This window comes from Pistacia vera, unplaced genomic scaffold (assembly GCF_008641045.1).
Source record: "Pistacia vera cultivar Batoury unplaced genomic scaffold, PisVer_v2 Contig31, whole genome shotgun sequence".
Taxonomy (NCBI): Eukaryota; Viridiplantae; Streptophyta; class Magnoliopsida; order Sapindales; family Anacardiaceae; genus Pistacia; species Pistacia vera.
In genome coordinates, this window is record NW_022196124.1 from 408,376 (window position 1) to 469,323 (window position 60,948).

The 60,948-nt window shown below is 35.8% G+C and overlaps 7 protein-coding genes, 1 long non-coding RNA gene and 1 pseudogene across 11 annotated transcripts in view; 6 read left to right on the top strand and 3 right to left on the bottom strand.

Moving 5' to 3' along the window:
• Positions 1–87, top strand: part of LOC116136088 — a 2,068-nt gene extending 1,981 nt beyond the window's left edge. Inside the window, exon 4 of the mRNA XM_031421802.1 lies at positions 1–87. This exon is cut by the window's left edge and continues 198 nt beyond it. Within this exon, the coding sequence (XP_031277662.1) occupies positions 1–30 (30 nt within the window). The 3' untranslated portion in view covers positions 31–87.
• A 16,541-nt stretch (positions 88–16,628) lies between these two features.
• LOC116136229 lies at positions 16,629–19,018 on the top strand. Of its 2 annotated transcripts, XM_031421952.1 has the most exons (4): positions 16,629–16,735; positions 17,513–18,150; positions 18,255–18,443; positions 18,619–19,018. In XM_031421952.1, exons 2-4 carry the CDS (start codon positions 17,641–17,643, stop codon positions 18,844–18,846), a joined length of 927 nt encoding a protein of 308 aa, XP_031277812.1. In that variant the 5' UTR covers positions 16,629–16,735; positions 17,513–17,640; the 3' UTR covers positions 18,847–19,018. The 2 variants fall into 2 exon arrangements, with proteins under 2 accessions (XP_031277812.1, XP_031277811.1); XM_031421951.1 differs by lacking the exon at positions 16,629–16,735 and having other exon boundaries at positions 17,419–18,150.
• Positions 19,019–19,808: 790 nt separating this feature from the next.
• LOC116136178 lies at positions 19,809–23,073 on the bottom strand. The gene is made up of 4 exons (XM_031421879.1): positions 22,673–23,073; positions 21,143–21,587; positions 20,911–21,026; positions 19,809–20,383 (listed from the first exon to the last, which is right to left on the bottom strand). The coding sequence occupies exons 1-4, from the start codon at positions 23,067–23,069 to the stop codon at positions 19,962–19,964; spliced, it is 1,380 nt and encodes a 459-aa protein (XP_031277739.1). The 5' UTR covers positions 23,070–23,073; the 3' UTR covers positions 19,809–19,961.
• A 6,557-nt stretch (positions 23,074–29,630) lies between these two features.
• LOC116136117 lies at positions 29,631–34,961 on the bottom strand (annotated as a pseudogene).
• Positions 34,962–37,558: 2,597 nt separating this feature from the next.
• Positions 37,559–38,510, top strand: LOC116136224. Its single transcript, XR_004128999.1, has 3 exons — positions 37,559–37,631; positions 37,736–37,924; positions 38,100–38,510. It is a non-coding gene; the product is annotated as an uncharacterized LOC116136224 (long non-coding RNA).
• A 795-nt stretch (positions 38,511–39,305) lies between these two features.
• LOC116136187 lies at positions 39,306–42,555 on the bottom strand. The gene is made up of 4 exons (XM_031421891.1): positions 42,155–42,555; positions 40,625–41,069; positions 40,393–40,508; positions 39,306–39,865 (listed from the first exon to the last, which is right to left on the bottom strand). Exons 1-4 carry the CDS (start codon positions 42,549–42,551, stop codon positions 39,444–39,446), a joined length of 1,380 nt encoding a protein of 459 aa, XP_031277751.1. The 5' UTR covers positions 42,552–42,555; the 3' UTR covers positions 39,306–39,443.
• A 1,479-nt stretch (positions 42,556–44,034) lies between these two features.
• Positions 44,035–46,236, top strand: LOC116136118 (protein JINGUBANG-like). Its single transcript, XM_031421830.1, has 2 exons — positions 44,035–44,710; positions 45,508–46,236. The coding sequence occupies exons 1-2, from the start codon at positions 44,159–44,161 to the stop codon at positions 46,234–46,236; spliced, it is 1,281 nt and encodes a 426-aa protein (XP_031277690.1). The 5' UTR covers positions 44,035–44,158.
• A 3,420-nt stretch (positions 46,237–49,656) lies between these two features.
• LOC116136225 lies at positions 49,657–54,551 on the top strand. 3 transcript variants are annotated; one of them, XM_031421945.1, is made up of 14 exons: positions 49,657–49,744; positions 49,883–49,941; positions 50,309–50,453; positions 50,968–51,239; positions 51,486–51,523; positions 51,606–51,685; positions 51,906–51,973; positions 52,224–52,620; positions 53,044–53,156; positions 53,230–53,295; positions 53,458–53,548; positions 53,710–53,777; positions 54,031–54,068; positions 54,184–54,551. In XM_031421945.1, exons 3-14 carry the CDS (start codon positions 50,348–50,350, stop codon positions 54,368–54,370), a joined length of 1,524 nt encoding a protein of 507 aa, XP_031277805.1. In that variant the 5' UTR covers positions 49,657–49,744; positions 49,883–49,941; positions 50,309–50,347; the 3' UTR covers positions 54,371–54,551. The 3 variants fall into 3 exon arrangements, with proteins under 3 accessions (XP_031277805.1, XP_031277804.1, XP_031277806.1); XM_031421944.1 differs by having other exon boundaries at positions 49,661–49,744; positions 49,878–49,941; XM_031421946.1 differs by lacking the exons at positions 49,657–49,744; positions 49,883–49,941 and having other exon boundaries at positions 50,309–50,425.
• A 3,165-nt stretch (positions 54,552–57,716) lies between these two features.
• Positions 57,717–60,569, top strand: LOC116136119 (putative disease resistance protein RGA3). Its single transcript, XM_031421831.1, has one exon. The coding sequence runs from the start codon at positions 57,717–57,719 to the stop codon at positions 60,567–60,569; it is 2,853 nt and encodes a 950-aa protein (XP_031277691.1).
• Positions 60,570–60,948: the final 379 nt, after the last annotated feature.

Here is a 60,948-nt window from a genome sequence, read left to right on the forward strand (position 1 = left end):
ATGTGCTTTGATCTTGATTGGGTTCAATAAACAAGCTCAAGTTTTTTGCTTTATTTTGGCTTTGAATGTTGATGGCAATTCCGTGTGCAGTGCAATGGCGGAACAGCATATTTCCAGGATATTAGTATTTCCAGCATTTTATTTATAACTTAGTATTCAATTTTGAAATATAACTGAAGACTTAAGGATCATAGAACTTGAGTAAATATAATCTTATAACATCTATGATATCAATTAGTGTAATAACTTGACATGTAACTTTGTTATGATATGTTTAAAAGAGTTAATCACTTTGATATGGTTTCATTTGTTTGTTTTCAATACACAAGGATCATCCATTGTTATTAGCCTTTCTTACTTGAACAAATAATTTTTTCATCCCCCTTTTCTACTGAGATACAGCAGAACTGAAAAGTGGCATCTTATGTTAGAACCAATGGATTCGATAAAGTAAGTGGCCAAAAGTGGTCGGCAGTTAGGTTAGGGACTTTAAAATAGTGGATAGGGATGACTTGGCTCAGAGAAGGCCTTGGAGCGGTCGAACCATGTGGCCATGTTGGGTTTTAAAACATTGGTGGAAAGCTTTAAAAAAAAAAAAAGATACTTATCTATTGCTAATGGTTCTTCTATGATTCTTGTTCAGGATTTTGAAAACACACCATCCGGGCATATCCATTAAATAAAGAGTTCTCAAGCCTACCTAAAGGCATTTTAGTAATTACATTTGAATAATGAATGGACAAAATTGTATTAATTCAAAATACTTAGGGACAAGATGGTAGTTAAATTATTCATTTGATTTATTCCATCAATTTTCACATCGTCAATAACATAACTTTGGGTACTTTGGTCTTTTAACCTATGTTAAGAGAACAGTGTTAGTGTCAAGGGGTGTGTATGATACAACATTAAAAGTTCAAGAGGCTAATAATTAAACATAGGGAAAAGTCATAATTTAACTACGAAACGCAAATATAGGTGGTTTATGAAATTTTCCATCTTTTTTAATTTCTTATGAATCTCATTTATTATACATTTACTGTACCACCATGTTCCTTCAACTTGAGGAAATTTAATTGTAATGACTTCTCAAGTTTGCAATTGAAAAAAAAACCTTGAAATTTTTTGAATTTTTTTTTTTTTTTTTTTTTTTCAAGTTTGAAAGAGTGAAGTGGCACACTTAAGAATATTAAAGATTCAAAAAGGGTTAGAGTGCAAGATTTAAACATTATGGGTAATAGTGTAATAAAGTGAAATTGCTTTAAAATTTTGAAATTAACAAACCTCCCATTCGAATCTTTTAATCGACCCGACGAACCAGCCATTTCTCTTGCGATTTTTCTTCCCATTTTTCGGCAAATCTTTTGCTCTTTGGATTTCGTTCCCATGAGTTACACAAACAAAAATTGCTGAAATTAACAAATTTGAGAAAACCCGTCCCTCTCCAAATTCTAGACTCGACGATTGTTCGAAGATTGGAGAAAAGAGGTTTCGGTGGAGCAACTTTCGATGACTGAGTTGCACTACCACCCAACAGAGGACATGCCGGTGGCAAAAGAGACCAGTGGGCAAGAACAATGACAGACTTTGAAAATGGTTGAGATGAGGACATCGATACAAATTTTGGCGAGGCAGAGGAAGAACAGGTACATTCCTTACTATTTTATGAAATAATGGTTGTTGGTGCCAATTTGGGATTTGGTTGGCGTTGGTTGTAGGGTGGTTATGGCATTTTATCGAGCATTGGAGGCATCGGGAGTGCTGTTTTTGGCTTCCAAATGACTAGGGAACCAATGACGCTATAGGGAGGTTGTTTGCGGGTTAGAGGGTTATTTGGAGAGAGGGCGGAATAGGGGTGGCTGGGGGCTGCCTCTAATTGAGGCTGCCATGCGCTTGTGGCCAACCTTGCAATATACAGGCAACCCCTAGCCCCCTATTGCACTTCTACCATCCCCACCATCTCCAGCCATCGAACCTACCACAACAGCCTTCATAGGCTTGCCTTGGCTTCCCCGATCTTCTCGAAGCCAAAAACACACTCCCCAATACCCTCCAAGCCATATCCCTAGACTGGCAGCCTATTAGTTGTTTTGGTTTCTTGCTAATATTTAGTTTATACGATTGTGCAATGTTGTTGAAGCATAATTATAAAGAGTATGGGCTCGAGGTTGTAATCAATACTACACCATACTTCCCTGCAAGGGTGACGATAAGGTTGAGTTGGCAAGTGTTTAGAGAAAAAAGAGATTCTAGGCAGACATAGAAAGGTATGGACCAATTCAAAGTTTCGATCATTTTATAACTTGCAAGAATTGGATAAAAGTTCTGGGGCAAGTAGCACATTATGTTGCTGCACTCTGTTTAAAGCAAAAAAAAAAAAAAAAAAAAAAAAAAAAATGATTTGCGATGGATGGAAGCCACTTTATTTTGGGATGATGGAATTTCCTTGACGATAGGCCTAAATGGTCGGCATTTCTAGAAGTCGAAGGAGAGGGTAAAGAGATAGGGTAGCCAAACCTTTGTTAAAAGGTTTTTTTTTTTTTTTTTTTTGGGGGGGGGGGGGGGGGGGGGGGGGGGGGGGGGGGGGGGGGGTGGGAAGGGCAGGGGCACAAACGCGTCTCAGGTTTTAATCTTTCTTTCTAGCTAGTATACTCGTAAAATAATCACTAAAACTCATTAAAAATATATATAAGAAAATACACATATATATACGAGTAATCAAGTATGGGCCCATATTTAATTTTTCTTTATATACAAATAATTACAAAATGTTCTCAAAAATAGCAACTTAACAGTGTAGCCCAACCCTTCCACTACGTGACGTTTCGAGCTACCGCAACTCACCTATTACATGTAAAACATTAAAAACAACGGAGTGAGCACTAATGGCTCAGTAAGTAAACCCTCTATGCCACATTTCTCTCTCCGTTGCTTAAATCCTGAATTTTCTTTCCTTACAACTAGAGCTGTAAACGAGCCGAGCCGGCTCGACTCGACTCGACTCGGTAAAAGCTTGTTTAGAGCTCGGCTCGATCGACTCGACTCAAACTCAGTTTGTTAACCGAGTCAAGGTCGAACACAGTGAAGCTCGGCTCGTGGGCTCGCGAGTCTGGTCCAGCTCGAGTAAGCATTGTACACTTACACAGGGTGCTTTGGTGATTTTTTAAACGATTAGGTATTAAACTGATATTTTTTAATAAAAAAAGTTTTAAAAAATGACAATTTCCCCCCCAAAGTGTGAATTCTTATAACACAATATACCCAAAAACCAAATCAATCTCAGTTCCCAATCCTACTTGCCCTGAATCCCAAATCGCAAACAAAACAAGCAAGCGAGACTTCAATGGGTCTGCGACGCAAATCTAATGAAGAAGATGTGGTTCACGACGAAGAGTTGACGGCGACAGATTTGCGACGCAATTCCGATGAAGACGACGTGGTTCACGACGAAGAGTTGATATGACAGCTCTGCGACGCAAATCCCATGAAGAAGTTGTGGTTCATGGCAAAGAGTTGACGGCGATTGGGAGGTGTGTTGGTGCTGCCGACAAATCGTGGTGGAGAACTGGAGATCGATGAAATTTTGGGGATTATGGAGACTGGGAGGTGTGTTGGTGCTGACAGTTGCTTCGAAAGTGTTATGGTTCACTGGTTTTAGGGATTAAAAAATCAGAAAGGGGGGGGGGGGGAGGTGTTTTGTCATTTTTTTAAATTTAGGGATTACGGCTCGAGCTCGACTCGAACTCGACCCGAACTCGACCGAGCTTGAGTTCGAGTCTCAATTCTAAGGCTTGCCAGGCTCGAGCTCGACACTGTTGTAAATGAGTCGAGCTCAATAAGCCAAAAGCTCGGCTCGTTTACAGTCCTACTTACAACTCATTTCCTGAGTATTCTCTATTCTTCTCTCTGTTCTTTCTCTATTTTCTAATTTTTTCACTCTCTGTTTTTCTCTCTATTTTCTAATTTTTTCACGACCCATGATAATGAGCATGGTATTATGCATATTAATGATGCAAATGCACAAATTATGCATTTTCTTTTATATTTTTCTTATTCTGTTTTCTGTTTCTTTTTCTTTATTTCTTTATTTCTTTTATAGTCTTTCTTTCTATTCTTTCTTTCTTTCTTTCTGTTCTTTCTTTCTATTCTTGCCAATCAGACTCGGTTGAGGCATGGATTTGGAGCCTTGGTCGTGTGAGTGAATTCTCTAATTTTGGGTACAGTCCTCATCCACACACACTTCTAACAGACTGTACAATTCTTCTTTCTAAGTTCTGGGGCCGCTCACTAAAGATGGCATGCATGTGGGACTATGTCACTCACGGCTTCCCATTGCAATAACCTTCTCTTCTTTTTATCTTTTTTTTTACACTTCTTTAAGAAAAATTCAGATTTGAATATCTTTAATATCTTTGAACATCTTTAATAACTTTAATATTCTCACTTCTTTCTATTTTCTCTTTAACATATTTTAGGGTTTTTTCATGCTCTTATGAATATGTATACATGTTGATGGTTTCATGCTTATAATTATTTCTAAATTCACATATTTAAATGCAATTATGCATAGGAAATGCAAATATGTCATTCTCTACCATCTACAAACTTGTCCAAAAGTAACACATAATCATTCTCATACATGCACTTCTCTTTGGCATTTCATCAAACAATTTATGTGCACAAATTAACACTAATTTGGCTACACTTCTATCTCTATTTTAGGCTACCAAAAATTTGGAGTAAACTCCTCCATAATTAACACCAAATCTGTCCAAAATACACACTTCAAAATTTTCACTTCAATTCTTCCAGGTCTCATTCAAACATTCATCAAATAATAATTACACCAACACAACTTCATGGACAGGTTCTAATCATTATTCAACACCAAATCCATCAACAATTTTACATATAACACACACACACACACATATACACACACATATGCATAAAGAAAATTCTCTACACAACATAACTTAAATCATACTTATGGTAGGATTTACTTACCTTGTGCTTGAGTAATTCCACTATAATCTCTCTTTCTTTGGCAGACTTGTTCTTTCTCTAAAACCCTAAGCATAAACACTATAAGAATTCAACACTTTAAAAATTAATCTCACATCTATTGCAAGAATTCTTACCTTTGGGTGCTTAGGATCAAATTTCTACCAAAAACCAACCAAAAGCCCTCTAAAATCCCTTGGAAATTTGATGAAGAGATGAGAGAAATTGAGAGTGAAGTGGCGTGAGAGGGAGTAGAGAATGATAGAGTCTTTTTGCTTGAACTCTTAATATCTCATATTAATATGCATACTTTCCCATTTTGCCCTTGCACTTTCTTTAAAATTTCATCTATGTCCCTTAGTCAATTACCATAATGCCCTCATTTTTAATACATTCTCCATGAAATTCTACCTCTTTGCACTCCCTACTTTTTCAACTAAATTTGAGTAAAAATACAATTTTACCCTTAATGCAAGTTTAAGGCATTTTCTTCACATTTTTTCAAAATAACTTTAGCAAAAAAATCAACTAAAGGTATAAGAGCATAAATTAAATTACGTACCTCCATGTGAGCGTTATAAGGGGGGTGGGGTGGTTGCAATCGTCTATTTCAACACATGATTTAGAGGAAAGGTTAGGAGAAGAAGGCAATAATTATACCTTTTCAGAGAAGTTCATAATGTGCCTAATATGGTTCATGCATTCCATCATAATGGCTTGTGACTTAACGAAAGCCACTAATCTCGACTGGGTGCAGTTTGCAAGCAATCAAGAGTTCTTTAATGCTTATCTGTGGGGAACGTTATCATTCTAGTTAACCATTGATTCCCTGCGAGGAAAAAATATGGCAATAAAGCATCGCCAATATGTCGAGAAGGAGAAACTGAGCACTTACAATTTGTTTGGATTTCCATGGGCAATGCAGGTAAATAATAAGTAGTTTTTGTTATTTTTTTTTTATTATATGTGTTTAAAATCTGATATGGATTTTTTTTTAACAATGTAGTTTATATTGTATGAGGTTGTCCCTGTCTTGGCTAAGACAGGGGGTCTAAAAGAGACGACGGATGAGGCACTGTAATTTCCTAGGATGTTGCGGTGACACACCACGAAGAGCACCCATTGGGACTATGAAAAAATCAAAGCGGAAATTTAAGTGGCTCAGGTAAGATAAAAGGATTTGTCTTTTGAATATGTACTTGTTTTTAAATATAGCTTAAATTTGATTGATTTTTTTTTTCTTATGGCAGGGAGTCGTCCTTCCATTCATCACTTCTACTAGGGGTGAATTGGAAGCAGATTATTTTATATCGTTCATACCACTGGATGATGTTTCTGATGAGGGGATAAACAGCCTAACGTAGAACCTAGAAGGAGTCGCGCATTTGACTATAGCTATGGGGCCACTTGTTGAGCATGTGTTTGAGGTCGAAGGTGTAGTAGGCAAGACAGAGGTGGATGAAGACATGAATGCTGAGGTTCGTATGCCTTTTCCCAATTGGTAAACCGATACAACAAGTACCGATTTGCTAAGGCATCGACAGAATGACTTGGTTGACCTCATGAACGGCCTAGAGCGCAAGTTTGACAGTTTCAGCACCACCATTTATGAGAAGTTTGATAAGATGGAAGAGAGGCTACAAAGGGTGGAGGATAAACTTGATGGGGTTTTAAAAATGATTGAAGTGCAACCTCAAAAAAGAGAGAGTCGAAAGAGCAAGCAAGTGAAATCTCCATTCACGAAAATAAGGTATGAAAAGAAGAGGGGAACTAAGAAAGATAAAGAGGAAGTCTGTGAAAGTGGGGAAGCGAAGTAAGATGATAAGGAGGAAGGCGGAGGAAGTGGGGAAGTGAAATTGAAGGATTTAAAGGTTGATTTGTATAGGCCAATAGATGAGGAATAGAAAAAATTTATTTTATGCCTAATACAATGACAAAGGAAGTGATGTTTGTGTGAAGTGCAAGACTGAGGATTATCCCCAAGAATGGTTTGATAAGATGTTGAAAATGGGCTACTGGCTCGACGACTTGGTGAGTTATTTTCCCGTATTTTTCTTTATTTTTGCTCATGTTTTCCATGAGGTATTTCTGTGATCGCTTAAGCGATCTGTTTTTTGTACATAGATCGGTTGTGTTTAGCAAGGCACTTATCATATTCTTTTAATTTGATGTAGTACATCGATGAGGCATTGACATTGATGAGGGTGTGACAGAGCACTAATGGTGATATTTCTTATTAGCACTTTTCCATCACTGATGTGTCCTTTGGCCAAAGCCTAGTGAGTATATATGAGATGTTAATGACAAAGGCCAATAATGGAGGTGTAATAAGGGGAGGCAAGTGGAAAAGAATGGCCGTAGAGGAGTTTGATTGTGTCTTTGCTGATTATCGATTTGATGTGAGGATGATATAGTATGTAAGGGGGGAAAGGCCCAAATATGGAAATAGTTAGGCAAAGGTGAAAAGGGTATACTACATTGTGAATGTCAAGCAGATGCATTGAATAACCGTCGTTTGACTAGTAGAGAAGGGCTTGCTGTAGATCCTTGATTAGAACCTGAGTATTTGTCAGGAGAGGGAGCTAGACACGACGATGTAGCCACTGTGCAAGTTGTTCCCATAGTTGTTATAAGACAACATGATGTTTGAGCACTTGGGAGATGAACTACTAGTAGGAATGTGGCCACACAAGCGTGTTCCCGTTTTGACTAATGACGCAAGGTAAATTGTATATAAAACTTACATACTGCAATTGTTCTATAATTTGATTCTAATAGTAATGTCTTCCTCATATTGTAGTGTTGATTGCGGGGTATATGCACTCAAACTTCTTGAGTTTGATATGACTAACACCCTAATGGACAACTTGAAAGACGATACGATAAGCAACTTTCAAGAGCGCTTGACTGTTGAGTGCTTTCACGGTCGGATGAATCCCCCAATTGCTACGGACTCCGCTTAGGAGATAGGTGGTTTATTTCTTTTATATTATTGGTTGTGAGCAACAATACTAAAGTTTGATACTTACCATTCATATTAAATTTCAGTTTCTGATCTATTTTTGTGTATATGGTTTGAACTTTATAGATTTAACCTCTTTTGGTCTCATTTAGAAACTGCACTTCTTCATCTGTTTCAGTCATTTGGGGCCTCTATGAAGAAGAACAAGTGCGGACGAAGAAAGAAGAGTGATACGCCCAAAGCCACAAGTCGCTAGCAAAGGTTGATGGGCACAAGAAGATATGCTTGTGGTCACTGATCTATTTCGAGGGAAGGAGAGAATTTGACAGATGTGTACCAATTCCTTACATGGTTTATGGACATAATGTACAAGTTCTTTTATTTTGTGTTTGTTGGTGATGTTTTAGGCATGGAACATTGAGTCATCGGCTGAATTTAGCCTTAATGAACCAGTCGGCTAAGTCTATTGCATGGTTATTGGCAATGAAATGTTGTTTGCTGGGGCACATGTAACTTGAACAATTTAGCTTATTTTCTGCAATTAATATGGTTTTACTGTTTTCATTATTAATACAAATTTTGTTGATCTTATGAAAGAAAAACTATTATTTATGTCTTTATTCACCATATTTTTGTATATAGATTAAAGGTGGGCTGGATAATGTTGGAAGAGGTGTTGTAGAAGAAGACGAAGAGGCTGTTGATATTGATTGGGGTGAGGAATTGGATATGGTAGATGTTAATGGATTACAAAACGGGGATGTTGTAGTAGTATTGGAGGATAGGGAAGTGGTTGAAGAAAATGATGAAGAGGGAGGATGGCATCTTGGAGATTTGGAGCTTCCACCTGAAGCAAACACACCCAAGGCTGGATAATATTGGAAAATGTGTTGTAGAAGAAGAAGAAGAGGCTACTGATGCTGATTGGGGTGAGGAACTAGATATGGCAGGTGTTGATGTTGATGGATTACGAGGATGTTGATGCAATTTTGGAGGATGGGGAAAGTGGCTGAAGAAAATGATGAAGAGGGATGATGGGATCTTGAAGATTTGGAGCTTCCACTTGAAGCCTTTAGATACACCCAAGGCTTTATTTTGGATAGCTTTAGGACTTCTATTTCTTGTTTATAATGATTTGTTTTCCTTTTTACTTTTAGTTTAATTAGGAATACACTTTCTTAGTTTAATTATTTCTTACTAGAAAATAGATGAATGTTGTATTTTCATTTAATTAAGACATTTCAGATTTGTAAAAGAGTAGTACATTATTTCTTTCCCTTTTGACTTTGAGTTTAATTAGTAATATTGTTAAATGAAATTAATATGTATTGATGCAATTACGTTGTTAAATTGAGGAGAAAAGATGAAATTTGTATGTGTTGATATAATTAGGTTGTCAAATTGAGGAGGAAAGATGAAATCAATATGTGTTATGCAATTAGTTGTCAAATTGAAGAAAAAAGAAGCAAATTGGCCTTGATCGCTTAAACGACGTCGCCTATCGCTTAAGCGATCAAGGTTATCTATATTGGATCGCTTAAGCAATCTCGGACTTGATGATCATTTTGACAGAATGGCCTTGGTGGCCTAAGCGATTTCGGCTATTACTTAAGCGATGAAGGCTTATTTATACTTGATTGCTTAAGTGAGAGCTGACATCGCTTAAACGATCGTGTACTTGATAAGGATGATTTTGACACAAATTAGCATTGATTGCTTAAGCGATGTCGGCTATCGCTTAAGCGATCAAGAGTTACATATAAATGGATCGCTTAAGTGAGATAAGACATCGCTTAAGCGATCAAAGCTAATTTTAGGGGTGAGTGATTCTGGGTATCTTGCATTTTTCGGGAGAACCGAAACCGAAACCGCACAGTGTAGGTTCCCAAAAAAAGGAATTGGAACCAGAACTGCACAGTTTAGGTTCTTAAATTCAAGGAACCGAAAATTAAAATGCAGATTCTGATTCCTTTCCCAGGTACCCTATAAAAAAAATTACCCCCTATTAGTTTAAAAAATGACAAAAATACCTTAAAAGTTTTCAAATACACCCTAACAAATTTTGATTACTCATTCATTTGTGTCTAGTGTGACTCATAAATCCTCTAATCTCTAGACAATATTTGAATTCAATCAATTCATCACAATTCACATAAAATTCCTTAATCAAAACCAAAACCAAAACACAAACAATTAATTAAATTAATTAAACAATCATACTATAAATCTATAATTTAATTTTATAATTAATTAAATTTCTAATAATTTGATTAAGTATTGTACTAATGTTTTTAATAGAATATTATAATTAATTAAGTAATCATATTATAAATCTATAATGTAATGTCATAATTAATTAAATTTTTAATCATTTAATTATACTAATATAGTAAATTACTAATGTTATAAATGTATAATTAATTAAGTAATAATTTACTGTGTAATGTTATAATTAATTAAGTGATTATAATATAATGTTATGTTATTATTAATTAAGTAATTATTTAATTATAATGTAATGTTTTAATTAATTAAATTTCTAATCATTTAATTAAGTATTGTACTAATGTTTATAATAGAATATTATAATTAATTAAGTAATCATATTATAAATTTATAATGTAATGCTATAATTAATTAAATTTCTAATTATTTAATTAGGTATTGTACTAATGTAATAAATTACTAATGTTTATAATATAATGTCATATTAATTAAATAATCATTTCATTATATAATGTTATAATTAATTATGTGATCATACGATAATGTAATATTATAATGAATTAAATAATCATACTATAAATTTTTAATATAATATTATAATTAATTAAATTTTTAATCATTTAATTAAGTATTGTACTGATATAGTAAATTACTCATGTTTATAATATATGTCATAATTAATTAAGTAATAATTTAATTATATAATGTTATAATTAATTATGTGATCATAGTATAATATAATGTTATAATGAATTAAGTAATTATACTATAAATCTTTAATGTAATATTATATTTAATTAAATTTTTAATCATTTAATTAAATATTATATTAATGTTTATAATGGAATGTTATAATTAATTAACTAATCATTTAATTAAGTAATCATTTTTTTATAATGTAATGTTCTAATTAATTAAGTATTATACTATAAATCTATACTGTAATGTTATAATTAATTAAATTTCTAATTATTTAATTAAGTAATGTACTAAATTATTAATGTAGTATTATGAACTTATAATTAATTAAGTAATCATTTAACTAGTAATGTATTAATGTTTATCAATTTATTTTATATAATTAATTAATTACTAATTTACTACATATATATTTAAAACTTGATAATTGAAGTAAATAACTAAATATTATATTATTATTCAATAAAATATACTATTTTATTTAAAAATAATTCTTTTAATAACATTAAAATACTTTTAATTGGTCATAATTCCAATTATACACTTAATTAATCAAAACATTAATATTAATATATTAAAGTTTTTTATATGATATAGTTTATATGTAATAAGTATAATTGTATATTTATTTAATTAGGTTATTGTAAAAATTTAACTTTTTCCATTTTAATTTTTTTTATATGTAAAATTACAATAGACCTCTCATTCTTCACAAATATTTTATTTCAGCCCAGGTTCCAAAATAGGGTACCTGCTGTCGGTTCTTTTTTCCAGGTTCCGATTCCTCCACATGCAGGAACCGGAATCGGAACCGCACAGTTTCGGTTCCACAAAAATGGAACAGGAACCTACCCGCACAGTGTCGGTTCCAATTCCAGTTTCAGTTCTACCCGCTACCCGTGCTCACCCCTAGCTAATTTGCTTTTATACTTAGAATAATCGTTCTTAAATACACAATCGCTTAAGCGATGTCAAAGCTCACTTAAGCGACCAAGGCCAATTTGCCTCTTTTCTCCTCAATCATGTGATATTGTGATGAACGTTTGTGTGAAGAATTATATTCTATAATGTGAATCAGTTGTCTATTCAATCATAACCATCCATATTTGTGAAATGATGTACGTTTTTACTAACATGTCACACTTGTGTGCTATGACATTCCTCCATGTATCATAGGGTTGTTAGTCACATATCGTAGCTATTATATTTTGATGTTGTGAATGTACGAGGTTTAAATTAATCCTAGTAATCTTCTGACATTGCCTTAATATGTGTTGACACAATTAGGTTGTCCAATAATCCTTCTAAGTACAGGATCGCCTAAGCGATCCAGTATAGATAAACATTGATTGCTTACGTGATAGCTAAAATAACTTAAGCGACGAAGGCCAAGGTAGTGTCAAAATCATCCTCAAGTGCACAATCACTTAAGCAATGTCAGCTCTTGCTTAAGCGATCCCATTAGATAAGCCTTGATCGTTTAAGCGACAAAGGCCAAGGCAATGTGAAAATCATCCTCAAGTGCACGATCGCTTAAGCGATTTCAGCTCTTGCTTAAGCGATCCAGTATAGATAACCCTTGATCACTTAAGTGATAGTTGACATTGATTAAGCGATCAATGCTAATTTGTGTCAAAATCATCCTTATCAAGTACATGATCGCTTAAGCGATATCAGCTCTCGCTTAAGCGATCTAGTATAGATAACCCTTGTTCGCTTAAGCGATAGCCGAAATCACTTAAGCAATCAAGGCCAATTTGTGTCAAAATATCCTTATCAAGTACACAATCGCTTAAGCAATGTCAACTCTCGCTTAAGCAATTCAATATAGATAACCTTTGATTGCTTAAGCAATAGCCGAAATCACTTAAGCGACCAAGGCCAATTTGTGTCAAAATCATCATCCTCAAGTCTACAATCACTTAAGTGATGTTAACTCTCGCTTAAGTGATCCAAGATAGATAACCCTTTATCGCTTAAGCAATAACCGACATTGCTTAAGCGAACTACTATTTTTGTGTTCAATTTACAGATCTATTTGTAAATCACCATTGTTTTTGACATTTGTAAATCACCATGGTTTTTGACATTCAGCAATCTACAACTTGGCAAAAATAAAACGACTCTACAACACAAACATGCAATCTAGAAAGCTATGAAAGATGTATAATAAAAACACCCATTGTTTTATGATAAAAGTTACACAATCACAAGATACACTCTAATAGCCTTACAATAAATAAACCCACAAATTACATTAACATGATGGGATTTAAAAAGGCATGAACAGCAGATCGATTAAGAGATCTAGTGTTCGCTTTAGCGACCTACTGTTCAGATCTATAAATGATAGTAGATCGCTTAAGCGATTTGCTTATTTGCAGATCTGGTGAACACTAGATCACTTAAGCGAACACTAAATTGCTTTAGCGATCTAATAACACCTGCTTGCTTGCTTGTGGCCTAATTGATTCTACCTTGCTTACTTCTATCTTTGAAGCTAATTTTCTTGACATGCACCTCATCGATTCTGGCAACTGCTTTTCTTACGGCCACGTTGCTTACAAATTGACCACCTATTCATCATCTAAGGAACCTCACAGGCTGATGGAATAACTTAATTCTTAATTCTTTTTCTCCATTTTTTCTGTCTTCTTGAATGGCGGATGAATGATAATGTCAAACAACTCTCACGGCATCACCCACTACACTTCTGGAGGAACTTGATATATCGTTTCTAATCAAGCTAGCATGTAATGGCTTATCGTATAGAGAGGAGAGCAAAGTTCTAAGTAAATTCTTGAACTATAATCTGGCTTGCGTTGTTGTCTAAGTGTTGTAAGTGCATGAGGACATGATAAACATTGAATGTCAAGAACTTTACAACTGCAAATTTTACTAAGAACATTAACTAGGACATCTAAACCATAGCCACACATGGTAAACTTTTGAGCATTGAGAGGATAGACGAATTGTGCATTTGAAAGTTTAATACGTTCTCGCAATAATTTTTTAGCTGACAGAACTAGGATTGTAGTAAAATTATTTGACTCTGTACAACACTCATGGAACCAGTGTGACAATGTCCTCGGTATTGCATCAAAAAGGGCAACAATAGGAAACTCTCTTTTTGTTAACAGCTTCAAATTTATGGACTCCGTTATGTTCGTAGTCATGACATCAAACCTTCTTCTAGGAAAATAAGTTCTACTTCATCACTTGATCCAACTTCATGCTCAAAATACTTAGCAATCTTATCATCCTTGATTCAGATTTGCCAAAAGTACTCTTCGAACTCATCAACTCGATAGGCTTTTGTTACCATGTAATATGTCTGAAGGAGGCCAGTACACTTAAACTTTTATTTTATGTTCTCGCTAAGGTGTCTCATACAGAATCTATGATGTGCTAGAATGTAAATAATGGCAATCCCCTTCTTTATAGAGTTGTAACTATAAGATATTATGCACCACTCGTCATTGTCAGACACTATCGTAAGTAATTGCTTAAAAAACCAAGTCCACAACTTGTCGTTCTCAAAGTCAACCACACTCCATGCAATGGGATAGGTGTGATTCTCACAGTCTTGTGTAGTGGCCACCAACAATATACCTCCAAACTTTCTCGTCAAAAAGCAACCATTAATAATCAACACCTTTCTCATGTTTCGAGAACCCCTTATAGTAGCTTTGTAAGCAACAAAAAAAATATTTAAACCTCATATTCTTGTCCCACTTCAAAGTTGTCTTTCTACCTTGGTTTGTCAACTCAAGCATATAGCGATATGCTTCTAGTATTGTGTACCCGTGCTCTGGTGTGCCCCTCACAAAATTTTGTGCATGTTGTCTCAATTTTCAGCATTTCCAGTAACTAACATCACATTCCAACTCTGTACGCACATATCTTTGAATGTCCTTAGGAGATGGACATTTCCCTTCAACAAACTGACTTTTCACAAATTGTCCAATAATATCAGCGAAGGCTTGTCGATGCTGGCCTGAAATATGTCCCAACCCACATGTGTGCCCACGGGTATATGTGCTAACAATAAATTTTTCAGATCCCATATACCTTCTACAATAAACCAGACACTTGCAATTTCGATCATGACATACAACCGTCACTATTGCTGAATTAGACTTTTTGGTAATGAACTCAGAATTACCTTTTACGACAACAAATTTTAGTTTCCTCACTACTTCCTCCTTGTTGTCATATAAATACCCTACGTGCAAGTTTGATTGATCAGTAAAAACATGAGATGATTCACTACTACCTATAATTGCCTATTCTAAATCTACATAAAAGACTATAGTGTTCTCTTCCTCTCAAGCTACACCTTCTACATCATCTTATAGGAATCTCTACATCCGTGGGAACATGTACGGTGTCTTTCTCGTCCATAGTTTTGTTCTACCCCCCATGACCAATCTCTTATACAGTGTCCTTCTCACCACCTACTCTTGATTTTTCAACAAAGAAATCAATGTCCTCATAGTTAAAACTAAAACCAGCATTCTTCACACCAACTTGCTCGTTCTCCCCCCTTCCTTTGAACCAACTTCCAAAGTATTGACTACATGAAGCATATATAACTTCACATCTTCATCTGACTTTAATACAATAGGGGGTACCTTATAATGTGCAAGAACTCTGCTTAAAACATACTTTACAACTATATCACTATGTTAGCAACTCAACCCACCTCTTCTAATGATATCATCAATCAACTTATCAAAACTAACTTCTATACTCACAACAATTGCTATAACTTTTTGGCTCTTCCCAATCCACTTCTAGCAACCTTCGTCTTCCATCCACTCACAAAATATTCAACACTCAAAACAACTTGTCTCATGTCTAATAATAGCCAAGGACCTATACTGTAAGAAAAAAAAAATTATTAACTGATATATTAAGGGTTGATAGATTTTAAAGAGCATCTGTAGAGTCGTTTAAACGATCTGATAACCGATACACTAGATCAATTAAGCAATCTATTGCCAAATATCTAATCGCTTAAGTGATCTGTTGCCATATACCAGATCGCTTAAGCGATCCATCAACTTTGGAATCCATTTTTCATCACCTGCACATATAATCGGTTGTGGCAGTTGCTACCACCCTCAGTTACCCACAATGCAAGAAAATCATCAACAAATTTCACTCTTTTCAACTTGCATTACATCAAACACAACTCAAGAACCTAAACCACTAAATCGAAATCATAACCCAAACCCAATCCATTACATCTTTTTGGATAGAAATCTAAAATACAAACAAGAGTAACGCAAACCTAGACGAAATGTCAGTAGGAGGAGGTGGATCTTCTAGTAGAAGATGTCAATGGTGGAGGAAGAAGAAGATGTAGAGGAAGAGTAGGAGGATTAGGAGGTGGTGGGCTTCGGTTTTGCCAAGAAGAAATAGCAATAGGTAAGGGAGTTCCAACGTTAATGGAGGGAAGGAGGGAGGGGATCAAATTCTTTGTTTTAGATTTGGGTTTCTTTGCAACAATTTTGGGTTTTTGGGGACAAAGATAATTTTTTAAAAATTAGTCAAGGCTCCATTAATCCTAATTAAAACATGATTAATTGTCGTTAATTTGTCTTAATAAAAAAACAAGTCCATTTAGTAAAACTGAAAAAGTTGATGGCATTTCCATTAAGTCCAAGACCAAAATGACCTTTTAATTGCCCTCTTAAACTTTTTCAGCTAGTTAACTGGATGTAGGCTGGAGATTGAGCCCTTTCTTTATCTAAACCTACAAAAACCCTTCCTAATTTTCAGTAATTCTTCTGGCTAGAACCAACAATTCTGCGGCACAGTTATTACAAATAATCACCAGTAAGTCTCTCTCTTTTTTATTTTTTGTTTGGTTTCATCTGTAGGCATTTCTTTCTCTCTTACCTGCAACTGTTCTTGGCCAATCTTATGTGCATTTGTTGAAATTTTTGTGGATTATTTTACTTTCTATTAATATAATATAATTTTATGTTTTGGGATTCTTAATGTATGAACAAATATAAATTTTATACTTTATGTATTCATGTTACAGATTTGATGCCTGGATAGAATCTCAGAGTTGCCTACTTTTATCATTCATATAATCTTGTCTTGTCAATGGCCAAAAGAGGTAGCTCGAACTAGTATCTTGTCCAAGAGATGGTATTATTTACGGGCATCATTTCCTGTATTGGAATTTGATCAAAATCACTTCATACGAAAAGTTGGCTTACACAACCAAATTGTACCCGAGGGATAGACAAATTTCATGTAAACAGATTTATGAAATTTGTCGATGTAACCCTGCGTCGGTTCTGCAGACTTGAGTACTCCATGGAGAAATTTAAGCTATACATATGTGTTTTTAATCTTAAGATATCCTCTCGTATTGATGAATGGGTACAGTTGGCAGTAGAGAAAGAGGTAAAAGAGTTTGATATTGATCTTATGGCAGATTATTTAACAGTGTACAATACAGATAGGGACGCAATGTACACTTCGCCTCAAACGATCTTTTCTGCAAAATTGCTTACTACTTTAAGGCTGTGTAGTTGTAAGATAGTGCAGCCCTCTGATGCTCTAATGTTATGTTCTCTCAAAAGTCTTACTTTAAAACAGGTCTGTATAAATGAGCAGATGGTCCACAAGTTTACTAGTGAATGCCCTTTACTTGAAGACTTGTCGATTTCCAACTGTTGGGTTTTAAGCATTTGCGTGTCTCTAAAGCTCTCAAACTCAAGTTCATTATGATTCATCAATCCTCGGATGAACTTCTTAGTGTTGAAATTATTGCTTCAAGTCTTCAAAAATCTTGGCTTGTCTTAAAATGGGAGAACAGGATATCTATTGACATGGCTGGGTGTACACATTTGAACAAGTTACATATAGGGGGTGAATCTTTTACAGACCAGGATTTTCATCACCTTATATCACAATTTCCCTTCGTTGAGCATTTGTCTGTGAGGGGGTGTAAATTCCTTGAAAGGATTATGATTTCAAGTGATAGGCTGAAAAGCTTAGCATTCGGTAGCTGTGCTAGTTTGAAGGCAATTCATCTTGATACACCAAATTTGATTTCATTCTCTTACCACTTTAGTCCATTTCCCATTGCTGTAACTAATGCTCCATGTCCACATTCGAAAGTTTGGATCTGCCCTGGAGGTGATCTTGACACTAGTTGGCTCATGAATCTGAAGGAATGTCTTGGAATAGCCAATCAAATTAAAGATCTACTCATATTTTTTAGGTCGAACAAGGTATTTCAATAAATCTTACGGAATAGAATATCAAGGTTTTACTTACTTTTGCTACATTTTCTTGTCGTTTGTTGATTGCTTATTGTTTGTTGTGATTTTGCAAGATTTCATTCAATTTGGATGGAGTAAGAGAAAGTTTTGCTTCATTCCATTGTCAAGTTACTACTCTAAACCTATCTGTAGGCATGCCATTGTCAGATTACAGAGTTTTGTTAGATGGCCTTCTTTGGAGTTGTTGTCCGAGGACTTTGCATGTGAATGCAATCGAGGAAAATGAGCACAAATTCCTTCAGGTGTCTTCATTTAATCTTAAATTATTGTTCTTAATATTTCTATCCTATATGAATTCATTTCATTGACATAGGATACAATTTAACAACTCACTTGTAGAACTTATTAAGATATATCTTTTAAGTTCGTTATCGTAATTAAGTTTTAACAGAATTATTTGACTTGCTTGAACTACAGTGGCTATATGAGGAACTGAGGAATAGATGTGTAGATTGCTGCAATTCTCATAATATCAAGTGTTGGCGACATTACTTGAAAGATGTAAAGATTCTGAGCACCATACAAATGGAAGATTGGAGGAGGAAAAATTGGAAGCTACTTAATATAGATGATGATGTACTACGCGATGTTTGGGCTATCAATCAACATGTAACTATGTGCTTTGATCTTGATTGGGTTCAATAAACAAGCTTAAGTGTTATGTGAGGAGTATCCTTTGTCGAAAAGGGTATTTGGTCATTTCGCCACCTTTTGATTCCTATGGTGTTTGCTTTATTGTTGAAACAAACTTAGAAGGCAAACTACTACGTTTAAGGAATTTTATTATGTAACATTGAATTTTATAATATAACATTAACATGACATGTGCATGAGAACAATATTACCTAATATGTATCGTTAATGTTCATAAATAATAAATGAAGTTTTGAAATGATATGATTAAATTAACAATGTTTTAATAACCAAACGGAGGTGAAACTTGACAAAGTTATCGAATCTCGGGTTGACCGGTTTAATTGGTCAAACTGGGTGATAAAAATTTTAAAATTTACCAAATTCACCCCAAAAATTACCAATCCCTATAAGTTTGAAATTTAGCAAGCACACCCCAAATACAAGTCAACGATTGACTATTGACAGCAACGACACACCAAATGCAATCTCGATCATCCCTTGAACCCATTCCCTAGAAAATCTACTCAAGATTTGCCTGTTTTGGCCAAATCTCACCAACGTCAACATTCTAGGCCACATCTCACCACCGTCAACATCGACAACCCTCCACATCACTATGAAAATACTCCCCTCAGCAACCTGACCAAAACCCACTTCACCCCATTCCTGTTAGCCTCACCAATCGCCTGCAAAAGTTGGTTGTTGCCACCACCTTTTTTCTCGATTTCCGATCGATTCACTCACCAGAAATCAACTTTGTCGCTACCATTGCACTCACCAACACTTTTTTTTCAAAAGCCCCAACATCCCAACCTTCAATTGTTCGTCGATCATCATCCCAATTTCTAGGGTTTTAGATGAATAGTGAAACAGGTAATCCGACCCAGTGAAAGCCTCAGGTCCCAATTGAACCAACCAAGCTGGGCCAGGTTTTAAAACATTGTGATTAAGTTAAAATGAGTGGATATGATTAAATAAATTTAATGAACAATAGAAATAATAACTGATACCAATAATTCTCAGCGGCTAGCTATGACCAAGCAAAATACATCAATATTAACAAACCTAAATTTTCTGTGAAGTGGAAGCTAAAAAAACATCCTCATCTATTGCTCATGGTTCTTCTATGATTCTTGTTCAGAAATTTGCAGATACACCATCTGGGTATATCCATTAAATACAGAGTTCTCAAGCCTACCTAAACCAAGTCGCTGAAACAAGCCAAAGCGGCCATCTTCAACGATTGGACTGGACGCACGGGCAGGATCATATCGTGTTTGGTGAGTCAGGGAAGGACCGGCCACTGGAGGGAGCTCCCAATAAACATCTAGAACTGATTCAATAAAACGGCTGTTCTGAAAATGTTCCATATAAGAGATTGGCTTGTTACTGTGGTTGAAGTTATCTCGCATCTCTCCTCTAACACCCCACCAGGTTTCGTCTGGTCCACATAGTTCTTCTACATCCACTGCCTTCTCCCAGAAGTTCTTCCTTCTTGCTCTAATCCTTGCTTCGTCGCTATCTCTAAAGCAGCTATGGCCACCTCCTGAATCAAAAACATGAAAGGTGGAGCAAATTATCCCACTATTTGAAAACTTACAATGTCCTTGTAGATGTAAGGTTATATGAAAATAAATTATAATCCAGTTAATATAACTGTAAATAGCATTGACTGACCATCAGGAACGGAAAAAAGGAAAAATAAATAATTTAAAATCACTAAAGCTTGTCCCAGTGGTTGCTGTTGAGACCTCCTCCTCTGATGGTATATATATTCACAGCTAAGAGAATTGAAAGAGAGATAAGCTCCCATTTAAACTACAAGGAAAAAGGGACAGGACAACTCAATTACAAAGTTTATATCAATGATATGAAGGCACTTCAAACAAGGGAGAACCCAGTAAAAAAATGAGAGGCTGTTCAGCAAGGACAAAAAACACAGGCCTAAATTTAAGACAGAGAGGTAGAAACAGCCCCAAACAAAGCAAAATGATAGCCAATGTGATTCATATTATATAATTCAAGGCATTCATGAGCAAGCCATCAAATATTAAATAAGGGGAGAGCTCGCACCTTTTATATAAAACTGATCACATATCTGCCTCAAAGAATAATGGTCTCCAGTTCCGGTATCATAATTATCCTCGAAAACAAGATGCCGAAAGCCAGCCTTCAGTGCCTGCTTTACTCTTCCGTAAAAGGATGAATTAAGAGAAATCAGCATTGAGCAAGCTACAAGCCTATTAGTATAAATATAAGGAGCAAAAAATTTTCTTATAATCAAACTCAGTTAGACCTTTAGTACCTTTTCAATTCATTTTGATGGTCATCGAAAAAGATTAGGACCCGGCTGAGATTGGAAATCCGATGTTGCTTCATCACATTCCCCCAACTGACACTACCAAAATCCACAAAATCTTTTCCAGCAAAATACGTGCAGTTTCCATCAACATAAGCAGGTCCCTTCTGTATGTACTTTGCAGGATGCCGAGGTGAAAGGGAAATGATTTTGGTCTCTGGCATTGCTTGCCGCAAAACCCAAGTAGAATGCCCCTTGAAAGCACCACTCTCAATCATTAGATCAGGTTTCAGCTGCCGAGCAATGAACCAAAGCCCAAAGCTATGGTCAAAACCCATCCCATACATGTTATTCTTAATTGGACGAGTTTCATATATTGGTACAAACTCTTCCAAACCCTTGAGCAAATCCTTGGATGTCCATTCAACCGTTTTTCCCTGTTTCGATCTGCCTTTTGACAAGGACAAAAATTAAACAATGTAGACCATAAGATATTAAATACAGCATGCTCAAACTCAAATCCCAACAATATCAACTGATTAATTCAAACAGATTAAAACTTGTATGCATTCAGATTATATTCAACACAAATGAATTCCAATTTTATAGACAGCAACGATCAAGTAGAAAAATTTAAAAAAAAAAAAAAAAATTAAGAAAAAGAAAGAAGAAAAGGAAATTTTCCAACTGGCACAAAAAAGTGCGCCGGTAGGAAAACATATTTAGCTGAACCTTAAAAGATGATTGTAAATCAAAATGGTCAAAAGTTCAATAAATGATACCAAATAATATCCAGATCTAGTTCAGAAAACCACACACCATCTAAATTCATGAATTTATAGTATTAAAAATACAAAACTGAACAACAGAACTATATCTATTTTTTCAGCTAAAAAATTAAAGCACAAGCTGAACTTAAACCAAATCCATAGACCGCTTCAAGATCTATGCATGTAATTACACAAGTATCTCTCCAACCCCACATTCCCACTCGCCTTACCATTACAAACGCCAGAAAATCTCAGACATAAGGATTTGAAATTCAACCAATAAATTGAGACCGCATTTGGACACCTTATAAATGCCAATTACAGTATACAAATACTAATCATCTTGAAATCACAACACATTCATAATCACAAACGATCATGAATACCGAGTGGCCTTTAACTCCGATTATCAATCCAATATTAATAACAACTTTACAAGCTTTTAACATAAAAATAAAGTCATCTCTTCAGGCCCTATGTGATCCATTGTCAAATCAATTTATCAACAAATAGCGCAGGAACCTAAAACTCTCATTATCCAGCCAAAATTACTTAGAGATTTAAACTTCACCCAATATTAACATACAAAGAAGCCATCTCTCAACAACCCATTTAAAATAATCCTAGTACAATACATAATCAAATCAAATTATTAACGACTAAAAATTAAAACCACATAAAAAATTACATCAAATTCAAACTAAATTCAATTAACCCAGATCTGAAAATCACATTAAAATCAAATTAAAAATGATAGAAAACTTACACCAGGGAACACCAAGATATCCGAAATCAGATTCCAACGCATCGGGTCGAAAGAGCCCGGGTCCGCCCCGAGAACGCGGATCGTAGGGCGAAACACAGACAAGGCCACGATAGTAGTGAAAGATCAAGGAGGCGACGAAGAGGAAGACGAAGAGAGAGAGGATGACAGAGGGCGACACGTGGCCGATGCGTGAGAGGTACTTGGAGGCTAACAAGGAAATATGTTGGCGTTTGGTCTTGGAGTCGTCGACGGCGTCGGATGCGGCGTCGGAGGGTAGAGCGGAAAGGGCCTCTGTGTCTGCGGCGGCGCGGCGGGAGGAGACGGAGCGGTCGAGCATTGTTGCAGTGGTGGTGGATTTGGGAGAGTGAGGGTGACGGAGAGTGGTGGTGTTGTTCATTGCTTTTGTTGAGTGAGTGTGAACGAGGCTGGGGGTATTTGTGCAAATATAAAAAACAATAAATTAAAATAATTAATTTTGTTTTATTTATTTATTATTTTTATTAGTATTTTTATTAGTAAAGAGTAAAGAGAGAGATTCTGTTTAGAAAAAATGATTATAAATGTTCATTTAATTATATGGAAGTAATTATTATGGAAAGGAGGGGATTTCTACTTTTAGAAATATACATAGAAAAAATATCTTTTTATAAAAAAATATATTATCGAATTTTATTAAACATTAAGAACACATTGTCAACTAATAGTATTTAGAAAGGGATTAATAAATTGAACACAAAATTCCCATATTCATTATGTCAACTTATGTTTCATTTTTGTTAAATATAAAGTATATGATAACACGATAGTATTATTAATGTGGTTTTACGAAGTATATAACCAATTTTTTATCTTTAGACTTACATTAAGGCAACATGACATCTAATGTGAGAGTGTTGATGTAATACCTCTTTGATTTATAAACTCTGTATTCTCGAAGAGATTCTAGTTATAAATAATTATTGATGTATGTCGGATCCAAACACATAGTAAGTAAGTTTCTATAGGTATTGTTTGCTTTAGGCCCTAGGAGCCTGCACGGTTTTGTCTTGAAAAGACGACTCTAGGTGATGAGGGGGTCTTTGTACTATATAAACAATCAAGACTCTAAGCCAAAGTGGTGTGGGGGTTTTTGTGCCTTCGCCCTCTAGGGGATTGTATGGTGCCAAAGTCCCACATCGGTTAGAAGAAGAAGGTCTTGATCGTTTATATAGCACAAAAAGACCTTCACCACCTAGAAGCACATTTTTTGGACAAAACCATGCAGCCTCTAAGAATCCGCCTACCATATAGGGGATTAAGTTAGTGTCAAAGTGTCACATCGGTTAGAAGACGAGGGTCTTGGTCGCTTATATAACACAAAGACACTCTCACCACCTAAAAACACTTTTTCAAGATAAAACCGTAAGGTTCCTCAAGTCCCAAAGCGAACAATACATCTAAGAATCCACCTACATCTAAGAATCCACCTACCGTATATATGGATCCAACATACATTAACAATCATCATATTACAAATTTATGAATTTATGCATTTTTTTTTTCCCTTCCCTTCTCTTATCTATCTTTATCATTATTATAAAATCCTCCTCCGTGATGCTATAAGCTCTCTTATTTCTTCGAATGAATTCCAATTAATAAATTAACCATCCACCTATCATTAATTAAGCTTAAGCTAATTGTTTGGTATAATTTGCATTTACTCTACAACCCTAAATTAGTGGCCAAAAATGTATCATTGTAATAACTTCAAACCGACCAATAGAAAGAATTAAAAGATCTAATCTTACTCTTACAGAAACTTTATTGTGTCTGGCACTGGCAGCTGATGAAATTGCATTTATATACAATGTCATGCACCCACCAAACTATCCAAGTACTGCCATAAAAACGCCACCAATCTTCTCTCTGCATTGCATTCAGTCTAAGAGAGAAACACAAAGACAAACACTTAGTGAAGAAGAAGAAGAAGAAGAAGAAGAGAAGAAAATAAAGAGCTCTCCACAAATTGTCCAATAATATCAGCGAAGGCTTGTAGTGTGGCCTGAAATATGTCCCAACCCACATGTGTGCCCACGGGTATATGTGCAACAATAAATTTTTCAGATCCCATATACTTCTACAATAAACCAGACACTTGCAATTTCGATCATGACAATACAACCGTCACTTTGCTGAATTAGACTTTTTGGTAATGAACTCAGAATTACCTTTTACGACAACAAATTTAGTTCCTCACTACTTCCTCTTGTTGTCATATAAATACCACGTGCAGTTTGATTGATCAGTAAAAACATGAGATGATTCACTACTACCTATAATTGCCTATTCTAAATCTACATAAAAGACTATAGTGTTCTCTTCCTCTCAAGCTAACTCTACATCATCTTATAGGAATCTCTAATCCGTGGGAACATGTACGGTGTCTTTTCGTCCATAGTTTTGTTTACCCCCCATGACCAATCTCTTATACAGTGTCCTTCTCACCACCTACTCTTGATTTCAACAAAGAAATCAATGTCCTCTAGTTAAAACTAAAACCAGCATTCTCACACCAACTTGCTCGTTCTCCCCCTTCCTTGAACCAACTTCCAAAGTATTGACTACATGAAGCATATATAACTTCACATCTTCATCTGACTTTAATACAATAGGGGTACTTATAATGTGCAAGAACTCTGCTTAAAACATACTACAACTATATCACTATGTTAGCAACTCAACCCACCTCTTCTAATGATCATCAATCAACTTATCAAAACTAACTTCTATACTCACAACAATTGCTATAACTTTTGGCTCTTCCCAATCCACTTCTAGCAACTTCGTCTCATCCACTCACAAAATATTCAACACTCCAAAACAACTTGTCTCATGTCTAATAATAGCCAAGGACCTATACTGTAAGAAAAAAAAAATTATTAACTGATATATTAAGGGTGATAGATTTAAAGAGCATCTGTAGAGTGTTTAACGATTTGATAACCGATACACTAGATCAATTAAGCAATCTATTGCCAAATATCTAATCGCTTAAGTGATCTGTTGCCATTACCAGTCGCTTAAGGATCCATCAACTTGGAATCCATTTTCATCACCTGCACATATAATCGGTTGTGGCAGTTGTACCACCCCTCAGTTACCCACAATGCAAGAAAATCATCAACAAATTTCACTCTTTTCAACTTGCATTACATCAAACACAACTCAAACCTAAACCACAAATCGAAATCATAACCCAAACCCAATCCATTACACTTTTTGGATAGAAATCTAAAATACAAACAAGAGTAACGCAAACCTAGACGAAATGTCAGTAGGAGGAGGTGGATCTTCTAGTGAAGATGAATGGTGGAGGAAGAAGAAGATGTAGAGGAAGAGTAGGAGGATTGGAGGTGGTGGGCTTCGGTTTTGCCAAGAAGAAATGCAATAGGTAAGGGAGTTCCAACGTTAATGGAGGGAAGGAGGAGGGGATCAAATTCTTTGTTTTAGATTTGGTTTCTTGCAACAATTTTGGTTTTTGGGGACAAAGATAATTTTTTAAAAATTAGTCAAGCTCCTAATCCTAATTAAAAATGATTAATTGTCGTTAATTTGTCTTAATAAAAAAACAAGTCCATTTAGTAAAACTGAAAAAGTTGATGGCATTTCCATTAAGTCCAAGACCAAAGACCTTTTAATTGCCCTCTTAATTTTTCAGCTAGTTAACTGGATGTAGCTGGAGATTGAGCCCTTTCTTTATCTAAACCTACAAAAAACCTCCTAATTTTCAGTAATTCTTCTGGCTAGAACCAACAATTCTGCGGCACAGTTATTACAAATAATCACCAGTAAGTCTCTCTCTTTTTTATTTTTGTTTGGTTTATCTGTAGGCATTTCTTTCTCTCTTACCTGCAACTGTTCTTGGCCAACTTATGTGCATTTGTTGAAATTTTTGTGGATTATTTTACTTTCTATTAATAAAATATATTTATGTTTTGGGATTCTTAATGTATGAACAAATATAAATTTTATACTTATGTATTCATGTTACAGATTTGATGCCATGGATAGAATCTCAGAGTTGCCTACTTTTATCATTCATTAATCTTGTCTTGTCAATGGCCAAAAGAGGTAGCTCGAACTAGTATCTTGTCCAAGAGATGGTATTATTTACGGGCATCATTTCCTGTATTGGAATTTGATCAAAATCACTTCATACGAAAAGTTGGTTACACAACAAATTGTACCGAGGGATAGACAAATTTCATGTAAAAGATTTATGAAATTTGTCGATGTAACCCTGCGTCGGTTCTGCAGACTTGAGTACTCCATGGAGAAATTTAAGCTATACATATGTGTTTAATCTTAAGATCTCTTCGTATTGATGAATGGTACAGTTGCAGTAGAGAAAGAGGTAAAAGAGTTGATATTGATCTTATGGCAGATTATTTAACAGTGTACAATACAGAAGGGACGCAATGTACACTTTGCCTCAAACGATCTTTTCTGCAAAATTGCTTACACTTTAAGGCTGTGTAGTTGTAAGATAGTGCAGCCTCTGATGCTCTAATGTTATGTTCTCTCAAAAGTCTTACTTTAAAACAGGTCTGTATAAATGAGCAGATGGTCCACAAGTTTACTAGTGAATGCCCTTTACTTGAAGACTTGTCGATTTCCAACTGTTGGGTTTTAGCATTTGCGTGTCTCTAAAGCTCTCAAACTCAAGTGTCATTTGATTCATCAATCCTCGGATGAACTTCTTAGTGTGTGAATTATTGCTTCAAGTCTTCAAAATCTGGCTTGTCTTAAAATGGGAGAACAGGATATTATTGACATGGCTGGGTGTACACATTTGAACAAGTTACAATAGGGGGTGAATCTTTACAGACCGATTTTCATCACCTTATATCACAATTTCCCTTCGTTTGCATTGTCTGTGAGGGGGTGTAAATTCCTTGAAAGGATTATGATTTCAAGTGATAGGCTGAAAAGCTTAGCATTCGGTAGCTGTGCTAGTTTGAAGGCAATTCATCTTGATACACCAAATTTGATTTCATCTTACCACTTTGTCCATTTCCCTGCTGTAACTAATGCTCCATGTCCACATTCGAAAGTTTGGATCTGCCCTGGAGGTGATCTTGACACTAGTTGGCTATGATCTGAAGGAATGTCTTGGAATAGCCAATCAAATTAAAGATCTACTCATATTTTTTAGGTGAACAAGGTATTTCAATAAAATACGAGAATAGAATATCAAGGTTTTACTTACTTTGCTACATTTTCTTGTCGTTTGTTGATGCTTATTGTTTGTTGTGATTTTGCAAGAATTCATTCAATTTGGATGGAGGAAGAGAAAGTTTGCTTCATTCCATTGTCAAGTTACTACTCTAAACCTATCTGTAGGCATGCCATTGTCAGATTACAGAGTTTGTTAGATGGCCTCTTTGGAGTTGTTGTCCGAGGACTTTGCAGTGAAAGCAATCGAGGAAATGAGCACAATTCCTTCAGGTGTCTTCATTTAATCTTAAATTATTGTTCTTAATATTTCTATCCTATATGAATTCATTTCATTGACATAGGATACAATTTAACAACTCACTTGTAGAACTTATTAAGATATATCTTTAAGTTCGTTATCGTAATAAGTTTTAACAGAATTATTTGACTTGCTTGAACTACAGTGGCTATATGAGGGAACTGAGGAATAGATGTGTAATTGCTGCAATTCTCATAATATCAAGTGTTGGCGACATTACTTGAAAGATGTAAAGATTCTGAGCACCTACAAATGGAAGATTGGAGGAGGAAAAATTGGAAGCTACTTAATATAGATGATGATGTACTACGCGATGTTGGGCTATCAATCAACATGTAACTATGTGCTTTGATCTTGATTGGGTTCAATAAACAAGCTTAAGTGTTATGTGAGGAGTATCCTTTGTCGAAAAGGGTATTTGGTCATTTCGCCACCTTTTGATTCCTATGGTGTTGCTTTATTGTTGAAACAAACTTAGAAGGCAAACTACTACGTTTAAGGAATTTATTATGTAACATGAATTTATAATATAACATTAACAGACATGTGCATGAGACAATATTACCTATATGATCGTGTAATGTTCATAAATAATAAATGAAGTTTTGAAATGATATGATTAATAACAATGTTTTAATAACCAAACGGAGGTGAAACTTGACAAAGTTACGATCTCGGGTTGACCGGTTTAATCGGTCAAACTGGGTGATAAAATTTTAAAATTACCAAATTCACCCCAAAAATTACCAATCCCTATAAGTTTGAAATTTAGCAAGCACACCCCAAATACAAGTCAACGATGACTATTGACAGCAACGACACACCAAATGCAATCTCGATCATCCCTTGAACCATTCCCTAGAAAATCTACTCAAGATTGCCTGTTTTGGCCAAATCTCACCAACGTCAACATTCTAGGCCACATCTCACCACGTCAACATCGACAACCCTCCACATCATATGAAAATACTCCCTCAGCAACCTGACCAAAACCCATTCACCCCATTCCTGTTAGCCTCACCAATCGCCTGCAAAAGTTGGTTGTTGCCACCACCTTTTTCTCGATTTCCGATCGATTCACTCACCAGAAATCAACTTTGTCGCTACCATTGCAATCACCAACACTTTTTTTTCAAAAGCCCCACCCCAACCTTCAATTGTTCGTCGATCATCATCCCAATTTTAGGGTTTTAGATGAATAGTGAAACAGGTAATCCGACCCAGTGAAAGCCTCAGGTCCAATTGAACCAACCAGCTGGGCCAGGTTTTTAAACATTGTGATTAAGTTAAAATGAGTGGATATGATTAAATAAATTTAATGAAAATAGAAATAAAATAACTGATACCCATAATTCTCAGCGGTAGCTAGTGACCAAGCAAAATACATCAATATTAACAAACCTAAATTTCTGTGAAGTGGAAGCTAAAAAAACATCCATCTATTGCTCATGGTTCTTCTATGATTCTTGTTCAGAAATTTGCAGATACACCATCTGGGTATATCCATTAAATACAGAGTTCTCAAGCCTACCTAAACCAAGTCGCTGAAAAAGCCAAAGCGGCCATCTTCAACGATTGGACTGGAGCACGAGCAGGATCATATCGCGTTTGGTGAGTCAGGGAAGGACAGGCCACTGGAGGGAGCTCCCAATAAACATTAGAATGATTCAATAAAACGGCTGTTCGAAAATGTTCCATATAAGAGATTGGCTTGTTACTGTGGTTGAAGTTATCTCATCTCTCCTCTAACACCCCACAGGTTTCGTCTGGTCCACCTAGTTCTTCTACATCCACTGCCTTCTCCCAGAAGTTCTCCTTCTTGCTCTAATCCTTGCTTCGTCGCTATCTCTAAAGCAGCTATGGCCACCTCCTGAATCAAAACATGAAAGGTGGAGCAATTAGCCCACTATTTGAAACTTACAATGTCCTGTAGATGTAAGGTTATATGAAATAAATTATAATCCAGTTAATATAACTGTAAATAGCATTGACTGACCATCAGGAACGGAAAAAAGGAAAATAAATAATTTAAAATCACTAAAGTGTCCCAGTGGTTACTGTTGAGACCTCCTCCTCTGATGGTATATATATTCACAGCTAAGAGAAATGAAAGAGAGATAAGCTCCATTAAACTACAGGAAAAAGGGACAGGACAACTCAATTACAAAGTTTATATCAATGATATGAAGGCACTTCAAACAAGGGAGAACCCGAGTAAAAAATGAGAGGCTGTTCAGCAAGGACAAAAAAACAGGCCTAAATTTAAGACAGAGAGGTAGAAACAGCCCCAAACAAAGCAAAATGATAGCCAATGTGATTCATATATATAATTCAAGGCATTCATGAGCAAGCCATCAAATATTAAATAAGGGGAGAGCTCGCACCTTTATATAAAAATGTCACATATCTGCCTCAAAGAATAATGGTCTCCAGTTCCGGTATCATAATTATCCTCGAAAAAAAGATGCCGAAAGCCAGCCTTCAGTGCTGCTTTACTCTTCCGTAAAAGGATGAATTAAGAGAAATCAGCATTGAGCAAGCTACAAGCCTATTAGTATAAATATAAGGAACAAAAAATTTTCTTATATCAAACTCAGTTAGACCTTTAGTACCTTTTCAATTCTTTTGAGGTCATCGAAAAAGATTAGGACCCGGTGAGATTGGAAATCCGATGTTGCTTCATCACATTCCCCAACTGACACTACCAAAATCCACAAAATCTTTTCCAGCAAAATACGTGCAGTTTCCATCAACATAAGCAGGTCCCTTCTGTAGGTACTTTGCAGGATGCCGAGGTGAAAAGGAAATGATTTTGGTCTCTGGCATTGCTTGCCGCAAAACCCAAGTAGAATGCCCCTTGAAGCACCACTCTCAATCATTAGATCGGTTTCAGCTGCCGAGCAATGAACCAAAGCCCAAAGCTATGGTCAAAACCCATCCCATACATGTTATTCTTAATTGGACGAGTTTCATATATTGGTACAAACTCTTCAAAACCTTGAGCAAATCCTGGATGTCCATTCAACCGTTTTTCCCTGTTTCGATCTGCCTTTGACAAGGACAAAAATTAAACAATGTAGACCATAAGTATTAAATACAGCATGCTCAAACTCAAATCCAACAATCAACTGATAATTCAAACAGATTAAAACTTGTCTGCATTCAGATTATATTCAACACAAATGAATTCCAATTTTATAGACAGCAACGACAAGTAGAAAAATTTAAAAAAAAAAAAAATTAGAAAAGAAAGAAAAAGGAAATTTTCCAACTGGACAAAAAAAGTGCGCGGGTAGGAAAACTATTTAGCTGAACCTTAAAAGATGATGTAAATCAAAATGGTCAAAAGTTCAATAAATGATACCAAATAATATCCAATCTAGTTCAGAAAACCACACACCATCTAAATCAGAATTATAATATTAAAAAACAAAACTGAACAACAGAACTATATCTATTTTTTCAGCTAAAAAATAAAGCACAAGCTGAACTAAACCAAATCCATAGACCGCTTCAAGATCTATGCATGTAATTACACAAGTATCTCTCCAACCCCACATTCCCACTCGCCCTACCATTACAAACGCCAGAAAATCTCAGACATAAGGATTTGAAATTCAACCAATAAATTGAGACCGCTAGATAAGCCTTGATCGTTTAAGCGACAAAGGCCAAGGCAATGTGAAAATCATCCTCAAGTGCACGATCGCTTAAGCGATTTCAGCTCTTGCTTAAGCGATCCAGTATAGATAACACTTGATCACTTAAGTGAAAGTTGACATTGATTAAGCGATCAATGCTAATTTGTGTCAAAATCATACTTATCAAGTACATGATCGCTTAAGCGATATCAGCTCTCGCTTAAGCGATCTAGTATAGATAACCCTTGTTCGCTTAAGCGATAGCCGAAATCACTTAAGCAATCAAGGCCAATTTGTGTCAAAATATCCTTATCAAGTACACAATCGCTTAAGCAATGTCAACTCTCGCTTAAGCAATTCAATATAGATAACCTTTGATTGCTTAAGCAATAGCCGAAATCACTTAAGCGACCAAGGCCAATTTGTGTCAAAATCATCATCCTCAAGTCTACAATCACTTAAGTGATGTTAACTCTCGCTTAAGTGATCCAAGATAGATAACCTTTATCGCTTAAGCGATAACCGACATTGCTTAAGCGAACCAGTATTTTTGTGTTCAATTTACAGATCTATTTGTAAATCACCATTGTTTTTCACATTTGTAAATCACCATGGTTTTTGACATTCAACAATCTACAACTTGGCATAAATAAAACGACTCTACAACACAAACATACAATCTAGAAAGCTATGAAAGATGTATAATAAAAACACCCATTGTTTTATGATAAAAATTACACAATCACAAGTCATTCTGTATAGATTACATACACTCTAATAGCCTTACAATAAATAAACCCACAAATTACATTAACATGATGGGATTTAAAAAGGCATGAATAGCAGATCGCTTAAGAGATCTAGTGTTCGGTTTAGCAACCTGCTGTTCAAATCTATAAATGATAGTAGATCGCTTAAGCGATTTGCTTATTTGCAGATCTGGTGAACACTAGATCACTTAAGCGAACACTAAATTGCTTTAGCGATCTAATAACACCTGCTTGCTTGCTTGTGGCCTAATTGATTCTACCTTGCTTACTTCTATCTTTGAAGCTAATTTTCTTGACATGCACCTCAACGATTCTGGCAACTGCTTTTCTTACGGCCACGTTGCTTACAAATTGAGCACCTATTCATCATCTAAGGAACCTCACAGGCTGATGGAATAACTTAATTCTTTTTCTCCATTTTTTCTGTCTTCTTGAATGGCGGATGAATGATAATGTCAAGCAACTCTCACGGCATCACCCACTACATTTCTGGAGGAACTTGATATATCGTTTCTAATCAAGCTAGCATGTAATAGCTTATCGTATATAGAGGAGAGCAAAGTTCTAAGTAAATTCTTGAACTATAATATGGCTTGCGTTGTTGTCTAAGTGTTGTTAGTGCATGAGGACATGGTAAACATTGAATGTCAAGAACTTTACAACTGCAAGTTTTACTAAGAACATTAACTAGGACATCTGAACCATAGCCGCACATGGTAAACTCTTGAGCATTGAGAGGATAGACGAATTGTGCATTTGAAAGTTTAATACGTTCTCGCAATAATTTTTTAGCTGATAGAACTAGGATTGTGGTAAAATTATTTGACTCTGTACAACACTCATGGAACCAGTGTGACAATGTCCTCTGTATTGCATCAAAAAAGGCAACAATAGGAAACTCTCTTTTTGTTAACAACTTCAAATTTATGGACTCCGTTATGTTTGTAGTCATGACATCAAACCTTCTTCCAGGAAAATAAGTTCTACTTCATCACTTGAACCAATTTCATGCTCAAAATACTTAGCAATATTATCATCCTTGATTCGGATTTGCCAAAAGTACTCTTCGAACTCATCAAATCGATAAGCTTTTGTTACCATGTAATATGTCTGAAGGAGGCCAGTACACTTAAACTTTTATTTTATGTTCTCGCCAAGGTGTAACATACATAATCCATGTTGTGCTAGAATGTAAATAATGGCAATCCCCTTCTTTATAGAGTTGTAACTATCAGATATTATGCACCACTCATCACTGTCAGACACTATCGTAAGTAATTGCTTAAAAAACCAAGTCCACGACTTGTCGTTCTCAAAGTCAACCACACTCCATGCAATGGGATAGGTGTGATTCTCACAGTCTTGTGTAGTGGCCACCAACAATATACCTCCAAACTTTCTCGTCAAAAAGCAACCATTAATAATCAACACCTTTCTCATGTTTCGAGAACCCCTTATAGTAGCTTTGTAAGCAACAAAAAAAATATTTAAACCTCATATTCTTGTCCCACTTCAAAGTTGTCTTTCTACCTTGGTTTGTCAACTCAAGCATATAGCGATATGCTTCTAGTATTGTGTACCCATGCTCTGGTGTGCCCCTCACAAAATTTTGTGCATGTTGTCTCAGTTTTCAGCATTTCTAGTAACTAACATCACATTCCAACTCTATACGCACATATCTTTGAATGTCCTTAAGAGATGGACTTTTCCCTTCAACAAACTGACTTTTCACAAATTGTTCAATAATATCAGCGAAGACTTGTCGATGTTGGCCTGAAATATGTCCCAACCCACATGTGTGCCCACGGGTATATATGCTAACAATAAATTTTTCAGATCCCATATACCTTCTACAATAAACCAGACACTTGCAATTTCGATCATGACATGCAACCGTCACTATTGCTGAATTAGACTTTTTGGTAATGAACTCAAAATTACCTTTTACGGCAACAAATTTTAGCTTCCTCACTACTTCCTCCTTGTTGTCATATAAATACCCTACGTGTAAGTTTGATTGATCAGTAAAAACATGAGATGATTCACTACTACCTACAATTGCCTCTTCTAAATCTACATAAAAGACTATAGTGTTCTCTTCCTCTCAAGCTACACCTTCTACATCATCTTATAGGAATCTCTACATCCGTGGGAACATGTACGGTGTCTTTCTCGTCCACAGTTTTGTTCTGCCCCCCATGACCAATCTCTTCTACAGTGTCCTTCTCACCACCTACTCTTGATTTTTCAACAAAGAAATCAATGCCCTCGTAGTTAAAACTAAAACTAGCATTCTTCACACCAACTTGCTCGTTCTCCCCTTCCTTTGAACCAACTTCCAAAGTATTGACTACATGAAGCATATATAACTTCACATCTTCATCTGACTTTAATACAATAGGGGGTACCTTATAATGTGCAAGAACTCTACTTAAAACATACTTTACAACTATATCACTATGTTAGCAACTCAACCCACCTCTTCTAATGATATCATCAATCAACTTATGAAAACTAACTTCTATACTCACAACAATTACTATAACTTTTTGGCTCTTCCCAATCCACTTCTAGCAACCTTCGTCTTCCATCCACTCACAAAATATTCAACACCCAAAACAACTTGTTCCATGTCTAATAATAGCCAATGACCTATACTGTAAGAAAAAAAATATTATTAACTGATATATTAAGGGTTGATAGATTTTAAAGGGCATCTGTAGAGTTGTTTAAACGATCTGATAACCGATACACTAGATCGATTAAGCAATCTATTGCCAAATATCTAATCGCTTAAGTAATCTGTTGCCATATACCAGATCACTTAAACGATCCATCAACTTTTGAATCCATTTTTCATCACCTGCACATATAATCGGTTGTGGCAGTTGCTACCACCCTCAGTTACCCACAATGCAAGAAAATCATCAACAAATTTCACTCTTTTCAACTTGCATTACATCAAACACAACTCAATAACCTAAACCACTAAATCGAAATCATAACCCAAACCCAATCCATTATATCTTTTTGGATAGAAATCTAAAATACAAAAAAGAGTAATGCAAACCTAGACGAAATGTCAGCAGGAGGAGGTGGATCTTCTAGTAGAAGATGTCAATGGCGGAGGAAGAAGAAGATGTAGAGGAAGAGTAGGAGGATGAGGAGGTGGTGGGCTTCGGTTTTGCCAAGAAGAAATAGCAATAGGTAAGGGAGTTCCAACGTTAATGGAGGGAAGGAGAGAGGGGATCAAATTCTTTGTTTTAGATTTGGGTTTCTTTGCAACAATTTTGGGTTTTTGGGGACAACGATAATTTTTTAAAAATTAGTCAATGCTCCATTAATCCTAATTAAAACATGATTAATTGTCATTAATTTGTCTTAATAAAAAAACAAGTCCATTTACTAAAACTGAAGAAGTTGATGGCATTTTCATTAAATCCAAGACCAAAATGGCCTTTTAATTGCCCTCTTAAACTTTTTCAGCTAGTTAACTGGATGTTAGCTGGAGATTGAGCCCTTTCTTTATCTAAACCTACAAAAACCCTTCCTAATTTTCAGTAATTCTTCTAGCTAGAACCAACAATTCTGCGGCACAGTTATTACAAATAATCACCAGTAAGTCTCTCTCTTTTTTATTTTTTGTTTGGTTTCATCTGTAGGCATTTCTTTCTCTCTTACCTGCAATTGTTCTTGGCCAATCTTATGTGCATTTGTTGAAATTTTTGTGGATTATTTTACTTTCTATTAATATAATATAATTTTATGTTTTGGGATTCTTAATGTATGAACAAATATAAATTTTATACTTTATGTATTCATGTTACAGATTTGATGCCTGGATAGAATCTCAGAGTTGCCTACTTTTATCATTCATATAATCTTGTCTTGTCAATGGCCAAAAGAGGTAGCTCGAACTAGTATCTTGTCCAAGAGATGGTATTATTTACGGGCATCATTTCCTGTATTGGAATTTGATCAAAATCACTTCATACGAAAAGTTGGCTTACACAACCAAATTGTACCCGAGGGATAGACAAATTTCATGTAAACAGATTTATGAAATTTGTCGATGTAACCCTGCGTCGGTTCTGCAGACTTGAGTACTCCATGGAGAAATTTAAGCTATACATATGTGTTTTTAATCTTAAGATATCCTCTCGTATTGATGAATGGATACAGTTGGCAGTAGAGAAAGAGGTAAAAGAGTTTGATATTGATCTTATGGCAGATTATTTAACAGTGTACAATACAGATAGGGACGCAATGTACACTTTGCCTCAAACGATCTTTTCTGCAAAATTGCTTACTACTTTAAGGCTGTGTAGTTGTAAGATAGTGCAGCCCTCTGATGCTCTAATGTTATGTTCTCTCAAAAGTCTTACTTTAAAACAGGTCTGTATAAATGAGCAGATGGTCCACAAGTTTACTAGTGAATGCCCTTTACTTGAAGACTTGTCGATTTCCAACTGTTGGGTTTTAAGCATTTGCGTGTCTCTAAAGCTCTCAAACTCAAGTTCATTATGATTCATCAATCCTCGGATGAACTTCTTAGTGTTGAAATTATTGCTTCAAGTCTTCAAAAATCTTGGCTTGTCTTAAAATGGGAGAACAGGATATCTATTGACATGGCTGGGTGTACACATTTGAACAAGTTACATATAGGGGGTGAATCTTTTACAGACCAGGATTTTCATCACCTTATATCACAATTTCCCTTCGTTGAGCATTTGTCTGTGAGGGGGTGTAAATTCCTTGAAAGGATTATGATTTCAAGTGATAGGCTGAAAAGCTTAGCATTCGGTAGCTGTGCTAGTTTGAAGGCAATTCATCTTGATACACCAAATTTGATTTCATTCTCTTACCACTTTAGTCCATTTCCCATTGCTGTAACTAATGCTCCATGTCCACATTCGAAAGTTTGGATCTGCCCTGGAGGTGATCTTGACACTAGTTGGATCATGAATCTGAAGGAATGTCTTGGAATAGCCAATCAAATTAAAGATCTACTCATATTTTTTAGGTCGAACAAGGTATTTCAATAAATCTTACGGAATAGAATATCAAGGTTTTACTTACTTTTGCTACATTTTCTTGTCGTTTGTTGATTGCTTATTGTTTGTTGTGATTTTGCAAGATTTCATTCAATTTGGATGGAGTAAGAGAAAGTTTTGCTTCATTCCATTGTCAAGTTACTACTCTAAACCTATCTGTAGGCATGCCATTGTCAGATTACAGAGTTTTGTTAGATGGCCTTCTTTGGAGTTGTTGTCCGAGGACTTTGCATGTGAATGCAATCGAGGAAAATGAACACAAATTCCTTCAGGTGTCTTCATTTAATCTTAAATTATTGTTCTTAATATTTCTATCCTATATGAATTCATTTCATTGACATAGGATACAATTTAACGACTCAATTGTAGAACTTATTAAGATATATCTTTTAAGTTCATAATCGTTATTAAGTTTTAACAGAATTATTTGACTTGCTTGAACTACAGTGGCTATATGAGGAACTGAGGAATAGATGTGTAAATTGCTGCAATTCTCATAATATCAAGTGTTGGCGACATTACCTGAAAGATGTAAAGATTCTGAGCACCTTACAAATGGAAGATTGGAGGAGGAAAAATTGGAAGCTACTTAATAGAGATGATGATGATTTACGCGATGTTTGGGCTATCGATCAACATGTAACTATGTGCTTTGATCTTGATTGGGTTCAATAAACAAGCTTAAGTGTTATGTGAGGAGTATCCTTTGTCGAAAAGGGTATTTGGTCATTTCGCCACCTTTTGATTCATATGGTGTCTGCTTTATTGTTGAAACAAACTTAGAAGGCAAACTACTACGTTTAAGGAATTTTATTATGTAACATTGAATTTTATAATATAACATTAACATGACATGTGCATGAGAACAATATTACCCAATATGTATCGTTAATGTTCATAAATAATAAATGAAGTTTTGAAATGATATGATTAGATTAACAATGTTTCAATAACCAAACGGAAGTGAAACTTGACAAAGTTATCGGATCTCAGGTTGACTGGTTTAATCGGTCAAACTGGGTGACAAAAATTTTAAAATTCACCAAATACACCCTGAAAATTACCAGTCCCTATAAGTTTGAAACTTAACAAGCACACCCCAAATACAAGTCAACGATTGACTGATTGACAACAACGACACACCAAATGCAATCTCGATCATCCTTTGAACCCATTCCCTAGAAAATCTACCCAAGATCTGCCTGTTTTGGCCGAATCTCACCAACGTCAACATTCTATGCCACATCTCACCACCGTCAACATCAACAACCCTCCACATCACTATGAAAATACTCCCCTCAGCAACCTGACCAAAACTCACTTCACCCCATTCCTGTTAGCCTCGCCAATCGCTTGCAAAAGTTGATTGTTGCCACCACCTTTTTTCTCGATTTCCGATCGATTCACTTACCAGAAATCAACTTTGTCGCTACCATTGCACTCACCAACATTTTTTCTTCAAAAGCCCCAACATCCCAACCTTCAATTGTTCGTCGATCATCATCCCAATTTCTAGGGTTTTAGGTGAATAGTGAAACAGGTAATCCGACCCAGTGAAAGCCTCATGTCCCAATTGAACCAACAGAGCTGGGCCGGGTTTTAAAACATTGTGATTAAGTTAAAATGAGTGGATATGATTAAATAAATTTAATGAACAATAGAAATAATAACTGATACCAATAATTCTGAGCGGCTAGCTATGACCAAGCAAAATACATCAATATTAACAAACCTAAATTTTCTGTGAAGTGGAAGCTAAAAAAACATCCTCATCTATTGCTCATGGTTCTTCTATGATTCTTGTTCAGAAATTTGCAGATACACCATCTGGGTATATCCATTAAATACAGAGTTCTCAAGCCTACCTAAACCAAGTCGCTGAAACAAGCCAAAGCGGCCATCTTCAACGATTGGACTGGACGCACGGGCAGGATCATATCGTGTTTGGTGAGTCAGGGAAGGACCGGCCACTGGAGGGAGCTCCCAATAAACATCTAGAACTGATTCAATAAAACGGCTGTTCTGAAAATGTTCCATATAAGAGATTGGCTTGTTACTGTGGTTGAAGTTATCTCGCATCTCTCCTCTAACACCCCACCAGGTTTCGTCTGGTCCACATAGTTCTTCTACATCCACTGCCTTCTCCCAGAAGTTCTTCCTTCTTGCTCTAATCCTTGCTTCGTCGCTATCTCTAAAGCAGCTATGGCCACCTCCTGAATCAAAAACATGAAAGGTGGAGCAAATTAGCCCACTATTTGAAAACTTACAATGTCCTTGTAGATGTAAGGTTATATGAAAATAAATTATAATCCAGTTAATATAACTGTAAATAGCATTGACTGACCATCAGGAACGGAAAAAAGGAAAAATAAATAATTTAAAATCACTAAAGCTTGTCCCAGTGGTTACTGTTGAGACCTCCTCCTCTGATGGTATATATATTCACAGCTAAGAGAATTGAAAGAGAGATAAGCTCCCATTTAAACTACAAGGAAAAAGGGACAGGACAACTCAATTACAAAGTTTATATCAATGATATGAAGGCACTTCAAACAAGGGAGAACCCAGTAAAAAAATGAGAGGCTGTTCAGCAAGGACAAAAAAAACAGGCCTAAATTTAAGACAGAGAGGTAGAAACAGCCCCAAACAAAGCAAAATGATAGCCAATGTGATTCATATTATATAATTCAAGGCATTCATGAGCAAGCCATCAAATATTAAATAAGGGGAGAGCTCGCACCTTTTATATAAAACTGATCACATATCTGCCTCAAAGAATAATGGTCTCCAGTTCCGGTATCATAATTATCCTCGAAAACAAGATGCCGAAAGCCAGCCTTCAGTGCCTGCTTTACTCTTCCGTAAAAGGATGAATTAAGAGAAATCAGCATTGAGCAAGCTACAAGCCTATTAGTATAAATATAAGGAGCAAAAAATTTTCTTATAATCAAACTCAGTTAGACCTTTAGTACCTTTTCAATTCATTTTGATGGTCATCGAAAAAGATTAGGACCCGGCTGAGATTGGAAATCCGATGTTGCTTCATCACATTCCCCCAACTGACACTACCAAAATCCACAAAATCTTTTCCAGCAAAATACGTGCAGTTTCCATCAACATAAGCAGGTCCCTTCTGTATGTACTTTGCAGGATGCCGAGGTGAAAGGGAAATGATTTTGGTCTCTGGCATTGCTTGCCGCAAAACCCAAGTAGAATGCCCCTTGAAAGCACCACTCTCAATCATTAGATCAGGTTTCAGCTGCCGAGCAATGAACCAAAGCCCAAAGCTATGGTCAAAACCCATCCCATACATGTTATTCTTAATTGGACGAGTTTCATATATTGGTACAAACTCTTCCAAACCCTTGAGCAAATCCTTGGATGTCCATTCAACCGTTTTTCCCTGTTTCGATCTGCCTTTTGACAAGGACAAAAATTAAACAATGTAGACCATAAGATATTAAATACAGCATGCTCAAACTCAAATCCCAACAATATCAACTGATTAATTCAAACAGATTAAAACTTGTATGCATTCAGATTATATTCAACACAAATGAATTCCAATTTTATAGACAGCAACGATCAAGTAGAAAAATTTAAAAAAAAAAAAAAAAATTAAGAAAAAGAAAGAAGAAAAGGAAATTTTCCAACTGGCACAAAAAAGTGCGCCGGTAGGAAAACATATTTAGCTGAACCTTAAAAGATGATTGTAAATCAAAATGGTCAAAAGTTCAATAAATGATACCAAATAATATCCAGATCTAGTTCAGAAAACCACACACCATCTAAATTCATGAATTTATAGTATTAAAAATACAAAACTGAACAACAGAACTATATCTATTTTTTCAGCTAAAAAATTAAAGCACAAGCTGAACTTAAACCAAATCCATAGACCGCTTCAAGATCTATGCATGTAATTACACAAGTATCTCTCCAACCCCACATTCCCACTCGCCTTACCATTACAAACGCCAGAAAATCTCAGACATAAGGATTTGAAATTCAACCAATAAATTGAGACCGCATTTGGACACCTTATAAATGCCAATTACAGTATACAAATACTAATCATCTTGAAATCACAACACATTCATAATCACAAACGATCATGAATACCGAGTGGCCTTTAACTCCGATTATCAATCCAATATTAATAACAACTTTACAAGCTTTTAACATAAAAATAAAGTCATCTCTTCAGGCCCTATGTGATCCATTGTCAAATCAATTTATCAACAAATAGCGCAGGAACCTAAAACTCTCATTATCCAGCCAAAATTACTTAGAGATTTAAACTTCACCCAATATTAACATACAAAGAAGCCATCTCTCAACAACCCATTTAAAATAATCCTAGTACAATACATAATCAAATCAAATTATTAACGACTAAAAATTAAAACCACATAAAAAATTACATCAAATTCAAACTAAATTCAATTAACCCAGATCTGAAAATCACATTAAAATCAAATTAAAAATGATAGAAAACTTACACCAGGGAACACCAAGATATCCGAAATCAGATTCCAACGCATCGGGTCGAAAGAGCCCGGGTCCGCCCCGAGAACGCGGATCGTAGGGCGAAACACAGACAAGGCCACGATAGTAGTGAAAGATCAAGGAGGCGACGAAGAGGAAGACGAAGAGAGAGAGGATGACAGAGGGCGACACGTGGCCGATGCGTGAGAGGTACTTGGAGGCTAACAAGGAAATATGTTGGCGTTTGGTCTTGGAGTCGTCGACGGCGTCGGATGCGGCGTCGGAGGGTAGAGCGGAAAGGGCCTCTGTGTCTGCGGCGGCGCGGCGGGAGGAGACGGAGCGGTCGAGCATTGTTGCAGTGGTGGTGGATTTGGGAGAGTGAGGGTGACGGAGAGTGGTGGTGTTGTTCATTGCTTTTGTTGAGTGAGTGTGAACGAGGCTGGGGGTATTTGTGCAAATATAAAAAACAATAAATTAAAATAATTAATTTTGTTTTATTTATTTATTATTTTTATTAGTATTTTTATTAGTAAAGAGTAAAGAGAGAGATTCTGTTTAGAAAAAATGATTATAAATGTTCATTTAATTATATGGAAGTAATTATTATGGAAAGGAGGGGATTTCTACTTTTAGAAATATACATAGAAAAAATATCTTTTTATAAAAAAATATATTATCGAATTTTATAAAACATTAAGAACACATTGTCAACTAATAGTATTTAGAAAGGGATTAATAAATTGAACACAAAATTCCCATATTCATTATGTCAACTTATGTTTCATTTTTGTTAAATATAAAGTATATGATAACACGATAGTATTATTAATATGGTTTTACGAAGTATATAACCAATTTCTTTATCTTTAGACTTACATTAAGGCAACATGACATCTAATGTGAGAGTGTTGATGTACTACCTTTTTTATTTATAAACTTTGTATTCTTGAAGAGATTCTAGTTATAAATAATTATTGATATATGTCGGATCCAAACACATGATAAGTAAGTTTCTAGAGGTATTGTTTACTTTAGGCCTTAGGAGCCTGTATGGTTTTGTCTTGAAAAGACGACTCCAAGTGATGAGGGAGTCTTGTTACTATATAAACAATTAAGACTCTAAGCCAAAGTGGTGTGGGGGTCTTTGTGCCTTCGCCCTGTAGGGAGTTGTATGGTGCCAAAGTCCCACATTGGTTAGAAGACGAGGGTCTTAATCGCTTATATAGCATAAGGAGACCCTCACTACCTAGAAGCACATTTTTTGGACAAAATCATGCAAGCCCCCAAAGTCTAGAGTGGATAATACCTCTAAGAATCTACCTACCATATGAGGGATTGGGTTAATATCAAAGTCTCACATCGGTTAGGAGACGAGGGTCTTGGTCGCTTATATAATACAAAGACAACCTCACCAGCTAGAAACACTTTTTCAAGATAAAACCATAAGGTTCCTCAAGTCCCCGAGTGGACAATACATCTAAAAATCCACCTATCGTATATATGGATCCAACATACATCAACAATCATCATATTACAAATTTATGAATTTATGCATTTTTTTTCCCTTCCCTTCTCTTATCTATCTTTATCATTATTATAAAATCCTCCTCCGTGATGCTATAAGCTCTCTTATTTCTTCGAATGAATTCCAATTAATAAATTAACCATCCACCTATCATTAATTAAGCTTAAGCTAATTGTTTGGCATAATTTGCATTTACTCTACAACCCTAAATTAGTGGCCAAAGTTGTATCATTGTAATAACTTCAAACCGACCAATAGAAAGAATTAAAAGATCTAATCTTACTCTTACAGAAACTTTATTGTGTCTGGCACTGGCAGCTGATGGAATTGCATTTATATACAATGTCATGCACCCACCAAACTATCCAAGTACTGCCATAAAAACGCCACCAATCTTCTCTCTGCATTGCATTCAGTCTAAGAGAGAAACACAAAGACAAACACTTAGTGAAGAAGAAGAAGAAGAAGAAGAAGAGAAGAAAATAAAGAGCTCATGGCCTCACTGGATTCTCCAAATCCATCTTTCGCCATTAGAGATCATGACACAACTCACAGCAAGTTCTTAAGAAGCCTCTCCTCAAAAGAGCAACCTTCCTTCTCTAGATTCTCATTCACACCCCCTCGTTTCACCTCTCCAAGTCTCCACACTTCACCTGTCTCCTCCCCTCTCCATTCTTTCCACCCTGCGGCCGGCGGGGCCGCGAGCCTGGAAGCCACCTACCGTTGCTTGTCTTCCATCCTGAAGAAAGATGGGCAGATGCTGTCAGTTGCTGTGGCAAATGGGTTCATTTACACAGGTTCTGAAAGCAATTTGATCAGGATTTGGAAGGTGCCTGAGTTCACAGAATGTGGGCAGCTCAAGACTAAAGCATGCATGGTTGTTGCCCTAGAAGTGAGCCATGATAGAGTTTATGCTGCTTATGGCGATGGCAAGATTAGGGTTTGGCGTCGAACTTGGGATAAAGGATTGAAACATGTTCGACTAGCTACAGTTCCCAAGTCTACAGGCTCTGTACGAAGCTACATAACTGGAAGAGATAAAACGGTAACTGTTCTTACTCCCAGTTGCAGATGTTCGCATTTTTTCTAGTTTACTAATTGTAACAAATACTGAAAGATAAAATTACGTTTGTGTTAATGGGGCATTTTTTTTTTTTTTTTTTTTTTTTTTTTTTTTTTTTTTTTTTTTTTTTTTTTTTTTTTATTTATTTGGGGTGGTGGGAGGGTGAATGGAGAGAAGGATCCTGGTTTTGACAATTGACACCTAATGTATTAATGAAGCTACGGATTTTGGTAGGGCATTTTAGGACCCAACTGTACAGGAGGAAGATAAATCATTCAATGAAGTTAATGAAAAGTATTCATTTCTAGAATGGAGGAGATGGGATTAAACTTCCTCTACTTAATTTTGTTCCATAAACGATTCAATAACACCCACTTGTTATTCTGGATTTTTCCCCCAGAAAAAACTAATACTTTAAATCGATTCTCTCTCTATATATAAATGTGTTTACACAAAAGTGGATAGAAGTTGGAATTTTATCAGTTTCTTGATGGAGTCAGTAATGGAAGTTGCTCTTCATAACTCCATAAATATGGTTAAATATCTAACAGCCCACTTTCTCATCCATAGTCCTTTCTGGATTCATTTACTTTTGTCATCCCACTTGGGATTTTTCCCATCTGCTTAAGTGTTCATGATCACATATTTGGTAGCGTTATTAACTGGAATAGTAAACATATCATATCATTTATACCTCGTAACGAACAGTGAGCATATCATATCATTTATAACTCGTAAGTATTCGCTATCATAACTTTGTTTATCGATTTATTCTACAGGTGAAGCATATGGGACCAATATCATCGCTAGCAATCAATGTTTCTGATGATATTCTATACTCGGCTTCCCTTGATAAAACAGTAAAAGTATGGCGGATAAGAGACTTCAAATGCATAGAAACCATCCAGGCACATCCTGAGCCAGTCAATGCCATAATTGTCACTGATGACGGAGTACTTTACACCGCCTCTGATGACGCCACGATCAGAGTCTGGCGTCGATACTTTTACAGCGAAAACCACTTGCATACTCTCATTCTAACCCTACCTGCAAAATGTTCCCCTGTAAAAACCCTAACCCTTGTCCCAGACGATGGCATACTCTATGGTGGCTGCACTGATGGCTATATACATTACTGGCACAAGGGCTGGTTCTCAGGTCAACTACAATATTCTGGGGCCCTCCAGGGCCACACTCATGCAGTAATGTGCATTGCAAGTGTGGAAAATTATGTGATTAGCGGCTCAGCTGACTCAACGTGTAGGGTTTGGTCTAGAGAACAAGATGGCAGACATATAATGCTAGCAGTTCTCGTGGGTCACAGAGGACCGGTTCGATGTGTTACAGCGTTTATGGGGCATTTAGGGGAAGAAGGTGAAGATGATTGCACAATTTGCACTGGGAGTCTTGATGGGGTTCTGAAAATGTGGCGCGTAACTCGAAAGAAAAATGCTAGTGGTAATTGTTTGAATCAAAGTGGTCATGGATATTTTGAGTTGCAAGACTAGCTGTTGCAGAAGAAAATTGTCCCTGTATTGTAACTAAAATTGTGTATTGTAAGAGATCTAGCTAGCTCTATTTAGTTGAATTAGTTTGTAATGTTGTGGATTAATAAACTTTACATTGATGCTTAATGCAAAGTTGAATATTAAAAAAAATATAATAATAATAAATGAATAAATTCTACGCATAGACAAGACACTATCTTTAAACTGAAACCTGAAACCAGGAAAAAAAATTGTAGTCAACTAGAATAGACAAATAGTTGAGAGCATCTTCAGATGAGAAACTACAAATTGTTCCTAACTAGAAGAGCTAAATGAAAACATAAATCATATTTTTCTAAGAGAAGTCATTGCATGTCTACATTACAAGGCTGGCCATTTTGTTATTCTGCTCTGATGATAAACTTCCTTTCTAGGCTATGATTTTCTTCTAAGGATAATCCTATCTGCATACCATGTCTTTACTGGTGAAGTTCCAGACCGTGATGGGGATCTTGATTAGCATTATAACGATCCTTCTTCAACAAACGATAAATGATGTAACAAACTATACGCAAACCAACAAGAATTGCTATGATCACCAGAGCTGATATGATATAGTCTTTGACAGAACGAGAATGTTTGCACCCAAAGAAAATCCCTAGACATACCATGGCTAAACATCCACAAGGTCGATCTTACATGGTGAAGGATATAAGAACTCCATTAGATTCCTTGTTTACTGCACAAGTTTCTTGTTGTACTCCAGACAATCAAACTAGCTTTTAATTCTTATCTTCAACTGAGACTTTTCAGTTTTCTGATCACTTGCTTATCAAGTATGGCATAAAATTATTCCTGGCTACAATATTTCTTAGCTCTTATGAAATTGCATTTGTATAATGATTAACCAAATTAAATTATATCCTCAGCTTTAATTTTGTTTAAGATACCTTAAGCAGAAGAAGATGAAAATCCAATCATTTGCACTTGACTGCTCCTAGGATTTTTGAGCATTGTTGCTATGAAGCTCATCACACTCAGAATGCACCACCAGAACGGACCATAGAGCTGCAAAATGGACAACTAACAGATTCAATTGCTGGGTCACAAAAGAATTCAATTTATAAAGATACCAATGAAGACTCAAGACAGGAAAAACTCATAATCCACATTGAAAAGAAAATCACTATAAGAAAATGCAAAAAGCGAAAAGCAAAAAGCAAAAAGTAGAATTCATCATGATATGAATCGCCTGGTTAAAGTTAGTGATTAAAAATATCCAGTAACGTTACTAGTTTATCGAAAAACAAATTCTAATATATCAGATTAAAAAGCATGATGACAGTAGGTTAAAAATTCCAGCAACCTCACTGATCGTGAAGAGTAGAGGCAACCAGTAACATTATCTGTAAAACAATTTCTGGTAACATAATTGATGTACAAAATCATTCAGGTAAGTTAAGCAAAATAATAGGTAACAGGCAATGTAAGACTTGATTGTGGCCACCTGTCACAATTATATGCCGTTGAAGATGGTTTAAGGAGGAGTTAGTTGAAGATGGTTTAAGGAGGAGGCACTTGACTGCCTACTTTAATCTATGATGGGAGGTTAAGCTGCCTTTAAACCTTTAACATCCCATAAATGATTAAGATAAACAATTAAATAACTCTTCCTTAAACCACCGTTAACTGCATAACTGTGGCATGTGGTCACAAGTTTTACAGGTAATTGTTGCAATGATACCAGAAACTAATAACAGAGCTCCGGGTGATGCTACTGCTAAAAAAATACTGGTGTAAGGTTTCCAGTAACCCTACAGGTGTGCTACATAGTGACTGCAATGTTATTGGATAGGTGATTCTGGTAACATTACTGGTGTCCTATATTACAACGGCAACGTTGCTGCGAAAGAAACTCCAGTGATGTTACTGGAGAAGTAATTCAGGTAATATTACGTTGTGCCACATTATAACAGCAACGTTGCTGCGGAGGAAACTCTGGTAACGTTACTGGAGAGGTAATTCAGTTACGTTACCAGTTCCACCTCATATCAGCAACATTTGATTCAGGTAAAGTTACCGGTGTGCCATTATTATAACAGCAAGGTTGCTGGGAGGAAACTCCGGTAATGTTACTGGGGATGCGATTCAGGCAACGTTACCGGCGTGCTACATCACAACGGTAACGTTGCTGGAGAGTTAATTCGTGGAAAGTTACTGGTGTGCTACATTGCAACGGCAACGTTGCTGGGAGAAAACTCCAGTGAGGATGCTGGAGAGGTAATCAGGTCAAGTTACCGGCGCACCACATCACAACAGCAACGTTACTGGTGTGAAACATTACAACGGCAACGTACGTTGCTGAGGTGGAAGCTCCGGTAAAGTTCCTTCACGGAATTAGCACGCCAGTAAAGTTACTGGAATTTGTTCACCAGTACGTTATAGATACCTGAAATATCACATTGCCGATGTGCAGCATTTTCTTAAGAAACCCAAAAAAAAAAAAAAAAAAATTTGTTGGCTAGATCCTTACCCGCATAGCAAATACTGAGGTGAGGTTACCGGTACAGAAAAGGGCACAGGCAAGAAACCACGGCGTCTCATTTCGGACTGATATACTGAAAGCACAGAGACGAAAGACTCTGAGATTAAATCACACCCAAGAGCCACAGCCCTAACAATCTTAGCTTTCGTTCGACAACAAACAAAATCAACAAGGGGAACAGAGAACGATTTCGGCTTTATTTTAATTTTGATTTTGATATTGAAGGAGAGAAAAGCGAATATGTGAAAGAGTAAAGTATAGTTCAGGGAATTAAGTTTAATATAAAATAGAGCAACGACATACTCCCATGAGTCCCATCCGAAGTTTTAACGAAATCTTACTTGGTATTCTTGGTTATATTTTTTTCATATTTTCACCCTTCAAGTAGTAATCGTTGTTTCATTTATTTTAATAGATTTTTAATTTTTTATTATAAAACGGTTCATTTTAATACGTTAAAGTGTGTCGGTGTTTTTTGACAAAAGATAGGCTAATGTTAGCAAACAATTGCTCACGTTAGCTATGTCTAAGTGAGAGGATTTTAGTTTTTTCGATCGATTCTGACATAAAAATCACTTTTGAGACCATTGTTGAGCTCCCTCAATCTCCTTTACAAAACTCATACCTTCACTTGCCGACCTCACTCACAGACCTCTAACAGTCACTAATAGTATTAGCTCAAGAGTGAAAATCTGAAATAAGTGCAACTAGCGGGGCCAGTACACCTTGGACAACGATTCACGGAGCAGAGTACCCTTGGACAATGATTCATGGAATTTTGGCCCAGTAACAATAGCGGACCTGTAAGGTACAATGGCCCAGTATAGTAAGATACTGAGGCCCAAAATGAAATAATAATTACTCTCCTAAGATGAGTCATCATCTCACACGTGTGAAACAAATCAGACCTGGTGGCTCTCACAAGCAATACAGAACACGGAGCCGAATGTTAAGTTGCAGCAGCAGGTCTCTCTTGCTCTTCAGGTACGCCTTTCAACACTTTGAACCCTCACTAAAACATGTAATTCACCTCAAAGATTCAATCTGTTTCTTCTGTTGTTTGAAATTCTTAGTATTCTATACTTCTTATTGAATTTAATGTTATTGTTTTATGCAGAGTAGACCGTGTACTGAAATTTACAACCACTTATGTGAAACCAAGTCCGATTGATTACCTTCAGGTTTCTTATGTGCATATTTGTTAATATTTGTTTTGTTGCTTATACTTTGTTTCTTAAGTTATGATCAATCTTTATGTAATGCATTGCAATGAGCTTATTCTGGCTATTTTAGCTTAATTATAGCTACTCTTTTCTTGTTTTTAGATGTTGTGCTATATTTTTCTTTGTTTACTTGATAGATAGACTGATAGAGAGAGAATACAGGAATTTCTTTGGAGAGGAAAACAAATGAATGCCATTTGTTGGCTGTTTTTGACTACTTTGTTTGTGTTTTCTTTCTTTTTGTTTTGCATTTTATAAACTCGAGGTTGATCGTGAAATGTGTTCGTGGCTTGGTTGATTTTTAATTGTTTTCCTCATGTGATAGGGACGCTGTTTTTACTATAATTTGAGCTGTAATTGGAAGATGGGTGGGGCAAAAGAAAAGCCAGGTGCTGTGTACACAATCAAAAAGCAAAAAACCAATAATCTTGTATGGAGACCCGTGAGTAGTCAAGCCAGTTTTGGTGAAGGTTTGTTTCTTTGTGGTTGAAGCAAACTTGTGTACAATGCACACTGGGATGATAATAGACACAATTCTAATGATCTATGAGCTTTTAGTGATGGATACTCAATTTTTTATTCTCAAAAGATAGAGGTTGTTCTTTCTTCTTTTTTCCATTCCATGGAGTTTTCAGACTTGCAAAATGTGACATAATTTAAATCAAACAACTCTCCCTCACTTTTGATCCAATTTCTCGGTCCTTTCAGATAAAATAATGATTATACATTTTTAAAATTGTCAGATAGCTATTTCTCCAATTGCATTGAATTACCTGTCAGTTTATAGATTTACTTGAAGACTCTCAAAAATCTATCTTCTTTTTTCACCTGGTGTATTTTTAGATCAAGGATTGAAGTTTTGCAATCTCTTAACTGGCTGGTTTGCAAGACGTTATAATATATCTGAGGGATTGCTTTATAATGGGTTTGTAGGTCTGAGTTGCAACCAATGTTGCTGATGGTTTATATGATGTCAATTTGTAGAATGTTCAGTAAAGGAAGTGACAGTTGGGTCGGAAGATGTAAGTCAAATTCAAGAATTGACAGTTGATTCAGAAGATGCAAGTCAAATTCAAGAAGTGCAGTGCAGCACATCAAGCAATGTTACAGATGCTCAACATGTCATGAAGGTTGAAGCAGTGACTGAAGTAACTGACTCAACACTCAGTTCTCATACATTGCAGGATAATGTCGAGGATAGAGCAGTGGAAGGACAGTCAGACCTTTCAGCTGAAAAGCATTCACTTTCGCTTGAGGTAAAACTTCAAAACGTGAATTTGACAAAATTGTCAATAATAGGACTCAATATGAAGTACATTTTATGGCTTTTGTCATACTTTATCTGAAATTTTCAGTTTCTCTATCCTTGCTACAAACACCATGAATGGAGTAATGAATATAGTCAATGTTTCTTGAGCTCATTGTCTTTTTTCTCTTCTTTTCAGAAAAGAAAAGGAAAAAAAAAAAAAAAAGTGTTCTCACTTCGTGTGCTTTACTTGCAGATTGGTGCTTCTGTAATTCGATTCGTCAAGGGAAGAGAGTAGGGAACTTCTGCATGTAAACCTTTTTAAGACTCAAATAATGGCCATTTTTCCTTTTTTTCATTTCATTTCTTCCCTCAGGGGATCCATGCAGAAAAAAATTGAAGAGGAGATGGGAGTTAAGATTATCATCCCATCATCAAGGAAGGAGGATTCAATTAGTAAGTTTGTTGGTTTGTGACAATTAAGGTCTTAACTTATGTCAAGTTGTTAGAACCAAATTGCCATGTTAAAGATTCATTTCATTTATGTTTCTTCATGGTTTCACAGAACAATTTTCTTTTATGCTTATCTAATTTGACATTGTTCGTCAATATGTAAGTTATATGAATCTGTTATATATTCAATATATAGTAACTTTAACATTGTTACATGTTGCAGTCATCGAAGGCATTTCATTGGATAGTGTAAATAAAGCTTCAGAAAGGATAAAATCTATAATCGATGAGGTTGGTTTCATATCTATATTGTTTTTCAATGGCATCAAGCAGAGGCATTGTGCCAAAGATGTTATTTTTATTAGTTTTTCTAATCTCTCGTAATTTTGTAAATGAAATCTTTTTTCCTACTTTTGGCAGGGGCTTAATATGAGCCATTCTGTAACATTCAGAGCCTGTTGACTACTAGGCATTGTTTTCTCTTTGATACATCTCACTCATAAATAAATCTTTTAATGTTTTTTTTTTTTTGGTATCTCAGGCAGTTAAAGGCCCAAGTCTGGATTACTCACACTTTATATCTCTTCCATTAGCTATACATACAGAATTGGTTGATAAGCTTGTTAATTTTCAAAACTGTATCCTGGGAGTTGGTGATTCCCCCCTAGAAGAGAATGCAGATAGTGATTCAAACGAAGATGCCTCTGACAATGAAGACAAGGACCGACAGTTAGATAAAACTCCTAATGTAGCTGTTGAACTTAAAGTTGGAGATGGCACTGAGCATGTTAAAGTGGATGTAAAGAGCATAGACCAAAAATCTAATGTTGCAGTTGAACTTAAAGTTGGAGATGACAATGAGCATGTTAAAGTGGATGTAAAGAGCATACCTCTTGTTAGTTATGTACCCAAAGCATCAAAGTCTTCCTCTGTATCTGGTGAGAAACCCATTAGATTCTGTGATGCACTGATACAAGCTTTATAATATTATAATCTAGAGTCTCCAGAACATTATTGTTCTCTTGTTAGCAACCAGAAGCAGCATATAAATATACATACGTGCTCTAAAAGCTTTTTGTCAGTTTGTTTACTAGGTACTACTTAATTTGGATCTTCACTATGATTCTTTGTTTATCCTTTGCCATCCACTGAAAGCTTATGTGTGATCCTTTGTGGATGCAACTTTTGTATACCCATAATGGGTTTTGCTTACGTGGGTTCAACACTACAGCTTTTATGTCTTTTCATTAGTATTTTTGGTCATGTTATATTGCTTCAAATTCTCTGAAGGTCTACTGTGCTGCTTTTATCACTTTCTCCTTTTTCTTACTCTGACAATAATGCTGTACTGTTGTCAACAGATTTGGGAATCGACAAGTCCATGTTTATTAAACCTAAAACCTTTCACTTAACTGTGCTGATGTTGAAATTGTGGAACAAGGACCGAGTTAATGCAGCTGTTGAGGTTTTGAAGGTAAATTTCTGTTCAAATAGCTATTGGTTGATAGTAACATTCTTGATGTTATAATGCTCTATGTTTCTGTCAGAGTATTTCCTCGAAAGTGATGGATGCCTTGGATAATCGACCCATCTTTATAAGACTAAAGGGGCTGGTAAGATTGTTTTTCAAGTTCAAATACAGCTTACGGTTTTGTTATTGAGTTTGAGTCTTTTAGCTGATGGGACATAGACAGGTGAAGGTTGAGAATCTGCTAATGTTTGAATGTTAATTTAGTGCATAATATCTTATTTGGGATCAACCTTTCTCTGTGCAGGAATTAATGAGAGGTTCTTTGGCCAAAGCTCGTGTACTCTATGCTCCAGTAGAAGAAATTGGTGATGATGGTCGACTTCTCCGTGCATGTCGTATCCTCATTTCTTAATTGTCAATATCATTGTCTTCTCCTTTTTGTGCTACACTTGGAAATACAGTGGAAAAACAGAAGTACAATATTGTCTAGTTTTGTCAATTTTTTGTCATATTTATTAATTCAGTGGAGTCTTTTGAATTTCCTGAACCTTCTTAGAAGTCATTATTGATGCATTTAATGAAGCTGGACTTGTGCTTGAGAAAGATGCTACACAGAAGTTGAAGGTACAATATAGGACCATTCAAGTATTTGCTTTTTTAATTTTATATTATGTTCTTCTTCTTCTTCTTCTTCTTTTCTATTTTATTTTATTTCTTTTTTTTTCAAACTTCAACAATGATATCTGCTGCTTAATTTTAACTCTGTTGGTGGCCCAGTTCACAGTCATGTTACCTGTCTGTCTGTATATTTGTGTTGTTCATTTATCTTCACTAAAAAATATTATTACTAACAGTTGGTTGTTTCCTCAAATTGCAGTTGCATGCCACTGTGATGAATGCAAGGCATCGGAAAAGGTGCCCATTTCTTTTGCTTCTCTTTGTTACCCCCAGGCTTATAAACCCTTTGGTTTTTCTTTATTTTCTTTAGTTCTATTCTGACTGATTTATGAAACTAAACTGGATTGTACAGCAAGAGTAGGACAAGAAAGCTTGATTCGTTTGATGCACGAGGCATTTTCAAGCAATATGGATCTGAGGAATGGGGAGAGTATATTATCCCCGAAGCTCATCTTTCACAGAGATTTGTATTTGATGAAAGTGGCTATTATCATTGCTGTGCTTCAATACCTTTTCCTGAAAACACGAAAGGAGACTGATCCATTTAAGTTGAAGATTAACAACTTAGTTCCCTTTGAGTAGAAAACACAGGCCACTTGTGTTATATAAGGTCGTTCTCTTGTGATGAAGCCTACTAGCGTATTTTCGGCTTTTGCTTCCAAATTTCTAATTTTTCCCTCTTTTTTAGGTTCCCCAAATAAGATTTGCTGCTATAAGTTCTTAGATCTTGAGTATCTATTAGAAAACTAAATACTTGTAACAGTTGAAAAGTGCACAGTTAATGGATAGATTTTAAACTTACATGGTGAAATCAATTTCTTGCTTTGCGGAAAATTGCTGCGTCTGGTTGTTGAAGTACTTTGTTGTTACATTTGATTGTGGACCTGAAATTAATGTATAAGCTTGTACATTTTATTTCTTGCATAGTCTTGCATCCCTAATTCAGAGAAGAATTTTCCCATTGCCTGGAGAATTGATATAGATTATAGAACAATGTCGATGGTTTACAAGATCTTTGCATTTTTCTTCAGAGGATCATATTATGATAACAGTAATAACATAATGTCATTAGACTAATACGTAAAACATTAGGATCTTCTTTTGATTTATGCTGTTTTTAACTTCTAATGATCTTAAAAATGAGGATATTCGCACTTAGATGACAAACCTTATATTCCCCGAGGAGGTGGTCTAACCAGTGTTCTAAAACTCGACCTAGGGTGTCACCCGGCCAAGGGGTTGGGTCTTGGGTTGATCGGTCTGATCGGTTAAATTGGCGGTCTCGAGTGATCCAGAAAGTTTGAAATCTTGCAAACACACCCTTGAAAAATCCACATCAGTTCCCATAGGTTTGCAATCTAGCAAATACACCTCTAAGATCTGTTTGGGTTTTGATTTTTTATACCAAAATTCAATCCGACACCATCATCTAAATCATTGTCCTCCACTCTATAAAACCCCTTTAACCTCAAAACTTGGTAGTCTCTCGTTTGCTGGTTGTGACTAGCGTATATTGCCACGATTGGATTGATTTTTCTAGCAAAATTTTGGCTGATTTTGGCATCCAAAATTCAATTCGACATCATCACCTGAACCACCGACCTTTGCTCTATAAAACCCATCTAACCCCGGTACTTGGTAGTCTCTCGTTTGCCAGTCATTACTCGAATATCGTGCTGATTTTTTCAACCAAATTTCAGTTGATTCCGATGTCCAAATTTCAATCCGACACCTCCACTTGAACCAAAGGCCTCTATTCTACAAAACCCCTCTAACCCTAACACTTGGTAGCACCCCATTCGCCGGTCGTGACTCGTGTATTGGGTTGATTTTTTGACCAAACTCCAGCTAATTCGAGCGTCCAAAATTCAATCTGATACCACCCCTTCAACCACCGGCCTCTACTCTACAAAACTCCTCTAACCACGATACTTAGTAACCCCTCATTCACCGACCGTCAAGTTAGGGATTTTGTAAACAGTTAAAAATAGTAACCTAGACTGGAGAGAGCGTCAGTCACTAGTCCAATCAGTCCGATTGGCTGATCCAGTCCGGTTTTTAGAACAATGGGTCTAACCCATGAAAATGTTTTTTTAATGGAGCTTTAGCTGTAATTGATTGCCACGACCAAAAAAAAAGTTGCATTGATCCGATAAATTATCGGAGTAATGAGTTTATTTACCCTAGAGAGCTCATATATGAGCTCATATTCAACTCTCTTTCGGCTCAACCCCACAAAAATGAGAGGAAACTGGGAAGTTAGGGAGAATTTTTCTTCTCTCAGATGAGACTAGATTTTTCTAACAAGTGAACTTGTGTTTCACATGTCTAAATTCAACCACTGCTAAATTATATTAAACTACAACTATAAAAAATAATATTCTTTCCAAAATATTGCCAACCAATACAAATGCCTTCAGCAAAAGCTATGATCAGTCACTCTCAAGCTCAACAATGGAAGTACCATGATGAACTTGGACCTTAGTAGATGCTTTTTGATTTATAAAAAATAGAAATGTCATTGTTCTTGACTGGAGACAAAATGAATGGCAGCAAAAACATACCAGTGATGTTAAATCATATCAGTTATCAAAAACACCTTTCACTCTTTTAGCACAGACACATCTTACCTAATTTCAGAGATTTTATTACCCAGAAAAAGCAAAGCTGATATGATTGTAGTTGTTAGTTTATGGTCATTTAAAAGAGAAGAGGCAAAGCCAAAGTTAGGTAAATGTGAAATGCTTCTTCAACAGTGAGACTTTAGTTTAAGGAAATGAAATGGTAGCCAGTTTGCAATTCCATGTGGTAAGGTAGTAGCCATGAAAACATGGAATTGGGACATAACATGTGATACTCAATGTTCATGAAATGAACACAAAATGAACTAATATCATAAAAAAAAATTGGCAAAATGCAAGAATTCTTTTACTTGTGGTGTACTATATTACTATATTATGTCAAGAATTGATTCAATCGTAATATTTTGATAACGATCTAGTAACATTACCATCTTGATAAAAGTTTATTAGGTTTGTAAAATGTCAAATGCTTGATTCTTCACTAATGATGTGCTATATTACTATATTCATTGGAATGTATTTGGTTGCCGGGAAAATGTGGGGAAAGAAAATTAATCAGCATCAATCTTGAATATTTGATAATTGAGTATGATGGCCTATATAAAAAACATATAATTTTTTATATGGAAACAATCATCAAGTTACTGAACAACCGGCCCTAGTTGAATCTGCTCTGAATTCTGATAATTCTTTTATTTTCATCCAAAAGTTTCAGGCTAACGCATGTAAGTTTCTTGTGAACGCAGTTGAAATTGGAAAAATTACATGAAAACAAAATCTATTTCAGGCTGAAGCTGAAGCAAAGCTTAATCTTTGAGTCATGTATTCATTAGGTAACAGAATACTAACTCCTTGCCTTAAAATTTGCTATTGGAATCTTGCTTTGGTTCAATCACTTGTCTTCTACACTTGCATTGTGTTGTCATACCGAATTCTTTGTTCATTTGTTCAGGAATCTGCTTTTCTTAATTTTCTGCAAATTACTTTCTTTCCACTCAGGCTTCAGAATCTTTCTTTATGAAATACAACTAAGACAAGAAATCAAATTATAAAAGCGGCAGAATATATTTTGTTTTAAAGAAACTTCATGTAACAGAAAGGAAACAGTGGGAATAGCTTGGAAAAAGCTTTATTTATACCTAAACCAGCGTCAAAGCAAGGTTTCACTTTGCTCAATAGTGAAATATTCCTCAGCTTACATGTATTATAAACATTTCAAAGAAATAATGGTAGCATTTTCGCAACACAAACACATTTGATAACTCAGTTTGTCACCTTTCATTGTTCAATACCATCTCTGAGTATGGCTGAAGCCATTGTTTCATTTGCCTTGGAGCAGCTGGCTTCAATTCTTTCTCAACAGATTTCTGGCTTCATCGGAAAACAGGTGAGCCTAGTTGGGGATATTGAAGAAGAAGTAGACAAGCTTAACCACAATCTTCAAGCCATTCAAGCTGTGCTACTTGATGCAGACCAAAAACAAATGAAAAATAGAGCTGTGAGGGTTTGGTTGAATCAGCTCAAAGAAGCATGCTATGACGTGGAAGATGTGTTGGATGAGTGGAACACTGAAATCATGAAACTCAAAATTGAGGGAGGTTATGTTCATAATGCTCTTGCTCCTAAGAAGAAGGTATGTTGTTTTTTTCCCTCTCCTTGCTTTGGCTTCAAAGAAGTTGTTTTACGTCGCGACATTGCAGTTAGGATAACAGAGATAAATAGAAAGTTAGATGCTATTGCGAAAGAAAAAGGTGATTATAATCTTAATGTCATTCCAGCTAATGAGAGACCTGATTATCAACCAATGCAAACTACTTCTTTTATTGATGTATCTGATATATGTGGTAGAGATATTGAGAAGAATAATTTAGTACGCAAGTTATTGTGTGAGAGTAGTGAACAAAGCCTCCAAACCATCTCACTTGTAGGGATGGGAGGAATTGGAAAAACAACTCTTGCTCAATTTGCCTGCAATAATGATGAAGTAAAGAGCCATTTTAATTCAATAATATGGGTGTGTGTATCAAATCCTTTTGATGAGTTCAAGATCGCTAGAGTGATCATTGAAGCTCTAGAAGTTCCTACTCCTAATGTAGAAGATCTACAATCTCTTCTTCAACGTATTCATAACTCTATTGTGGGTAAAAAATTTCTTCTTATTTTAGATGATGTATGGAATGAAGATCACAAAAAATGGGAACCGTTCTATCATTGTTTAAAGAATGGTCTCCATGGAAGTAAAATTTTAATTACCACACGTAAAGAGTCGGTTGCACATATTATGAAGTCAATTGATATTATCAACGTTGAAGAATTGTCCTTTGATGAGAATTGGGAACTATTTAGGAGGCTAGCTCTTTCTGAAAGACCTACTCATGAGAGTGAAAAATTAGAAGAAATTGGTAGGGAAATCGTTAAGAAGTGCAAGGGGTTACCTCTTGCTACAAAAACCATCGGGAGTCTCTTGCAGTTTAAGAGGAGTAGAGATGAATGGAAACGTGTTTTATATAGTGAGATGTGGAAATTAGAGGAGATTAAAAGTGGTATTCTATCCCCTTTGATGTTGAGTTATAACGATTTGCCATCCTCAATAAGAAAATGTTTCTCTTATTGTGTTATCTTTCCAAAAGGTTACAATATAAAAAAAGACGTATTAATTAATTTATGGATGGCACAAGGTTATTTGGGGTTAGAAAAGAATACAAAGTTAGAGACAATAGGAGAAGAGTATTTTCACCACTTAGTAACACGATCTTTCTTCCAAGAATTTTCAAAATCAAAAGATGTTATAAAGGATTGTAAGATGCATGATATAGTGCATGACTTTGCGCTATTTTTAAGTGATGGTGAATGTCTTGCTCTACAAGTCAATATTGGTGATAATGATCTGTTTATAAACTCTTCTAACAAAAATGTTCGTCATTTAATGTTAAAGGTTAATAAAGAGGTTCCATTTCCCATGTCCATTTGTAGCGTCAAAAGTCTGCGTAGTCTTGTGATTGAGTATGTCCATTCATTGTCAAGTGATGTTTTGCCAAAGTTATGTGAATTAACATGTTTAAGGGCATTGAAGTTCACCGCAAATTTTTTGGATCAAGAAGTTATGGAGATTCCAAAAGAGATAGAAAAATTAAGACATTTGAGATATCTTGATTTTAATATGCAATTTATCACAAGATTACCTGAAAGTTTGTGTGAATTATATAATTTGCGCACTTTAGATATTACACTGAGTATGACAACTGAATTACCTGGTGGGATAGAAAAATTAGTAAATTTGAGGTGTTTAAAAAATATGACAAGGTCGTTGCTTTACATACCAAAAGGGATTGAAAAATTAACAGGTCTCCAAACATTATCGGAATTCGTTATAAGTGGTGGTAATGATTATGATAGCAGAGCATGTAGTCTTGAAGGAATTAAAAATTTGAATAATCTTGAAGGGAGCCTGAAGATAAGAGGGTTGGGAAATGTGACAAATGTGGGTGATGGTAAAATAAAAGAAGCACTCAAAAATAAGAAAAACCTTACTGGTCTGAATCTGCAATTCGATAAGGGAACGAAAAATCTTAGTAGGAAGAGATGCTCCTGGAAAGTTGCTGAAGAAGGGGAATCGTGTGAGGATTATGAAGTAGTCCTTGAAGCTTTACAACCACCTCCAGAATTAGAGCGGTTGTCGATTTATTCCTACGCAGGCAGAACTTTCCCCTCCACTTGGGAGATGTCATTGACCAAGCTGAAGAGTTTATATCTTTGCTGCTCCCTTAACTGTAAGAATTTGCATTCTTTGGGAAAATTGTCATCCCTTGAAGAACTAACCATATATGGGATGAAAAATGTGAAAAAAGTGGATAATGAATTTTGGGGGATTGAAAGTGGAGCCTCTTCATCATCTTCATCCTCTGCTTTCTTCCCCAAATTGAAACAACTCAAATTTTGTGAATTGAAAGAATGGGAAGAGTGGACTTATGAGAATACAAAGAAGGGAAAGGAAGAAGAACATACTAGATTCATGCCATGTCTTGCTACCTTGGATATCAGTTCCTGCTACAGATTAAAGGCACTGCCAGATAGCCTTCTTCAGAGGACAACACTCAAGAAATTGATTCGGGAATGTCCTATTCTAAAAGAACGATACAAAAAAGGAACAGGATAAGACTGGTCCAAGATCTCTCACATCCCTACCATCAATATTCGATCATAAATGGGTCAAACGGAAGCAATAAACATCAACCCATAAGCTACAGGTAATTACTTAAATATGCTTTGTTATTTGTTTTCTAATCTAAGAACCAGATAACATTTTTTTAATCAAATTATGTGTTATATTATTGTCTGAAGCAACAGTACAAACTTATCTTTTCAATTTCTTTTTAAATGTTCAATCACTTCAGCTTATTTATTGTTGTTTTTTCAAAAATTACTTACTAAAAATGTTAAGTTTGAAGTTCATTTGTTGAATTTTCTTTACTGTTTCTGCAGGCTTGGAAAAAATTGACCCAAATTTGGTATTCACAGATGCAATGACTTTTCCG

What these genes read in the sequence shown, in the direction of transcription:
- LOC116136187 (XM_031421891.1), bottom strand. Translation starts at nt 42,551, where the DNA reads ATGAACAACACCACCACTCTCCGTCACCCTCACTCTCCCAAATCCACC. An exon ending in ATATCTTGGTGTTCCCTGGT is followed by an intron (nt 41,070 to 42,154) that starts GTAAGTTTTCTA and finishes CCTTGTCAAAAG; the next exon opens with GCAGATCGAAACAGGGAAAA. An exon ending in CATCAAAATGAATTGAAAAG is followed by an intron (nt 40,509 to 40,624) that starts GTACTAAAGGTC and finishes CTTTTACGGAAG; the next exon opens with AGTAAAGCAGGCACTGAAGG.
- LOC116136178 (XM_031421879.1), bottom strand. Translation starts at nt 23,069, where the DNA reads ATGAACAACACCACCACTCTCCGTCACCCTCACTCTCCCAAATCCACC. An exon ending in CATCAAAATGAATTGAAAAG is followed by an intron (nt 21,027 to 21,142) that starts GTACTAAAGGTC and finishes CTTTTACGGAAG; the next exon opens with AGTAAAGCAGGCACTGAAGG. An exon ending in TGATCAGTTTTATATAAAAG is followed by an intron (nt 20,384 to 20,910) that starts GTGCGAGCTCTC and finishes TTTTTGATTCAG; the next exon opens with GAGGTGGCCATAGCTGCTTT.
- LOC116136229 (XM_031421952.1), top strand. Translation starts at nt 17,641, where the DNA reads ATGATTCATCAATCCTCGGATGAACTTCTTAGTGTTGAAATTATTGCT. An exon ending in TATTTTTTAGGTCGAACAAG is followed by an intron (nt 18,151 to 18,254) that starts GTATTTCAATAA and finishes TGATTTTGCAAG; the next exon opens with ATTTCATTCAATTTGGATGG. An exon ending in ATGAGCACAAATTCCTTCAG is followed by an intron (nt 18,444 to 18,618) that starts GTGTCTTCATTT and finishes CTTGAACTACAG; the next exon opens with TGGCTATATGAGGAACTGAG.
- LOC116136225 (XM_031421944.1), top strand. Translation starts at nt 49,707, where the DNA reads ATGTTAAGTTGCAGCAGCAGGTCTCTCTTGCTCTTCAG. An exon ending in AAAGTCTTCCTCTGTATCTG is followed by an intron (nt 52,621 to 53,043) that starts GTGAGAAACCCA and finishes TGTTGTCAACAG; the next exon opens with ATTTGGGAATCGACAAGTCC. An exon ending in AATGCAAGGCATCGGAAAAG is followed by an intron (nt 54,069 to 54,183) that starts GTGCCCATTTCT and finishes TGGATTGTACAG; the next exon opens with CAAGAGTAGGACAAGAAAGC.
- LOC116136118 (XM_031421830.1), top strand. Translation starts at nt 44,159, where the DNA reads ATGGCCTCACTGGATTCTCCAAATCCATCTTTCGCCATTAGAGATCAT. An exon ending in TAACTGGAAGAGATAAAACG is followed by an intron (nt 44,711 to 45,507) that starts GTAACTGTTCTT and finishes TTTATTCTACAG; the next exon opens with GTGAAGCATATGGGACCAAT.
- LOC116136119 (XM_031421831.1), top strand. Translation starts at nt 57,717, where the DNA reads ATGGCTGAAGCCATTGTTTCATTTGCCTTGGAGCAGCTGGCTTCAATT.